Here is a 72,089-nt window from a genome sequence, read left to right on the forward strand (position 1 = left end):
TCCAAATGCAAGTACGCACTTAATAAACATAACAGAGTAAAACACATGAGTGATGCACAAATAAGAAACAACTTTATCAGTCGAAGTCCTGTGGATGTAAAAATTCAATTCAATTCAATTTTATTTTATTTATATAGCGCTTTTCACAATTGGTGATTGTTACAAAGCAGCTTTACATTAATAGAAGCAGTGGAAAGCACATAAAATCGACAGATAGCACACATAATACACAATAGCACAAGCAGCTAAATTTGTTGCGGCTATGAATCAACATTATAAACGTGCGTATTACTAATGTAACGTAAAGAAGAGGGTGCTAAATTAAGCCCAAGAAGGCTGCCTCCCCGGGTTGAAAAAACCCCTAGGAGAAAAAAAACCCCAGACTTTTAAGCCGGGGAAGTAAAAAAAGTCCTAGGAGGGAAAAACTCTTGGGAGATATATATATATATATATATATATATATATATATATATATATATATATATATATATATATGCCTGCTGCACACGCATAAAAATGTGTTTACTGTGGGGAGATTCAACATATAAATTTGCACACATTATAATTACCTTCATTTCAACTTCAATGTCTCTTTTTTTTCTGAAGTGGGAACTGCAGCGTTTAATGCTCAATGCCCGAACCTAGGGTACTGGATGAATTTATTTTATAAATCTAAAAAGGGCTTTTAAAAAACATTCTGGGCTTGAGCCCCAAAAGCCACTCTGATTACAGATGAGATTGAGTATCGGGCAAACGTGAGCCTCTTTTTTTATCATAAACCTCTTCGAAGCGTCTGCAGCAGGCACGTATTTTGACCTGCACATAGGTTCACATGACACACCGAACACACATTTTGACATGATGAGCCATCCACATGACGGTCTAAATATATTTGACTGGCTTCGCATTGTGCACCCTCAAAAAATAGGTCACCAGCCGTCACTGCCTTTCAAATGAAGTGTAATTAAAGTAACAAGTTTCCAGAAAAAATAATACTTAAATAAAGTACAGATACTCAAAAAGTGTAATTAAGTACAGTACTCAAAAGTAAATTTATTATCCACTTTTGCATGCATACAACAATTTCAATAAACAGTCCACATTTAACAATTGTTTTGCGATTATTTTTTACAATAAAGAGCAATTAAAGCCCTTAGTTTCATCAGCAACAACAAACTGCTTTTGTGCACCAAACTTCACTTCCATTAGACCTCCCATAGAATCACTAACAACATAGTAAACTTTTGCAGATGTTTTGAGGTAATTCATTGATTAGGGTGTGACACAATGATTAAGCAATATTGAACTTTTTTACAAAAGAGACACTGAATTTGGGGTTTTCATTATCTGTAAGCCATAATCATCAATATTTCTAGAAATAAAAACCACCGACTGGTGAGATTTGACGGTTGCATGTAGGAAGGAGTAATTTAGACACAAGTCTGCTTGCTGTTTGTTTCATCGTGCTTCCATTATCAGTTATTAGTTAGAATTTAGTTTTGTGGTATTCCCCACTCTTGTGTGCACCTGTTGAAAGAAGCTTTTATGGCACTGTTAATTTCTTATTGATGCTCTTTATCATAAAGATCAAATCATCATACTCAACTGTACGAGCATGTAGACCAGCAATCTAGTCCTCAACTTTTCGATATTTGTTCTGGTGAATCTGCTCAATACCAGGGCCGTGCAGAGACCATTGGAGGGGCAGGTGCTCAAAGAATAAAAAGGGCACTTTGCTCGCCGACACGCAAGCACACAACTGAAACAAATAATAAAGTAATACAGAATAGAAAGATGATAAGTCTAACGTTTTTCTTTATTTTCCTTGCAAATAGAGTGAGACAGAAAAATCTATATAGACTGAGTTTTATATCTATATATTTATGCATTTGGCAGCAGCTTTTATCCAAAACAACTTACAGTGCATTTCATTTAGTGTTTGTGTGTGTCAACACAGTATATGCAGTTTTGAAATTATATGATATTATATATTGCATTGTGACATTAAGATATTATTACGTTTACAGGCTTGTGTTTTTGTTGTCATATTTAAAATATAATTATATTCTATTCTAATCCTGTTCGAAATTTTTATACAAAGAGAGTAGCCTACATATTTTAGTTTTGAATCGTGTTTGTGTTGTGTTTTTGCACACTTTGATGCCTTGATGACAGGGCAATAAAATAATGACATTCATCTCTCCTTTCATTCATTTCATGAAGCCTCTAGTACTTTCTTTATTTTCAGGTAAACTAAAACTGGTTGCATAAGTTAATAATTTAGCACGAGTATGGCTATATTACCCAACATCAGCCGGCATTGTGTTTTATCAAAGGCGAGTCCAGGAATCGTAAATTCAATGTGATACAAAATTTAAGAGTTTTTTTTTACCGTATTTATCGGATCTTGCTCTTCCAACAAACTCCGCGTGACAAGTGGATGACATTAGAACAGCGCGAGAGCGATTTGAAATCAAACTCCTCCGTATGATTTCCCGAATATTTCTCGCGGTACTTTGATGTCATGTGCGTTTCGGTTCTTGCATTGCTGCGTGAAGTTGAGCACACCTAAAAACTCGAGACAGCTACCTGTATGAACTTCCGGCAGAGAACGTCCCTGCCTTTGCCTCATCCATTGTTTTTATATGGGAAGAATGTTTTATTTTCAGCGTGGGAAATACAAGGTGTGGCGTGTGAAGGCTGAAATGCGTGAGACTTGAGAGCCCTGTTTGCATCTAACGTTGTAGAGATGTTAATACACACAGACAGCAATAAACAAAACCTGTGCATGCTCTCCTCACGTTGTTCTTGTAAAATATAATAATATAACAAGCATACCGCTTCGGTTCAATGCCGGCTCGAGGGGGATCCTCCCTGTACTGCGCACCGTGTCGTGCACGTGTTGCCGCTGCTAGCGCTGTGAGCTTTCCCTAAAGAGATTGTCCAATAAAAGGTCAATACGTCATCATGTGACTAATTTTATTTGCGGCTAAATAATTTTTTATTAATTTTACTAATAGTTAGATTGGGCAGGCCTTCACAAAACGGCATTTAATTACAAAAAAATGCCTTGACAAAAAGGGCACTGTGGGCATCCAGGGGTAAAGGGGCAGGTGCTTGGGCACCCGCCCCCCCCCCCCCCTCTGCACGTGCCTGCTCAATACCTTGACACTGAAAAGAATTCCACAATGTAGCTATTTTTGTGTAGTCTTCTCTTGGACCTGGGTGAAGAGAAAGAAGATTGGAATTGCAATTACTACTCAAAAACACATCCCACAAGCTACCAAAGCATTTAAATTAAACAAAGGCTAATATTAGTTATAGATTTCTATTATATTGATATTTACCTTCTAAATTGCCATTACTTTAACAGTCACCTCTGATAGACTACTCTAATATAACTAATATAATTTGTTTAACTACAAAGAACCCTAATGAGAAAAAAAAATGCAGGCCCTCTGAGAGGCAGGATGAAAGATGGGCCTAATAGGATGGACCACACGGTAACAACGATAATGGAAATGGACAACGATATGAACACCAAAACTTCAGGAAATAAAGAGAAGATCCTTCAGACATGTGATTGCAGATGGAAGAAAATTACCACATTCCGTGGGTTACAAATCCACCAGGTGGAAGCGAAAATTTGAGCAGCCAACAGCAACCTTGCACTGCCTTGGCAGGTGAGACAAGAGGGACCAAAAGCCAGGGTGAAAACTACAGAGTCGATGGGCCCAGTGTTGCAGAAGGCAAAGATGCCACAGAGGAGAAAGGCCCAGTGGTGGAGGGAGAACCCCCACATGTGTACCAAGAAACAATCACCACCACCTCACACAGGACAGAGCCAAGAGCAGAGACAAAGAAACCTACTAGAAGAGGAAAGCTCAAATGGCTTAAGTCATGTGAGACAGAGGCTTGGCAAACACTGGACAATGATCTGACCAAGACATTGGAGGGATCTTTGAGAGGAGGAGCGGAAGCCAAGCTAAATCAGATTATCTTACATCCTGAACAAGTCCTGTAGGAACAGCTTTGGCTAAGTGACCTCCAACCAGAGGACCACTCAAAGGTGGGAAAGGTATATTGACCACTAAGTGCAAAGGAGCAGAGAACTATTGAAGAACTGGAGCAAGGCAATGTTGGTAGAGAAAGAAGGTCTGAAATGGCCTAATGAGAGCAAGCCAGCTTCTTCAAAGACCCATTTAAGCATGCTAGACAACTGCTGGAAGAGAAGAAGAGTGGGAAGCTCAAAACACCAGGGAGCAACTGGAACAGCACGTCAGGGAACAGTACAGTGACCAAGTAAGGAACGTCCCATTAGGAACACCAGGGTACGTGCCCAAGCCTGAATCGCCGACTGCTGTGTCAACATCATGCCTCACAAGCTCAGTGAATTTAGGCAAGGTGTGGAGAAGGCACGGTCTTTATCAGCACCAGGCCCCAATGGAATTCCCTACAAGCTCTACAAGAACTCCCCTGAAGTACTAGAGCTGCTATGGTACCTTATAAGAATTGTCTGGAAAAAACAGCAAATCCCATTCGATCCCCAAGGAAGCAAACTTTAAAGACATCAACCAGTTCAAAAACATTTCTCTGCTAAACGTAGAAGGGAAAATATTCTTTTCAGTGCTGGGGCTACATGTGGCTTTCAACCACACACCTTCTGATGGACCTAGGAGTGACTGGTGCAATGCCTAGCAGGAATTCCAGCTACCTGTATATTTCACTCACACCAAGTTAGCTAAGTTGTGTTAGCTAATGTAAATTTAGTTCACATGTATTCAATTAATTGAGTTAATGTTAACTAACACAACTTGGCTAACTTTATAAGACTGAAATGTCATGTTATTTTGCAAGTCAAAAATCGTGTCTTGGCTAAGCCAACATTGCTATCCAATTACCTGTGTTGACACATCCAGTAACCCTGATTTAATGTTAAGATAAGTAGTTGAATAACACTTTAGTTACCATGACGGATGCGTAAACAGCAGATGCTGTGCCTTCAAATGTCTTTTATCATGTTCTTCTGTGACATTGCACAATGTTTTCCACAATGCTTCCAAACATTAGTTCTAACCCAGATCCTGAACCCATTGTTGCAGTTTGAGTTTTGGTTGCCTAGAGACTACACGTTGTATACCCGTGATGTCAACTCTGGCTGCCTGATTAGACATATCATGCAGATATCCTCAAGGACGGAAATGCACATCAAAGAGATCATTTATTTTTAATGCCCCCTATTTCTTAAATAACATTACAATCTGGCCTCGTCTACAGAATTGACCAAATTTAAACGTATACTGATTGTGTTGAGGGGGTCTGCGATTGAATGAAAGGTGTCGGAGATCACTCTCAAACAGCACTGCTGGTGTTGCTGCTTGTGTCGCCGCAGGAACTAACAGGTGGATGACAAAATAATACCTTGAGAGCATTTTGATAGCAGTCTCCTCTGTATGATTTCTCGAATCCTCTTGTGGAATTTTTAAGTTATCTACCTCTCAGTTGTGGTGCCACATGAAATCAAACAAACTTGTTGTATCAGTCACTGGTTAGATCAGTGTAGCAGTCAAAATACGGGATGCTGGACGTCTCGTACGGGACAAATAAATTATGCTCAAAATACGGGATGTCCCGGCTAATACGGGACAGTTGGCAACCCTAACCACATCAGTATCAGTGACACCAGGAACATTTACCTCTGATGTCTGGTATTGCATGAATTTCCCAATTCTTTCCATTTCTTTGGACAACCTTTCATGTGGCTTACGGGACAAGCTGTCGGCATCAGTGTTCTGATTTCCAGCTCTTAACTGTATTTTGAATTAAGAGCCATAAAGCAGTAAGCTCACCAAGTCTAGTAAATGCTTCTCCATCTGAAAGTAGGTGATGGCAATTTACTACTAATCATTGAACCGGATCTACTGAAGCAGTGGCGGTTCTAGACAAATTTCACTAGGGGGGCCAAGGAGGGGCACATAAAAAAAATGGCAAGAAATGATATTTAAAGATTATAGGGGTGGTTACAGGAATTAGTTTAAGACAGGTCTAGGCCTTAGTTTAATTAGGAAATATAACTAGTTTTAACAAACATGACTTACTAAAAACATTACTTGTGTGCATTTTGAAGCAAAACAAAGGGCACTGATATATTTTAAGATGGCATTGCTAGTTTTTTTGAGGTTGGACAGCTCTTACATTTATTTTAGTCTGGGACTCTAATCCCTTTCCGGGAAATCACCCCTTAAACTTTATTTTACTTTACACTCATATAAATATTTATTTAATACAAGAGTGAGTGCAGGTGCAAAAGAGGAGCTGGACTTTTTTCTAAAGCCCTCCAACCGAAAAATCATGCGAGCCTACTCAATAAACTTGATGATATGCAAACTTTTATAAAGAAAAACTTTGTTTTACATATAAACACACATTGCTAGACAGTTAGGGACCACAAACTAATCAATATTTAAAATAATATTTATATTATAATTATATTCCTCCAATTTTATGCACGTAAGAGCATAATTACAGCGCTTTTTACAATGTACTATTTAAAAAGTCAGCGAGATGTTGGTTTTGCCAGTTGTTGATGAGTAACAGCTGTGAATGATCACAAGGCGCTTAAGCGGCCACGTCACAGGAGAACAAGTGAACAGTGTCCCAATATGAAGTCAGCTAGAGTCCTTACCAGTGCCCAAACCTGCATACACATTCTCAACATCGGGAGATTGGGAACGAATTGAGACACTCGCCGAGCAGCACCCGCAGGGCGGCTACAGTGATTGGGTGCGCCGCTTAATTTGCCCGTGTAGAACGTTGTGTCGCATTAGTTCCGCTTTTGGTGCTCATGTGTAAAATCAAAATAAATGTATACTTTTTTATTTGGTCAGCACAGGGTGGCCACAGGGGTGTCCAGGGACATGCCTACAGAGGCACGGGCAACCCTTGGCCTCCGTGTAGAACCGCCACTGTACTGAAGTAATGTGCATGACAATTGTATGCAATTAATTGTGCAGCCATAGGTCATGCTGAGCAAAGACTTCAGACATTTTGCTACATTATCCATTGGCTAAGCAGTTCAAGCTTATCACCCAGGGAACCGAACTTTAACACACATCCTTTAGATAAAAGCAAAGATTCTATCGCATGAATCTCACCAAGGACACATTGTCTAGGAATAGTCATATCGTGGTCAGTCTCATCAGTGAGAACTACAGGAAGAAATCATGATTTCTCAGTGGGAAGGATAAGAAAGTAACAAAACAGGGTGGCATAGTGGATCAGTGGGTAGCACTGTTGTCTCACAGCAAGAAGGTCCTTGGTTCAAGCCCCAGCTAGGTCAGGTGACCTTTTTGTGTGGAGTTTGCATGTTTTCCCTATGTCAGTCTGGGTTTACTCCTTGGGCAATCCATATTTATAAAAACTTTCTTTGAAGTGGAAAAGTGCTTAGCACCACTGTCACAAGCTTTTGGCCATCTTTTTGTCTACTTTACTTTGTCAGGCAGGTCCTATTTAAGTGATTTCTTGATTGTGAGAAACTGAACTCAGGTGTGATAAACCTTTAATCCTACCAGAAAAAGCTCTGAGCCTTATAATTACAAGCGCTAAAGAATTTACTTTTTCGGTTCTCACCACATGCTCAACAACTACTCTTTGTATGTCTGGTGGGTTCAGTACAGTGGAAAAAGTAATGATTGGATAATTTACAAAAATGTAGCCAACGATGCCTGCCGTTTCTTTGCTGAATGTGGCTCACTTGTCTCAGACACGTTATTGTTTTATTATCATGTTTTATTACACCTTAACACATGGTTTATTATCAGACTTATTAGATCTTTTATCGCTAGTCTAATGATGAAGTAGCTTCTATCCAAAGTCCATATTGCATTTGCATTTTCCCTTGTTTAGAAAAGTCTTAGTCTATATTAATCTTCGTATTCATTTTCATGAATTGTTGTCCACTTTTCTTTCTCCTTAATAGAATTCACTTGGGTAGCTCGCTATCAAAGGAACATCCATAAGAATCCATGATGCATTGGTTTATGTCAAACTGTCATAACAAAGACATTCAAACAATGTCATCTTTGCATTAAAAATTACATAATTGAACAAATGAGACTAAATGACAGTTGTCATTCACGTCGCACATGACATTTTAAACGCGGGTCAAGCTGCACTTTCCGTGACTGCAGGGAATTTGATAATTAAGCAGTTTTTGAACCAGTGTACCAACCCTAATTTATGATGTATGTGTTAACATGCTTTCTCATTGCGCAGATTAATTATTAATACATCATTTAATACAGTATGAAACTTATCTGTTCAAGGGAGGATTACAGTTGAAGCTTACTGTACCTGTTAAATTAGAAATAAGGTACTCTAACACACACAAATTTTAATTTCCAAAATGACTTGAGGAGCACAATAGAAGCAAAAGAGCAATAATGCTAGCCTGGTTAGCCAGACCTACATCAAAATGTAAGGTCTGGCAACTCTTCACACAAACGGCTCAATGCAAGGGGCGGGAAATAAGGTTGTCCCTCAAAATGCCTCTGCACGCAATAGGATAGCGCTATGATGGATCAGAGCAACGAAGAAGGTGACGTAGTTACCGTAACCAGTCGGCAAAACTCCAAACACATCTTTCTTGCTTAAAAAGGACTTCAGTAGGGTTTATTTGCTCTTCTCTCAAAGAAAAACATAAGTCTAAGTCCTCCAGAGTCGCGGCCAAAGCCGCTTCAAAAGATAGCTGTTCGCCAGCAGCAGCAGCCATTCTCCGTTTTTTTTTTTTTTTTTTGCCATTCTCTGTTTTCAAGTAGGAACCGTTGCAGCTCTGTCGTCATCTTGTTAAGCCCGCCCCACAGATGCTACACACGATGTGATTGGCCTGACCAAATTTTGGTTTTTGGACCGGTTAAGTGTATTGTGAGTGCCTAGACTAAACCCTGGCAGCAAATATATTTTGCGGCCGCTAGGGTGCGTCTAGATTTCTAGGCTACAATAATGCATGAATAATGTGACAAATACAAATTTTTTAGCATAGTTTGCCTAATCTTGTGACTGCATAGATCAAAAATCTATCCTTAATTGAAATCTATGATTTAAGACTATTTCATTTTTCCTTTACTTCCTGATGACTATGAATATTTTGTTGTGACTATATTCACGTCTTGAGTGCCTTATGTACTTACAGTACCTATGCAGTGTTATCCGACTAACAAAAATGTAAAAATTTTGAATGTCTGTAAAATCAAATGTCTTTTACAAACAGTCTGTTAGAGAGAATGGTTTATTACACGTTCTGATTCAAAAAGTTACAAGCTTGAATTACAAGATATAAATATAGATATAGTAAATAAGACATATAGTTGCAATTGAGATCCTTAAGATCAGTTGGTGTATGTTTTTAATGGATGTACTGTATGATGTCCCTTTCCTTCAGCAAACACAGCAAAGTAACCACAAATTTTTTTTCCTTATTCTATTCATTTGACTATCAAAATGTATGTAAACACATCTGAACAATACGTCTACTGTTTGTATACTGTAGATCAAATGTAAATGAAAGTGTGCATGGAAATCATTTATAGTTGTACAGTTTGTTTCAAACAGAAAAATAGAAAAGCAAACTTTTATCACAGCACTGTTGAGGTCACTAAAAGTCTAATAAAGCAATAAACCCCAAGAAGCAGTGGGTTACCAGTGCATTTTATAACAGCTAAGGGGCGTTGTTAGGCACGATGCGAAGCGGAGTGCCTAAAACCACCTTAGCTGTTACAAAATGCACTGTAACCCCACTGCTTCGAGGGGTTTATTGCGTTTATAAAACGGTTATTTCATATGCATAACATTAGAGGGATTTTATAAAATAAAACACAAATAAGTTGTAATTATATTAGTACAATTATTACTCTTCCGCCAAACAAAGTAGTTCCTCAGAATCAAGTGTGACTGAAACAGAGCGCAGTTCCCAACCAACAGAGATGCAGCAAAGACACAATGAAAATATGATTTAAGACTGTAGTGTTTATTTTATAAATCAACATTCATCTAATTTATACATAAACATTGATATTGTGCAACTGTTGAAGTGATGATCAAATATGCTTGGAAGCATGCTGAACTCTTTCCCCGTCAGCGTTTTTATTTTTTTTAAGTTGCCACCCAGTTTTAGATTAATGCCTTGCAGAAAAATTATCTTCTTTAAATAAACATAAAATATCAAATGAAAGAACAGACCATCCGCTTTCAAAAAAAAAAACAAAAAAAAGTTTCATCCTACCTTCATTTGTTCTCTTATCACCTCTCAACTTTTTTAGCTAAAAGCGGAGATAATTCCATTTTTTTGAAGATCTTATGTAAGAGATCAGATTCAAAGCCATCAAAACTAACACGCTGTGTTTTCAGTGTTGAGTGAATACGTCAGTGTTTAAGTTGGGTAAAAGCGCCACCCAGTGTATAATAGCGGACGTATGAACTTGAGTTAGAAACTCCTCAGACAAAGTTTTCTCTTTATCGACGAGATGACTCAACAATATTTATTGACAGTTATCTGGATATCGCCATTAATTGTGCAATTGTAGACAAATTTAAAATATGATTAAAGAGTGTGGTGTTTATTTTCATAAATCAGTACGCAGCAACAGTGGCGGAGTGATACTTATGTAATGTGGTCTGAACCGTGAGGTTACCGGTGTATTTTGACACGGCTTAGAACGCGTTTCAACCAATCAGAATGAAGAACCAGAACTGCCCGTTTTATAATGCTGCATTTACACCAACCGCAGTAGAGGCGTGAAGCGAGTGATTTCAATGTTAAGTCAATGTGAAGACGCGTTGACGCGCATCTGGACAAGTTCTTATTTCTATAGAGACAGGAATAAAAAGGATCTCGCTTGGAAGAGTGTCAGTGAGGACATTGGGCAACCTGGTAAGTTGTAATACACATTTTACTTTTGAGTCACGTGACGTTTATCGACCCGCTCCATTTATTTTCCCCCTATAGTAAGGTTACCAAATACAAACCGATAACTCTCTCGATAAATGCACAATCAACATCATTCATCTTGCAAACAGACAACCGCATTAGCACTTGCCCCTCCCACAAGAAGTGGATTTTGCCTCTGACGCACTTTCAAACCGTTCAAGCGGCAAACTAGGCGCGGTTGACGCGATTTTGACACCTGAAACGCGGTTGGTGTAAATGCAGCATGAATGTTGTTGATGTCTTCATGCTCATCTGCGACTTGTGTTTTTTTCTTCATCTGCAGGATGTACTGAGCAAACTCAAAAACCGCCCCATGACCCGCTGGTCTCTGACAGGTGAAGTTAGCTGCAATGAGACGTGACACAGGTGCATCAGGAGGTACAGCATTCAGCCCCACCTGCGTCATGATCTCCACATCTTCACATTCTGCACCTACCAAAAACAAACATATCAGTCTTAACAGGGCACATATAGATGGCCAGAGTGAAAGCATGAAGTATAACAATGTTAGCTTTCATATTACAACAGTTCAAGGCCTTATGAACTACAAGAACAAACAAAAGTGCATGTAAGGGCTTTGTCAAAATGTTTGTCTAGGCACAAAGCTATGCGGTTTAAGGTGACATGAAAAGTGTATAATGACATGTTTATAATGCTATAAACCTAGATTAAGAGGACACTTCCTGTTAACTGAACAGCTTAAAAACATACTAAATGGTTGTTTTTCATAGATTAAAGACTGCCAAAAGGTTTTTGTGATGGGAGTTAGGGACTGGGGTAGGTTAGGGGAATAGAATATATAGTTTGTACAGTATAAAATCCATTGCGTTTATGGAAGTGTGTGTGTGTGCGTGCGTGCGTGCGTGCGTGCATGCGAGCATGCTTTTTATCAAGCTCTTTTTGTACTTTTTATCAAGCTTTTATCATGTTTAGATTCGGTCAATAAATTTAATGGGAATGAAAAGATTATTAGTCAGTATTGAATTTTTTTTTACCAATGTCACTTTAGTTATTTAACTGGTATTATACACGTTTTAATGCCTTTTGCTGCAAAAAGCTCTAAGTACACTGGTAGAATAAATGGTCACAATGTAAAAAATGTTGCTTTAGTTATGCAGCAGTTTGCCAGTAACTCGCTGTAGATTTAAATTTTTGTTATTTACTGGGGACAGTTTGTTCAAAGTTAAAAATTAAACATTAACAAGTCTTTATCTTCACGGAATAAAACTATAAAATAACAGCCTTATCAATGTTTTTCTGTTTTTGTCCTTTAAAATTTGGATCCCAGAATGTTAGGCATGTGGCTGTATTTCTTTTTTTGTTTGTTTTATTCTGTAGAGATAAAGACTTGTTAATGTTTAATGCTCATTTATCTTTGAACAAAATTTAAATCAGTAAGTTTCTGGTAAACAGCTGCATTACTACAGACATTTATTTTTTACATTGTTTACTTAAAAACTAGCTAAAAGTAGAAGTAGTTGCTCATTTGTGCTATTAATTTAGACATGCTACACTCTGCTAAAATGGCTGGGTTATTTTGACCCATAAGGGGTAAATATTGGACAGAACACATGCTGGGTTAAAAATGATCCCATGATGGGTCAAAAATGACCCAATGTTGGGTTGTTGTTATGCAACCATGAGTAATAATAACCCAGCAGTTGGGTTTAAGCAACCCAGGAATTGGTCAGTTTTAACCCAGCAGTGTGTTCTGTCTAATATTCACCCATTATACGGTAGGTCAAAAATAACCCAGCCATTTTTAGAATGTACTCGCCTCACCTACTTATTCTCACCTAATTATAAAGTATGATAGTATGCGATTTATGATACAGTATAAGAGTGGAAACTTCAGCTTGGAATAGAAAAAGATAATGATAAAATGCTTTATTTAATTTTAATACAAATCACAGCTAATGTTTCCATTTTGCTTAATCATTACTGTTCATCTTTGGGAAAAAAGTCTTAAAATTGAGTAGCCTACACATGTGCCAGTGCGATTTCACAAGTCTTGACCTCAATTTCAATACTAAAGAAAAAAAAATTGTTTGTTACACTCTTCTTTCAACCATGTAAGATATTTAACCAATTTAACTCTGCGGACCCTGTACCAGGTCCAAAATTAATTATTATGACTTAATATAAAATATTTCTTTAATTTTTAATGTTGTGTCATGGACCCAGTACCACATATGAGATACTTTTTGAAAGTTTAGAATCTCTACTTTCTGCAGATATGCATCACTTTGAGATATTTTACTGTAAGAAAGTTATTTACACTTTATTTACACTATCAACCCCCATTTTTTTAATAATTAAATATTCACATATTTCATATTTTTCGAATATGACAAACATGGGCAAGTATTATATCAAATGAAAGCTCTCATTCTCAGGAATAAGGCTACAGCGTTATTTATGTTCTATTATCATCACGTATCCAACAATCGTCGAATGAATAATGAGGTAAAAAAATGGTCTTTTGTAAACGTCTGTGAAACTTGAGTGTAAACTGCCTCAGATAGCACAGATAGCCACAAATGATACACCATCTTTTATTTTAGGTCCTACTCTAAACAATGAGTCCATTCACAGCATTTTCTTTGGTTGTGTGCACAATTAATCCCTTGCTATTTATTATATGTGCAAAACAAACAAAAAAAATATATGAAACATTTATTTTCACACCCTTCAGTAAAATGAGAATAACTTTTGAATGCGACATGCTAAAGAGTTCGTTCTTTTTTTGGGTGTTTACTGTCTGCTGCTGGTAACAACCAGAACTGTCTGCAGTCTACTAGAGCACACAGAACCAGAGTTATCCACTTTCAAATCCACATTGTTTACAACACAAAAAAAGAAAATGTGATGTTTCATCACAATGAAAAATAACCTAAATAACCATATTTGTCACAAACAGCAGCTTTTTATGTAACTTCAAAGGGTTTTCTGTAAAATGATATAAAAATATTGCATTTATTCCACTGTATGTGGTTATGGTAGCACTTCAAATATTTTTAGGCGGAAATTGAATGCAAAAATTATTCCTCCCTTCAGTGAATAACTTTTGCATAGATTACGATAGAGAAAAAAAATGTTTCCTCTATAAGCTGACGATTGCTGGAATCAAACAAGTTTTCTGCAGTTTCGTGACAATTCAGGGCCAGAGTAATAGACTTTTTTAATAAAGACTTTAGAAAAAAAGCGCCTATATATTTTTGTGTTTATTAGAGGACTGACAACACATACAACTATGTTCAGCACTTTCAACAGTGTTTTATGTAATTTCAAAAGGTTTCCTATAAAATGATACCAAACTTTTGTATGTACACCTCTGCATGTGGGTATGGGAAGCTTTTGAAATTGGGTAGGCCAAATCCAAGCAGAAATCTATTTTCTAATTAAATCTAATTAAGTTGTTTAACAAGAAATATGTAAATTATGGCCACAGTTGTTACAATTACATGGTCAAAGGACATATGGGTCACATGACAATGAAAACATGGTGGATTCATACTGCACCAACACATACTACAATATATAGAACATACTGTTTTAATTAAATAGAAGTAGATACTTTACATTACTCAGTATGTACTGTCATAGTACACAATTTAATATGCAGCTTAATTGTCTATGGTGCGCATCTGCCATCTTGGAATCAAAAACATTTTAGATTGCAGTGACATCCCTTTTTTTACATGTACGCATTTGGCACTTATATCCAAAGTGACTGACAGTGTTTTGAAGGAATATGTTTTATCAGTTTGTGTGTTCCTGGGATCAAACCCTCAACCTTTTGCACTGCTAATACAATGCTTTACTGAGTGAGCTACAGGATCACCTGTAACCATCAATGTAGGATTCTTACCCATGAAGGCCACCTCATCCTTCTGCATGTTTTTCACTTTCATCAGACACTCCAGATCTTTCTTCTCCATCACGTGACACCCTGTCTGCTTAGAAATGGTCTCCAGCAGATCTTTGGACACCGTCTCATTCACATTAGATATAAGAATCACCTACACTCTAAAAAATAAAGGTTCCTTGAGGTTCTATATAGAACCATGGGGTTCTTTACTTGGCCAATAGAACCTTTTACCAAAAAAAGGGTTCCATATAGAGCCCTTGGAGGGCAAAGAACCCATTTTATTAAAATGGTTCTATAATTCACGTTTGTGACTGAAGTGTAAACAAAAGATTACACAATAATTACAGACCTACACAACTCATTTACAAACCTACACAACTCATTCACAAACCTTTTTGTGTCAATAGGCTGTGGTCAAATAAAGAGAGAGTCAACAAATAGGCTATTCATATTTATTGTATGACTTATTTCCTGTGAGCTTTTTTATGCAAGTTTGTACATTAGCATGAAACTTACAGTGCAGTTTGCGTTTTTGGTGAATAACCAGGTGTTTTCTTTATTTTGTACATTCTATATTGTCAATGTTTAATTTAACCTGAAGGGGCATTAAAAACAAATAATCGCAAAAGTGCCCTCTGGTGGCGTATATATGCGTTGCACCATAAGCGAAGATGAGCTTGTTGGGTTATATGTTGGGTAATTTTGAAGCAGAGCCAGCTTAATAGATACATAGCTGTTTCTCAATATTACTTTCTCTAGTCCACAAAATGTATTTTAAACATAAGTTCAGGCGAGAATATATATATATAATGTTCAAATTTGCAGTCGGTTTGTAAAGTGAACGCCAATTTTAAAGTTTAATTACACAAAGTCGGAATGTTACCGGCGTGACCACCGGGTGTCAGTGTTGTTCTTCCCCAGAGAGAACTCCTCCCATCCCCCCACACAGACGCGTCATCTCAGCTGAACTCCTGGCTCTCACTGCATGGATACTTGACGCGGGAGTTTACCTCAGGATTCATGAACAGTTTTTCATCGACTTATTTCTGATTTATTTGAAGGAAAAGGTTTGTATCATTGTTTTTAATCATTTAAACTATTTCTGAATGCAAAAGTATGCAAAATGATGGTTCACATGACATAACTGTTATTAAACTAGTTTTATTAGCTTCCGTTGGCTAATGCCCAGTAAATCTAAACGATGTTTATGCTTGCTTTTAAATGATTTAAATATTTCGTTTGATCAAACGTTTTATGAAATATGTCTAAAACATGGCTTGTTTTAATAATTTTAGAAACGTTACAATGTAACGTATTCTAATGGTTTAGAAATTCAGTTTAAAACAGATAACGTTAATATGAGGAAGAAACGTGTACGTTTTAAATAAATAATCGTTTGTTGTAAAAGTTGAAATCAAACTGATGCTTTTAATATCATGTTTAGATCATGAAACTTTAGCCTTGAGTTCACAGACAGGGTCACATATTGTGAACTCTCATTTGGTCTGTGTAATTTACAGACATTTTTATCTTTGTCAAATGTTTTTGATGATGCCCCACTTAAATCACAGTTTTGGCTCTTTTCCACAGACCCTGATGGATAAAAGATGGATATTTTTTCCTGGAGAAGCTAAAACAATGTCACTTTGAGGTTCTGATACCAGCTTTTACAAAGTTATTTACAGGTAACATGAAAATGCACTTGTTTTTTATTATTTAAAGTGATATGTTGATATTACAATGAGGCATATCAAAGCATTTCTTTATTAAGAATCCCTGCTTATTTTGCTGTGAGTATGTCATTTTCAAAAGTGGTATGTAAGGTTGCACGATTAAAGGAATAGTTCACCCAAAAATTATATTAAACTCATGATTTACTCACCCCCAAGCCATTCAAAATGCATATGTCCATCATTTTTTTGACGAACACATTTTGAGATATTTTAGAAAATGTTTTAGATCTTTCAGTTAATCAAATGTAAAGTTACAGGGTCCACTCCTTCACGTCCAAAAAATGTGCATCCATCCTTCACAAAAGTCCAAACGGCTCCACGATGATAAACAAAGGTCTTCTGAGGGTAACCCGCGCCGTTTTGTTGTAGAAATATCTATATTTAAACTTTATAAACGGAAATAACTAGCTTCCGGTAATACTGCCATCCAAGACTCCTCTGTATTCAGGACAGCTCTCATTTTAAATGCGGACGCGACCAAGATGGCGCCATTAGCAGAAGCTAGTTATTTTTGTTATATTTCTACAACAACACTGCACGGATTACCCTCAGAAGGCCTTTGTTTATTATCGTGGAGCCATATGGATTTATTTTGTGAAGGAAGGATGCAAATATTTTTGGACTTGAAAGAGTGGACCCCATAACTTTACATTTGATTAACTGAAAGATCTAAAACATTTTCTAAAATAACTGAAAATGTGTTAGTCTGAAAAATGATGGACATATGCATCTTAGACGGCTTGGAGGTGAGTAATTCATGGGTTTAATATAATTTTTGGCCCAACTATCTCTTTAATTGTATAAAATTGTCAAGCCTATCTAATCGGTAAAGCCGGTTTTGTGATTAGTAGTAAATTGCCATAATCTGAAAACAGGTGAAGCACCGTTAACTACATGCCGTAGTTCACTGACAAGCTAGCACATATAGCATTCATTATCGCATAAATTTACATTAAAGTTTTATTGAAAATGAATGCATGATTTGTCATTTTCAGAGTTCACCAGACTTCTCTGTGTTATTTCCTGACCATGCCGAAAAGCTATTTGAAACTTGGGCATTGCATTTTCCAGACAGAATCCTGCACTTCCCAGCCAAGAACCAGGAGCATCAACAAATCACCTCCAGGTACACTTGGGAATACAATAGTTGTTTGCTGTGTATTATGACAATAAAGTTACTAATTTAACCTAAACATTTATCTCTACAGAACCCCATGATGATATTCCAACTCCTGTCTACAAAAGTGGGAAGAAAATCTTAAGTCTATGTAAGTAATGGAAGTATTGCACACTTTGCTTTGCAAGCATTTAACCTAAAACATTTAATATTTTGTTTGTGAACTAGCAAGAAGACATGTTTACAAGTACGAATAGAGTTAAAACTCGGACAAGAAAAATTGTCTTTCACTCGCACATCCAAAACATTAACTTAAGGGACAAACGTTAATGTCCAGCCTTCTATTTATTACATAATATATGCTAATAAAGTGTTGGCTATATTAAGTAATAAGGGCAAGTATGCAGTTTGTTGCAAAATCAAAAAAATCGGGCTTACTGCCAGGTAAAGTGACGTGGCAGAATCTGAAATTACTGTGAATCTGAGTTATTGGCATGAACAAAGAGTATATTTTAAGGTTATTGAAATAAAACAGAAATTTATACATTTCATTACAATTAAACTAGACACTACATTTGTGTGTATGAAATATGAATTGTTTGGTTTTGTATAATAATGCTGCATCATGCAATTAGAGTCTTTGCCTGCATTCTAACAAGTGTTATGTCTGTTTTCAACAGGTTGGGACCAACATGGTTGCATTCTTCTGAGAGGCTGATGTGACAAAACCATTCCCATTTGTCCTTGGATTGGAAGATGGCGATCTCTGCCATCAAGCCTTCGTTGTTTTTGACAGACAGTCACTCCAGCAATACACCCTCCTTGGTGATGTTGACATGTTTTAAACTTTTTTTTTATGTTTTGGACATTAATTTTACCAAGCAGTGCACATCAGTGTGGGTGTTTTTGAAGACTGTTGTTTACAAACTCCCAAGAACGGAATCCCTTTCTATAAGAAGTCTGTGTAGTTATTTGTCATGCTAAGGTGATAACTGATGTTGATCATATATTGACTGTTTGTGCAACTTTGTGTTGATCTTATGTGTTACATTAACCATTTCTTATTACACGGTTCTCTAAAATGCTAGATTCTGATTGGCCAGTCGTGACATTCTACTACTGCTCAAAACTAAAAACTCCAATGCTGCAAATCATTTTGACAGGTACTGTTTTATATTACACAAAAATTAAATATCAATGTCTATTAATTACATATCCGACATTAAATTTATAAATGATTAAATGTGTTCGTGACATTTGTCCTGAAGAAACTGTTGGGGCTTTTTTCTGTGATGACATGCTGCCAATACATTATCCCTTACTTGTACAACTTTTTACTTGATCTAATTGTAATGTTAATTGGGGATCTGTCATTTTAGATTGTGAGATATAATACTAATATATTTTTTTATTTATATATAATATATAAACGTATGTATGTTTATTAAAAAGTGAAAATGCTTAATGGAAATAATTAAATAACTAAATGGTTGAATGAAATGAGACATTTTAAATGTAAACTAAAGTTTTGCTGTCTAATACAGAATAAAGAGATGTGATTTTAAGTAATTTTTATAGATTATAGATACAGATTTCTGTATAATACAATTAATAAATAGTAAACTTTTATAATTTTCTGGATCGGTTATAATTTCTTTTCAATAATAAATTACTCATAATAATAAAGAACCTTTAATGGTTCTAAATAGAACCATCTAACTTTGATTCAAAGAACCATTTGGGGTTCATTTTAATGAACCCATTAAAGTGGTTCTATGTTGAACCATTTGGGGGTTCCATATATGAAGCGGGTGATAGAACCATTTCTGGTCCGATATAGAACCATTTTTTTTAAGAGTGTAGAAAGAAATAGTAAAATTATGTGGTCACGTAATCTACTAGATTAATCTTTGTCCCAAAAATAAATTGCGCTGTACACCATCCTATTAATTAATGAAACGAGTGAAGCAGGTGTGTTTTGGTTTTATTTCAACATGAGTTATACAATAAGATACACTGTTTTGCCTAGTGCAAAATGTGTTGAACCTGCATCGCATAACAGATGGATCAATAGTAACACTAAATTGACAAATGTTTAAGTTGTTAAAATATACCATAACGTGGTGTAGATTTGTTTCCATTTCAACAACAAACAAAAAATTTACGTGAGTTGATTAAGAAGTTGTATGCATGATTACTTCAACATGGATAACAACATTTGTAATGCATGTATTAGATATAGATAATAAAATTCATATAATAAAAAATCCCACGAATTTCATGGCTTTCTGTGTTAGTCGTGTGATCTGAGCTTTTAGTGATCTTATGTTTCAGCATAGTTCAACGATTCGGGTGTTTCTCGAAACTATCGTTCCAGCGGACGCTCGCAAACTTGGTTGTAACTACAGCTGTTGAGTTTTGGTTAGAAGCATAGTTCATTGTTATTATGACATGTAGACTGGCACTGATCAAGCTTTTAAAACAAAATAAGCAAGCAACATGCAGTGCATTTTAAAGCCATCATTCTAAATATATACAAAGTCCAATTTACGTCTTTAAACAGTTTGTAAACAGAAGTAAAGAGCTGCCTAGGAGGAGTGGCGTACAGTAAGAGGGAACTCGCGCATTCATGAAATATCTTGAAATATAACAACAGAGGACTAAATCACGATCACAAAATCAGTCTTCCGATGCAATTTAATTTATTGCAGTAATAATCCAACAAGATCTCACGGAAAGTCGTGTTATAGTCATACAAAATTTGATTAATTTATTCGTGCCTTGAGCACAAAATGTCTTTTTCGTGTCACCTGCACAAATTTCTATAAATGGTTTTTCGTGTAGGTGGCATGACTTTCTTTTTTTGTCATTTTATGTATTGGTTTTAGGGATGCACCGAATCCAGATTTTTAAGATTCAGCCGAAACCGAATCCTACTCGCATCCTTATTCCATTACAGTAAAACACATTAATGAGGTAAACAACGTTAACAGCAGTGTATTTTTCATTTTATTTGATTTTAACTGTAAAAAAAGGATAGGCAACATTATGCCAGGATGACAAGTGGGAAAAACTTTTTTGACAATTACCATAAGCCTATGCATAATGAAAGCATTGCGGTGTGATGCGCTAGTTTTTTCCAGATGCGTCCACGAAATGTGAACCGCCCCTAAGGCTCACTGAAAAAAATGCTTATCTCCACGTCAGCACCCGATGAGTGTAATCAATGGCCACGTGACCTTGACCAGCGTAGCGCAAGCCTAGGGTTCGGTTCGGTGGAAAAAAATCTAAGATTTGGCCAAACCCGAACCCCGTCAAAAAGCCCAGTATTCGGCCGAATCCGAATCCTGGATTCGGTGCATCCCTAATTGGTTTCTACTTGTTTTTCTTCCGCTTTTAAAACTATTCTCGCCTGGAGTTGGGGTTTGGGTTAGGATGTCTAAAAATTTTACCGAAAGTGATTCTAACCCCAACCGCAAGCGTCAATGGTAAGAAAACAGGAAAACACAATGAGAAAACAATACATAAAATGAAACGAAAAAGAAAGTTAAGCAACTCAAACAAAAAACATTTATAGAAATTCACGAAAAAGACATTCGTACTTAAAAGCTGAATTTTGTCCACGGAAACGAATAAAAAAATTGCGCAACTATAACCCGCCTTTCCGTGAGATCAGTCTGCAATAATCTGACATTAAATCGTTTTAAACAGATTATAAGTACCCCATGTCCCACATGGCATCATCAACTATGTTGTTGAACCAGCATGGTTCAAACGACGAATGTGCAAAGTTATTACATTATTGGGAAACAGTCTTGACTAGGTAGTTAGTTTCTCCAACTATGCAGTGGTTCAGCAGTAAGTTATGTCGATGTTCCGGAAATGCACCCCAGGCCGAAATCCCATATAATTTCACGCATTTCAGCTACATTTTTATTAACTCAAGGTGTAGCTCACAGCATCCTGGACATATGGAAATTCAGCTTTTTAGTCAGTGAAAGTCATGGAAAGGTCAGGGAGTTTGACATTTGAATTTGAGTGGAAACCATGAGTGATTATCCTGAGCTTTGATGTAAAAAATATTAACTGCATTTTAAATCCATCAAAAAAAAAAAGTAAGTAAAACTATTAAAACAGCTTTTACATCAAAAATCAACTATTTGAGATTTTATATCCTTATTGTTTCTCAAGCCCAACTGTACCTCAATGTCTTCCCTCTGCAGTATTCGAATGCCTGCCAGGTCTCGACTATTGATGCCAACAAACTGCTCTCCTGAAACAGACACATGTATCTGACCGTTTGTCAGACAGCCAGATACACTGCACAGAAACAACCTGATATCCGTTTTCTTTTTTTCTCCAAAATATCCGAACCTGAATTAAAACAGAAGCGTTTATAAAGAAGTGAAATGTTAACAGACTTGAATTACATAATGAAGACTGGGATTGTCAATGAAAAAAAAAAACTTTACCTCAAAATTCTCTGCTCAGCCACCGGCCAATCTATATCCACATCAATATCAACACTGTATTCTGGGAGCATCTCATAGTAGCCCCACTTCAGCTCCTACAACAGGTTGAAAGTACAAATCAATATCACTGATTGAGAAATGTTAACACTTGATGTTATATGAGGAGGGATTTCACCTCCGGAAGGCCCTTTTCCACAGCTTCTTTTGTGTAAAAGTAGAAAGATCCGTTTTCATAGAGCTCCCCGGGCCAGTCTTGACGTCTTGGTCTGTATCCTGGTTTGATGTTCAGAGGCTTGGTGCGTTCACCCTCTAATAACAATTAAAGAAATAAAGAATATTTTTTATGATGTTTTTGAGCAGCAGTTTTTTTGTCCAAAGTTATCGAGGAGTTTGGGCATCATAATGTTCAGCACAAGATCATGAAGTGACTGGTATGACAGTGAATTACAATAAAACGCCATTATCTACGTAGTAATAACAAACAAACAAACACTACTAGTACCTCAAATATTTTTACCTTTCTTCACCTCAGTCCAGCGAAAATTATGTCTGCGCACAACTGAGAACACACAGTCATAACCCTGTTCAGTGATCTTCTGCAGAGCTCCAGTGATATGAAACGGGTGCAGACATGGGGACGTTGCCTGAATATGGCAAACAATGTCCACCTCTATAAAATAAAAGTGTACGCAAAGTATACTTTATAGCATATATGTAAACATTGTTAATTCTCATTAAGTATCAACATTCATAGCTAAATAGCGATATCTCTAGCTATTAATAGTCTATCCCAGTTACCAACTTTCTATCAAAATAATGTGATAGCACAACCAGAAACAGCTGCTCAGTCTTGTTTACTTGTGGAAGGTAATTCCCCGAGACTTGTTTTGAGTTGTGTGATGGTTTGTACATCTACAAACTTCACACGATGGAGCTATTTTTACCTCCGGTTGCTATGAGCTTAATAGAGAAGGTAGTACTACCTCTAGTATGGCGGCACCATGGCATTGACCTATACGGTTAAGCAGCCAACTCACAGTCTAGTTATTTTTTAAAGGGGAAATTTCACAAAACTTTTTTATGATAGAAAATAAATCTTTCCAAGAGTATGTATGTAAAGTTCTAGCTCAAAATACCATGAAGATTATTTATTATAGCATGTTAAAACTGCTACTTTGTAGGTGTGAGCTATACTGTGACGTTTTTGAGTTTGTTTTTAAATGCAAATGAGCTGATCTTGTGTAGTGCAGATTAACAGGTGGTATTATAATAATAAGATCCCCTTCTGACATCACAAGTGGAGACACATTTTAATTAACTATTTTTTCACATGCTTGCAGAGAATGGTTTACCTAAGTAACTGGGTTGTTCTATTTATGTACATTTTATATGTTAATAGAAGCACTGGGGAACCAGTTATAGCACTTAAACATGCAACGGCAGATTTTCATGATATGTCCCCTTTAATGTTTCTGTGCCTCCACCGTGGGAATTTGCTATTGTGATTTATTGTGCTGCGTTACTTCATTTTTCCCACCATGTCCGATACTAAAATCATTGCGACAAACTTTGCAAAAGCGTGGGAATTGTTGACGATGCGTCGCAAAATTTGCAGCTATATTTTGTTTTTTCGCCATAGCACCACATGAGCTTTTTAATGCCGTTTTTAATCAACAGTGGAAACAAGTTGTAGGTTGCCAGATTGAGGTAAAATGGGTTTAAATTTGTATTGTGTGAGTAGAATGCCTTTTTATGCAAGATCTGACAACTGGAGATCCTTGAAATAATATATTGATGTGATTATTCATATAACAAGGTAGTGTCATACAAATTACGGGAGTTTCCCGAGAGAATTATAAAACGAGAAGGGACGAAAGATAGGTGTGAAATGAGTGTTGATAGGTATTATTCACTAAAATCTTTCATTGTTAAAAGCCACTTAGAGGCTGAAGCAGGAACTCAGCGCATTTGCAGTGAGATTAGTAAAGCAAACAAGAATTTCTTAATTAATATTATATTTAATTGCACAGACAGATTTTCCCAACAGGGGTGGCCAACCTTAAATCAGAAGTGGCACAACTCATGCATGCTTAGATTCCTTACTTATTCATTACTTACTTATTCATTTACTTACATTTGCTATATGTCAGAGGTCTCACGCCTCTGGAGCAACTAGGGGTTAAGTGTCTTGCTCAGGGACACAAGGGTGTGTCACAGTGGATTCGAACCAGGTCTCTCACACCAAATGTCAGTGTCTTATCCACTATTATAATTATAATAAAAAGCAAGAATGCATTTAACATGCCTTTTATGTACCTTCCGTTTTAAGATCCGCCCACTTCCAGTACCATCCGAATACAAATACAGATACAAAATATAGCTGCAAAGCAGCGATGGCGGGGTCAAGCCAAAAAGGGCACAAAATGAAGTATCAGTAATGACTGTCTTGATTTTAGATCTAAGTTTTCAGTAGATTAAGGCAAAAATAGAAATTTTTCAAATCTTGAGACCACTTGGTGGCGCTGCACCGAAACAATAGATGGTGCCTCGGGTCATGATTGTGATGACACCCACCAAATTTGATATACATATGATTAAGCAATGTTGAGATATAGCCTCAAATGACTTGACCACTGGGGGCACTGCACCGAGACAATAGATGGTGCCTCGGGTCATGATTGTGATGACACCCACCAAATTTGATATACATATGATTAACCAATATTAAGATATAGCCTCAAATGACTTGACCATTGGGGGCACTGCACCAAAACAATAGATGGTGCCTCAGGTCATGATTGTGATGACACCCACCAAATATGGTGTACACACAATAAAGCGATCTGGAGATAAAGCCTCAAAACTCTTAACCACTAGGGGGCACTGAAAAGTTTACAAGGGCTTTCAAAAAATGTTGCTGATGAAATAGGTGGCGCTGTAACAAAACATTCAATGCACCCTCAATTTACATTTACAAGTTATTAAACATTCACCTATTCATACAGTGTCAGCCATGCGAGAGCCATCCAGCTCATCGGGAGCAGTTGGGGTGTAGATGTCTCGCTCAAAGATACCTCAACACTTGGTCAGGTGGAGCTGGGGTTTGAACCACCAACCTTCCGATTTGTGGACAACCTACACTAACCACTGAACCACTGGAAATACGCAAATTAATATGCAAAACTTTTGCAAATATAGCCTCAAATCCATTTCGTCGTGCTCGCCATCATATTTGTTGATGCGCTATACAATAACTGACTGGTCTATCAAAATCTTTTTATGACTTTTTGTCTAGAGTCTAGATTGTGTGTACCAAATCCAAGCCAATCAAACAAACGCTGTTGGAAGAGTTTGAAAAGTTGGTATGCTTTGTAATTGAAAATGGCAAAACGTTTTGGTATGGTTTGACTCGGCATGCCTCAAGGAATCTAACAATAACAATTTCATGATTTTAGACTCAATTTTGCAGTATATAAGCAAAAACAGTCACTTTTCAAATCTCGTGACCACTAGGTGGCCCTGTGACAAACCATTCCATGCACCCTCAGTTCATGACATATAACAGTTGGGGTTAGATGTCTCACTCGTGGACACCTCAAGACTTGGTCAAGTGGAGCTGGGGTTTGAACCACCAACCTTCCGATTTGTAGACAACCTACACTAACCACTGAACCACCGGCAATGCACACATTAATGTGCAAAACTTTTGCGAAGATATAGCCTCAAATCCATAAATTTAATATCAAGTTATAATTAGATATAAGCAAAAATAGCAATTTTTCAAATCTCGTGAAAACTATGTGGCACTGTGACGAAACTGTGCACGCACCCTCATGTCATGACTGCCATCAAAACTATTTTGGCAAAGATACAGCCTCAAATCTGTTTGTTCGCGCTATACGTAAAATGTTATGACGCAGTATACGGAAACGGATTGGCGAATCGACACGAATTCCATAACTTTTTGCCATTAGTGTCTCTAGATGCTAAACACCCATTCTTTACGCAAATTGGACAAAAGCTCTAGGACGAGTTCGAAAAAGTAGGTTTTACAAACAATTCAAAATATCAAAATAATTAGCATAACGGAAATGATGTCATATGGTGCAATCGAATCGGCATGAGCCAAGGAATCAGAAGAAACAATAATTGCATTTCTATGACGTATGGGTCAGCAGTTACAACCAAAAATGCAAGTGAAAATTTGGACTGTTGGTGGCGCTATTGGGTTTGACAAAGACACTCCAAATTTGGTGTCGGGACTATTTGGAATGTCCTCTTTGAGTGTGCCAAATTTCATAACTTTCCGACAAAAAAAGTTAAAATTCAAAATGGCCGACCCCCAAAATGGCCGACCGAAAACATTTTGGTATCGTTTGACTCGGCATGCCTCAAGGAATCTAACAATAGCACTTTTATAATTTTAGACTCAAGTTTGCAGTAGTTATAAGCAAAAATAGCCATTTTTCAATTCTCGTGAACACTAGGTGGCGCTGTGACGAAACTGGGCATGAACCCTCAGGTCATGACTGCCATCAAAACTACCAAGTGTCGTGTGAATACGTTCAACTTTGGCGAAGATACAGCCTCAAATCCGTTTTTCCGCGCTCTACGTAAAATTCGTTGACGCGGTATACGGAAACGGATTGGCGAATCGACACAAATTCCATAACTTTTTGCCATGAGTGTCTCTAAATGCTACACACCCATTCTTTACGCAAATTGGACAAAAGCTCTAGGACGAGTTCGAAAAAGTAGGTTTTACAAACAATTCAAAATATCGAAATAATTAGCATAACGGAAATGACGTCATATGGTGCAATCGAATCGGCATGAGCCAAGGAATCAGAAGAAACAAGAATTGCGTTTCTATGACGCATGGGTCAGCAGTTATAACCAAAAATGTAAGTGAAAATTTGGACTGTTGGTAGCGCTATTGGGTTTGACATAGACACTCCAAATTTGGTGTGATGACTATTTGGAATGTCCTCTTTGAGTGTGCCAAATTTCATAACTTTCCTACGTACGGTTCTATGGGCTGCCATAGACGCAATGGCGGAAGAAGAAGAAGAATAGAAAAATATAGCTGCAAGCAGCAATGCCGGGGTCAAGCCAAAAAGGGCACATAAGAAAGTAAAGTTGAATTCGGATGAGCAGTTTAAAGAACCTGGGAAAATCTCTTGATTTCAGACTAAATAATATAACAGTTATCAGCTAAAAAGCTGTGTTTTCATTCAGTGTCATCTCTCCCTCTCTTTCGTCGAGCATTGATAACTAGAACACTGACGTAAAAATGAGTGGTGCTTCTAGTGGCAATACTCAGCTCACAACATGTTACAGTGGTGTTAATGAGTCAAAAGAGCCCACCCCCATGTCTCTGCGATGTTCTGATGCAGAGAAAAAGCTCTTGCAAAAACAGTTGATAACGTATTCTCATTGGTTGCTAGAGAGTAAATGGACATCCACTAGTGATTATAGTCAAAGCCATGAAAGGAATAATCCATGATGACTCATGGTTTTAGATGTGTTGTTGCAATAGTTTTAGGCAAAAAATGCGTTATTCTATCTCAAAACCAGTAGGTGGCGCAATGACAAAATTGTGCATGCAACCTCAGGTCATAACTGTGTTACATCTAGCTAGTTTTATGACTATACACTTTAGATTAGTGAAGAAACAGTTGTATGACCATAGGGTGGCTTGATTTCAAAGGTTTTGTTAAATTATAAGGCCAACTAGTGGTGCAACCATACAATTTTTTTTGTGTAGCCTCAGACTGTGGTCGTACATCAGCGTATCAAATATGGTGAAAAAATCTCTTTGCGTTACGAAGTTATAGCCATTTATGTGTAAAAACACAAAATTTAAAGGTAATTTTTCGTTTTTTGCAATTTTCAGCCATTTCTGATGAAAATTTTAATACAATGCAAATAGAACTTTTTGTTCAGAAGGTAATGCAATATTCTTCCTATGATGTTTTCGAGTCGATCAGAATTACGCTCGCGGAGATATTCGCGCATGTTTTTTAAGTGCTATTTTGCCGCACAGGGTTAACCGTAAGGCCAATTCTGGCATGTTTGGTATCGTTGGACTCGGCAACTATTCAGGACTCCAAGGAAACAAGTCCCATGAAAATACGTCGATCACAGCCAAAGTTATATGTGTGTAAAACATTCGTCTTACCACTAGGTGGCGCCGAGACGAAACTGTGCATGCACACTCAGTTCCTGACTGGCATCACAAGTACCAAGTGTCGTGTCAATAGGCCAAAGTTTGACGAAGATACAGCCTCAAATCTGTTTTTTTGCGCTCTACGTAAAATTTGTTGACGTGGTTTACGGAAACGGATGGACGAATTGACATGAATTCCATAACTTTTTGCCGTGAGGGTCTGTAGATGCTACATACCAATTTTCGTGGAAATCGGGCAAAAGCTCTAGGACGAGTTCGCAAAAGTAGGTTTTACGAATAATTCAAAATGGCGGAAAAATTTTCATGACGGAAAATGACGTCATAGGGTCCAGTCGAATCGTCTTGAGCCAAGGAATCAGAGGAAATAAGAATTTCGTTTCTAGGACCTACGGATCAGAAGTTATAAGCAAAAACATAAGTGCAACTTTGGACTGTTGGTGGCGCTAGAGGGTTAGAGATAGAGACTCCAAATTTGCTGTGGGGACACATTGGACTGTCCTTTATCAGTGTGCCAAATTTCATAACTTTCCTACGTACGGTTCTATGGGCTGCCATAGACCGCAATGGCGGAAGAAGAAAAAGAAGAATAACTAATAATAAGAAAACTAACAAATACAATAGGGGTCTTCGCCCCTTCGGGGCTTGACCCCTAATAAATATAGCTGCAAGCAGCAATGCCGGGGTCAAGCCAAAAAGGGCACAGAAGAAAGTAAAGTTGAATTCGGATGAGCAGTTTAAAGAACCTAGGAAAATCTCTTGATTTCAGACTAAATAATATAACAGTTATCAGCAAAAAAGCTGTGTTTTCATTCAGTGTAATCTCTCCCTCTCTTCTCGAGGAGCATTCACAACTAGAACACTGAAGAAAATGTGAGTGGTGCTTGCAGTGGCAATACTCAGCTCACAAAATGTTACAGTAGTGTTAATGAGTCAAAAGAGACCACCCCCATGTCTCTACAATGTTCTGAAGCAGAGATATAGCTCTTGCAACAACGGTTGATAAGGTATCCTAATTGGTTGCTAAGGAGTTAATTGGCATGCACCAATGATCTCCAAGCCATGAAAGGAATAATACATGATGACCCAAGATTTTAGATGTACTGTTGGAGTAGTTTTAGGCAAAAATACCATATTTCTATCTCAAAACCACTAGGTGGCGCAATGACAAAATTGTGCATGCAACCTCAGGTCATAACTGTGTTACATCTAGCTGGTTTTATGACTATACACTTTAGTTTAGTGAAGAAACAGTTGTATGACCATAGGGTGGCTTGATTTCAAAGAATTTGTTCAATTATAAGGCCAACTAGTGGTGCAAGCATACTATTTTTTTTGTGTAGCCTCAGACTGTGGTCGTACATCAGCGTATCAAATATGGTGAAAAAATCTCTTTGCTTTACGAAGTTATAACAATTTATATGTAAAAAACACAAAATTTAAAGGTAATTTTTCGTTTTTTGCAATTTTCGGCCATTTCTGATGAAAATTTTAATATAACGCCAATAGAACTTTTTGTTCAGAAGGTAATGCAATGTTCTTCCTATGGTGTTTTCGAGTCGATCAGAATTATGCTCGCAGAGATATTCGCGTGTGTTTTTTAAGTGCTGTTTTGCTATGCAGGGCTAACCGTAAGGCGAAATCTGGCATGTTCGGTAATGTTGGACTCGGCAACTATTCTGGACTTCAGCGAAACAAGTCCCGTGAAAAAACACAGATCAGAGCCAAAGTTATAAGCATGTACAACATTCGTATGACCACTAGGTGGCGCTGTGACGAAACTCTGCATTCCCCTCTCAGATCCTCACTGGCATCACAACTACCAAGTGTGGCGTCAATAGACATAAGATTGGCAAAGATACACACTAAAACCTGTTTTTTTGCGCTCTACGTAAAATTTGTTGACGCGCTATACAAAAACGGAATGGTTTATCAAAATTCTTTTAATAACTTTTTGCCCTGAGTGTCTCTAGATTCTGCATACCATTTTTCGTGGCAATTGGGCAAAAGCTCTAGGACAAGTTCGCAAAAGTAGGTTTTATGAATAAATCAAAATGGCGGAAAATTTTTCATGACGGAAAATGATGTCATAGGGTCCAGTCGAATCGTCTTGAGCCAAGGAATCAGAGGAAACAAGAATTTTGCTTATATGACTTATGGATCAGAAGTTATAAGCAAAAACGTAAGTGCAACTTTGGACTGTTGGTGGCGCTAGCGGGTTAGAGATTAAGACTCCAAATTTGCTGTGGAGACTTTTTGGACAGTCCTTTATCAGTGTGCAAAATTTCATAACTTTCCTATGTACGCTGCTATAGGCTGCCATAGACCGCAATGGCGGAGGAAGAAAAAGAAAAAGAAAAAAAAGAAAAAGAAAACTAACAGATACAATAGGGGTCTTCGCCCATTCTGGGCTTGACCCCTAATAATAAGAAGAAGAAAACTAACAATCCCAATAGGGGTCTCGCCCATTCTGGGCTTGACCCCTAATAATTTTGAGATCATTACATATACAGATACACACAAATACTGACTCTGTTGCACACCCCATATGATACGCAAGTCCTTCCAGTTCACTTATATGGTGCATCTTTTAGTGTAATTTTATTTATTGGTTCACATTGGTTTTCTGTTTTTTTTTAACCATTGTTCCTTGGGTTGGGTGCTGTATTTAAAAATTCGATTTTTTTAAATACTGTACTGTAATAGGTTGTTGTTTTGCATGTATTTAAACACCATATAGCATTAAAACTATACCGCTACATTGGAGTTAACAACATACACTGAGGGAAATAATTTTTAACAAATAAAAAACATTTTACATGGATTAGTTATAGTTGCATTTTCATTTGCATAGATTCAATGCTAACTGTATTAAACAAGTCAATGTTTCACCCAGTTAGACACTTTCAAAATGTTGAAATTAATTCTTATAAAGTTATTCTGTGGTTCCATATGGGGGTTCGGATGCGGGTATAAATTCCGTTGCGAGGATGATTTATAAAAAGGATGGTTGCGACTGCAAGTGTTGCAAGGAAGATTTATTATAACAGCGGGTTCGGGTGCGTTAAAATTAAATTCTTATTTAATTAGACTTCATAACCCTTCTGTGAATAATGAGGTACAAGTAACGTTGTGCTGAAATTGTCAGCATATAAAATGAAAATAAAATGTTGAACTTAACTCCTTTGTGTACGTTTGGGATTTACAAAATCTGCAAAATGTATAGATTATGTGTTTTCACTTTGGCCACCCCAATCTTATCTGGCCACCCCTGAGATAAACTTCTGGCTATGCCCCTGGCATAGATAGAGGTATTTTCTTACCAGGTCTATGCTGGATGAACTCTTTGATGGTCTCCAGTGAGCTGGAGGAGTCTTTGGAAACTTCAGGAGTGCGCCGATGAACTTTTGCACCACAGGTTCGAGCAACTTGTTCAATCTCATCGTGATCAGTAGACACCCAAACACTGCCAAACATCACATCAGCTATTACATTACTGAAGTCGTACCTTTTTTTTTTTAAACCAGAGACACATAACCAGTTATTCAACAAATTATATTGCCATAGTGTGTTTCACCTATGACCTTTACAATTCTAAAACTATAAACTGAACAGATCAAAATTGAATGTAATTATTATGGTTCAATAAGTCAAAATCCGAAAAAATCTAATAACAAAATACAAGCATTAACAAATCAACAAATTTGAATGTTACTGGTTTAATCAGCCAATATCACATTACATTATTCTAAGTAAGCATAATTTAAAATCTATTAAAATGTAATTAAAATAGGCATAAAAAAACGAAAACAATAAAACTAATACAAACTATCTCATTGTAAAAATGATTTACAAAAATACATGTTGTTGTAAAGTTTAAGTAATTTTGAAGAGTTAAAACATTCACATATTTTAAATAGTAAGTTGAATTTGTTTGTCAATAAAAATGTAAGGCAGCAAAATAGTGTCACGGTTAGTCCGTGTCATGTTTTGTTTCTGTTCCGATCGTCGTCACCTGGAAATTCATTGAATAATTACCTGATTCACTTCACCTGTTTGTCATTTAGTCTGTGTGTATTTATACCGGTGTTTGTGCAATACTCACTGCCGGATTATTGTCGCAACTTCCACGTCTGTTCATACTTAACTGCCCGGTGTTTGCTACTCGTGTTTTGTTTCTGGTTTGTTATTAAATGTTATTTATTCATCGTGAATTTGCACTTGTGTCTTTCTTCCTGTTCTCAGTCGTGATAATAAGAAGACCAAGCTAACACACGAGAAGCCTGCCATCCATCTTACCCAAACCAAGCGTATTCTCCAAACTGAGCATCATCTTAGAGTCGAAGATGAGTGACATTAAATCCATTAAGTCAGTGAATCATTTTTAATGATTATTAAACTTAATCAATTAATGCTGATAATTAACAATTGCTAAAGCATGTCTATTTTTTGCAGTTTTTAAATTCTTAAAATGATTTCATTTTTACAGTATTAAGCATTAAATAGTCAGCAATTTAATTGATGGGGTCTCAATTACAACAACACGTGGTAGCATGTTATTTCAGCCATGATGTCCAGAGATAAAGACATTTTATCTGGCCCACTTTAGATGAAATAAAGTCCTGCTCAGATGTATTACAGTAGCTGTTTTCTGTCTCTAAACCATAAAAATATTAAAGTAACAATTTCTGCAATAATCTGTTTCACTAGTTCGCCTGCGCATTCAGGTCTTAATGATTAATGGTAAACGAACTTTGCTTGCTGTCCTCGAAGGGAGCTCTGTACCTGAGCTCTGAACCTTCAGAGAGAGCGAACCTGAGGCTGGGGCTTGAGCCCCAAGTTCAACCCCCTGCGACGGAACTGCAAAAAGGAAGAAAGATAGGCGAAAGAAAGAAAGAATGAATAAAGGAGGCGATGAGGCGGAGGAGATGAGGCGGAGGAGGGATGCCGGAAAAGAATGCAGTTAGATGCGGAGGCCTGAGACTAGTGATGGGTCGTTCGCGAACCCATGAAATACATGTCATAAAATGTGTTAGAAAGTAAAATTTAATCCTTTCTGAGACACTGTGACAACATTAATTTCATATTTAATGTTCAAATAATGTTTTGGCAGATAAAACCTTATAATTCTAAGTGAAACGTGTTTTTTTTTATTATGTGGTTCTATTTGAATTTGACCCATTGAAAAAACACCCATTTACAAATTTGAGAGGATTTTGATGCTATTGTATATTAAGAATACATGTAGGTTCCTGTTATTTTCATGTTTGAAAGAAACTTGTTCCCGATTTAAGTTTTCCTATATGTAATGCAAAAACTTTGAAGCTCAGTATCTCAAAACTGCTCAGAACGCAGATAGAACTGTATTGCATAGAACCTTAGAATTCCAGGGGACGAAATAATGACAAAATATTTAAAAAATCCAGGGTTATTTAAGAGTTATGAGATTTACTTTACACTGTAAACAAGTATTTATCACGACTGGGAACAGGAGTAAGGACACAAGTGCAAGTTCACGATGAATAAATAACATTTAATAACAAACGAGAAACAAAACACGAGGAGTAAACACAGAAACAGACGTGGAAGTTGCGACAATGATCCGGTAGTGAGTATTGCACAAACACAGGTATAAATACACACAGACTAATTGACAAACAGGTGGAGTGAATCAGGTAATCAAGCAATGAATGTCCAGGTGACGACGATCGGAACAGAAACAAAACATGACACGGACTAACCGTGACACTTTAGCTCTTGGCTCTGCATATGATTTTGTGTAATGAAGAGTACAGTATATGGACACTGATCAAACACAAGCTGTGACACTTCAGAAAATGGAACCTGTTTGTACTGTAACAGCTTAGAACATGCCTGGAAGTCATACAAATCTATACTCTTCACCTGCATGAATTGTTCCTGTTCAACATCACATAATGTAAATAAGTTTTCACAGAATAAGAATTTGTGAATAACTCAGTTTAAAAAAAAAGTAAGATAGAACCTTATAATTACAAGAGGACGATTTGTATAGCCTACCGTATTTAGATGAACTCGGATTATTCAAAGAAAGAAGCACTTTAAAAATAACGTAACATTAAAAGAATGAATTGAGTTATTTGAAATAAATGTCAACTAAATTTGAAGTGTAGTTGCCTGTCAATGACGTCTGAATCCAGTGCAGCTCTCACTACCCATCCGATGAGAGGGACTCCAGCCAGAACCTTGATGTTCTTCAGCGGTATTCCTTTACTGCCACCGCGAGCCAGAATCAGAGCCGCCCGGTGCGGTTGTTTGGTGGACGGGTCACCGACGCCCGGATTCACCCAAGACAGCTGATGCCTCCCGTTTAGATCCGCAACATATCCGTTACTAATGCGGATCCGGTTCCGGAGTCGTCTGGTGTCTGGGACTGGGACTTGCGCGCACCTTTTCCTCTTCATTAGCGCAGGATGAGATACACACTTTGTTGGACACAAGGGGCGTCGCACCCTTGGGGGAAACACCCACACTTCTCCCGGTGAGAGGGTTCAACACCCACACTTTTTCTGCAGTTTCGCAAGAACGGCTTAAGTCGCTCCTCCGTTTCTCTGGCCGCTCTGTGTCTGCGCTGCGCTACGCTGCCTCCTCTCCCTCCCTCTCGTTTGCAAGCTGATGATTGCTCATAGCCTCAAGCTCAACCCTCTCTTGGTGTGTCCTGTTTATTGTATCTCCCTTTTTCCAGGTAGGCTTCTTTGAATGAGTGTTTAAAAAACTTTATTAAACACTTTAATCAACTCTATGTAGCCTATGCTTTTGAGGTTTTTCATTTGGCTTGATATGTGTTTGGGAATGCTAATTAGGATATTGTTCAACAGCTGGCTAAATTCGGTCATGTAGACTATGTGGCATGCAATGTATAACCTGTGATGAAGAAGGCAGGGAATTGACGAGGAGGAGGGACACATTGCCATTGTTAAGGAGTGCATTAATGGGTTTATTGCTAGGGCAATTGATTTTGATATTTTGAGCATTGTTTATTGATAAGCTATACTTTGTAAAAACTTACCTGTTCTGTGTGATTGTACTTGTTGAGGAGAAAAAATTAGAAATGATGACATAGTTCTTCAACAGGTATGCAAACAATGAAAGAAAAGTGTAGCCTATATTATTTTAATGTAAAAACGGTAAATTGTTACATTATTTAGACCACAAGAAAAAAAAGCATTTCAGGGCACAAGTAAGCAAAATTTAGCAGTTACCGTCCTGTGCTGCTACCCAGTCTCACACAATTATGTACCTATAGTGACGTAATTTTTTATTCTTTTTCGTGATACTGGCACGAATTTCCGTGTTTTTTTTTTCATGATCCTATCACGAATTTCTGTTTATGTGTCATTGTCACGTATTGGTTACTCAACTGCTTTTCCTATTTTCAAACCATTTTCACTTCGGTTTAGATTTGGAGTTTATATTAGGATGTCTCTCTAAGTATTGGTTTATACTATTTCTTCAGATTTTTTATATTTTCTAAATTTTAAACCATTGTCGCCTGGCGTTAGGGTTAGAGTTGGGTTTGGATAAGGATGTCATTTTATCAGAGGTGTATAGTACTTAAGTATTTAAATTTTCTACATACAAGTAAATTACTCGAATAACAAGTATTCATGTTTTATTGGTGTTTTTCTTTGGAAAAGAAAGTAAAAGTACAGAATATTTATGTAATTAGGAATTAAATCAATTTTAATATGCAATATTAAAGGAATACACATATGATTCTATGCTTTAGAATGTAGTGAACATTTTTTAGTAAAGTAAATAAAAAGAAATTCCCAAGACAAACACTCTGATAGACTTGGAAAATGTAACTTTAATGCTTAAGTAGTATACACCTCTGAATTTATGTAAATCTAAGCCTAAACCGAAGCGAAAATGGTAAGAAATTAGGACAAAACAGTTGAGTAACCAATACGTGACAGTGACACATAAACAGAAATTCGTGATACGATCACGAAAAAACGCGGAAATTCGTGACAATATTACGAAAAAGAATAAAAAAAAAATACGTGACTAGGTCAGACCCATGTCACTATCAAGCTTACCACTATCTTTTTGTCAGGCAGTATCAATAAGATTCAGAAAAGTAAGAGGCAGGAGAAGATTGACACCTTTTTCAAGATAAATCCAGTAAGTGTAAGTGAAGTTAAAAGCTGAACGTAGATAAATGTTGACATTAAACAACAGTAGCCTATTACCATTATATATTGTTGCATTAATTTCATATTACTTTTCAATTTTCACTAAGGTTTGCTACCTCAGCCTTATTCCTTTATCACTGCACCCTTGTTTAGGAGAGGAGGTTGCTGGAGGCATCAGTTTAAGAGAGAGGACAGGAAGGTTCACAGGTGAGCAATGAAAAATGAATGTTACAGTTTGTGAAAGAGGTCTATGAAAGAAGAGAGGGTGTGTTTGTGTCATGGGTGGTGCTTATTTCCATCCCAGGTGCACGTACGCGTGTGTCTGGTGTGTTTGTATCAAATGTAAAATAAATATCTATCCAGGTGATGGAGAGAGGCTGAGGCAGTTGAATTTCCGACCAAAAACTGTTAAGAAACCGCCAAAATGCACACAAAACCACCAAAAATATGTTATCACTGATCAGTATTTATTTCAGTATTTTTACTTCCACGTTTTTCTTTCCTACTATGTTACGGTTGTTTGGTTAAATTTACATAAAAAAAAAAATAAACACCGGCTGCCGAAGCATACATAAAACAAACCGTTTTAGGTGCATTATCGCCACCTTTTGGACTAGAATGTTTCCATCCTTATAAATAAATGACGCCATCAAAACCTTATGGCGAAATGATTTCAAATGACAATCCTCCACACACCCTTTATAAGGCGGCCTCCTGTATCAATTTTATTTCATCCAGTGGCATGATGGGTTTTAACTTCATTCAGGAGATTTTGAGTAACTGCACAACTGACAGACTTTGAGAGCACCGGCAACGGTGCGTGTAACCATAGCGACAAAACGACCAACTTTCAGAACCTGCACTTAAGCCTATAATTTAGATTTAAAAAATTAATTATGCATTTAAAAGTTGCAGAATTGATTAATTTGGAGACTCTGAAATCGGCAGAGATAGGCAGGCAATGCAAAACAAAATCTGACATTGGGAAATAGTGAGGGGGACAAAACTTGATCTTGAAATACATATAATGGCTCCTACGCGCCTGTATATTTGTAAATGAATAGCCTACATTAGTTAACTGCAAAACAAAAACTACACAGCATATTTACACTAAAAAGGGTCTAAGCTCGGATTCAAGGCAAGTTGGCTAACTAAAGAAACAATTACTCAAGTAGAATTAAAAGTCATGTTTTTACAAAAAAATATGCAATTAATAGAATACTCAAATGAGAAAATTACACGCATATATCTTACATGTGTATATATACACTCTAAAAACCGTTGGGTTATTTGTTTTACCCAATAGGTGGGTTAAACGTATTGGGTTGTTCTGTTGGGTTATTCCTGGCTTTTATTGGGTTATTTCCATAACAACCCAGAGAGTTGGGTTAAAATCGGGCTCACGACACGCATTTTGAATTTCAACGGTTGACCGGTGCCACTGCTGAGTGCGGACAGACACTTTTAAAATATATATCTCTGTGTAATGTTTTATTTTGCTACAAAGTGTCTTTAAGCTCTAACACACAGTAAACTATCAGTCACGTTTAAATAAGTGTACAAAAACGCTGTTGTCTAGTTTTTGTCCGTTACACCTGTTCCATTCATTAACTGTTATCGATGCCAAACGCGTTTTTAAGCAATCATAAACGTAGAGAGACATTGCAATTTATTTTAATACTAAACAGCACCAACAGCATGAGCCCTTACGAAAATGAATCATGTCTTTTTTTAGTATAACGTTAGTTTCATGGCGTATTGATTGCCATATTGCTTTAACCATGGTTTCTGTAACAGACAATGTTTTTTGGTTTAAAGTGTAGTAAAAACCGTTTTTTAACTTTTATAAGGGATGCAAACAGCTGTTTTTTGCTCCAAATATTTTTTTTAGCCGGTCGGTGTTATAGACACAGAGCTGTAATATAAATGTGATTCTGAATGTAAATGTCTTAAGAAATGACTCGATGGCATTTTATTGTCGTCTTACTTCAGTATAATCCCTGATAAAGCGCTGCACGTCTACTACTGTATACTGTAACCCCGGTAACGGTTGAATTTGCAATTCAGCGCCATCTACTGTCAAAGTAGAGTATTTATTCAGCGTGCCAGATGTGTTTGCTTTGAGATTTAATTAATTATTCTTTTCTTTAAATGTAGACATTCTTGGAGATGTTGCATTAAAAACCTTACAAAATGGCCAGCAAGATGGTTCAGCCTTCCTACAGTACCAAGAGGCAAAGCAAACATTTATTAATTTGCAACCAAGTATCATTTATGACACTTGTTTTTTTTAACCTGTTTATGTGTGCATATTTACATTGTGAAAATTCTGTCTTCAGGTCAGAAAACAAACATAATTCAGTATTTGGAGGAGGAGGTATGACGAAGACCCCATGTTCTGCTATGGGATGAATTTGACTAATCACAAGCCTTTGTTATCGTGGGGAGGCATGGCCCTGGAGCAAGACCAGCAGTTGACATGTGCTTTAATATTTTTTTTACATTTTATACAGAGTATCCCAAGCCTTTCACTACTGTTAAGTAGTTTCTGTAACACACAATACATTTTGTACCATGTGATGTTTCCTGAACACACTGTCACCTGCTTAAAGGGACAGTTCCCCCAAAAATGAAAATTGTCATAATTTTCTTCCTCTCCTGTCGTTACAAACCTGTACACATTTTTTTGTTCAGATGACCACAAAGGAAGATATTTTGAGTAATGTTTGAAACCAAACAGATCATGAGCCCCATTGACTGTCATAGTAGGAAAAAATAATACTATGAAAATGAATGGGGCTCATGATCGGTTTTATTTTTTAAACATTCTTTGAAATATACCTTTGTGGTTATCAAAGTAAAGACTTATATACAGGTTTATAACAACATGAGAGGGAGAAAATGATGACAAAATGTGTGAACTATGCTTTTAAGCAGTTTTTAGTTGGATAAGATTGAGTAGATTTGTTTTGTTCTTATGTTTTTGTTTATTTATGTATGTATATATGTATGTATGTGTGTATTATGCTTCTATACATGTATGTATTTATACATTTAAATGCAGGTGCAAATGACTAAATGAAATTAAAGCATTATAAATGTATTTGTAAGTTTTGAATTATTTATTTATAAAGCAAATAATAGTAATAAATAATAATAATAATAATAATAATAATAATAATGGGGTTAAAACAGCATTGCAAAAATAACCCAACAAATTGGTTATTTCATAACCCAACTAATTGGGTAAAACTTTCTACCCAATGCATTGGGTTAAAATAACCCAACAATGGGTCGGTGCTATAGTAACCCACCATTGGGTTATTTATTGGGTTATTTTTAACCCAACTGTTTTTAGTGAGTACAGTGCCCTATACATAAGAATCAGGAAAGTAAATACAAAATGTATTTTTGCTGCGAAGACCAGGTTAGATGATTATCAAAAATACAAAATTACTGAATTTCACATTTTTTTAAACATTTTAATTATTTTTCAACACATACATGCTTTAATAACAAAGAACAACAACATTAGGCTACATACTGACTTGTGTGTTGTCACCAAATGCAAGACTACCAGATGAATTATAAATTTGGCCACTGTGTCTGATCTGACAGGGAACAAATTTATACAGATTTAAAATATAAAAAAGGGGACTCACCAACAAGTGACGCTAATACTGATTTGTCAAGATAGTCTATGTCTACACTGTAGGTTAACCATCAAAAACGTACTAGGAATACACAATGTATACCACAGACAAATACACAGTTGGCTTTAACCTTTTAAAAAGGATGAGACAAAATTCAAACGTTAAAATATTTATATTTTAAATGAAACGAAATATATTTACTTTTTAAATAATCTATTATGTAGTTACTTATATTAATAGTTTTTTTTTTTTTAAATGGTGAAATTACCGTAAAAAGCATGATCTGCACTTCTGAAAGCTTTTCCACAATAACAAACTTTTATAAATAACTTCACATGTGTTTTGCTGAGATGGTAAGCGGGCACACCGCATTTCTTGGTGGGCCGAGTCTCTCTCAGAATGGACAGACCACAGCGCAGAGATGGTGCTAAAAAGCTCAGGTATAAGAACTTTAAGAAATGCACTGTGCCCACAGCTTTTTTTTTTCTTCTCTTTATAGCTCCTATGGTGTCCTGCGATAGTGATTGAATAATAAAGCCACCGGGTATTAAATGGGTTACAAAAAAACTGTAAAGAAGGATAAAGGAAAATAATATAATTTATAAGAAAGAAGTCAAAGAAATAAAGATTTTATATGAACTGACCACAGGAGGGCAGCAGAGTCACGTGTTTGTCCTCAACAGAAACCGATTTAAAAATACATTTTAGTTTCAATGTCAGCAAAGGGGGGCCTGTAAATTATTATGATAACACCTTAACAGTAAGAAGTTTTTTATTTTAATTTTAATATGTATTAATGAATGTTGAAAATAAATAAATAAATGCATGAACTTTGCATGAACATGCATGAAAGATTAATAAATGCTATAGAAGTATTCATTTTTGCAGTTTATTCCTTTAAATAATAAAATTGCTTTTCAATAACAGCTTTGTGAAAGTAACATTGTTGTGAAAACATTATTAAAGTTGTATTTGGTTTCAAAGCCAATATTGGCACAGAACTTATAATGAAATATTACTACAGAGTGCTAATATTTAGACAGACATATATACATAAATATTTAACATATATATTTAAAGACCCCCCTCCCCCTTATCATCATCATTGCAATATTTTGTAAAGTCAATCCTATATTCCCTCTTAAATCCAGTCAGGCTTCAGATTCAGGATCTGAAGACATTTTATCCGATCCAGCTTTTCCAAAAATAAAGGCAGATAAAGGAAAGAATACGTGTGTTGACGACGTGCTTCAAGCTTAATCTAATCAGTCTCTAATCTTTACTTTGACACTACAGAAGAGGGATTTGTGCTCTGTGTTGATTTCCAGAGGTCTGTATATTTGGGGGTATGGAGCACTGGTATGATTCAGACCTCACACAAGGTTCAAGCAGCTTTTTAACCTCATGACTCCATTAAAACGAGAGTTAGCCATCCATTCCCTCTTACTCTTCAAATACTCCTGTCGCGAAACACATCAGTCCTGAGATCAGATAGAGTCGGGTGATTTATTTAGCATAACCCATTCAGCAAACATCTCGTCCTATTCTCATGAAAAGCAATTTATTAGCTGCCAAGACAAGAGTTGTGTTTTGCCCCGAGGAGCTTTGGATGCTTCTAGCAGTTAAAAGAAGATCTGAACCGCCACCCGTTTATTATCTGAAATGATCTGAATTCAAACCTTCTGCCTGATCTCAAAACCAAAACAACACGAATGCGGTGGTCCTTAACTGGTTTTTGATTCAAAACCCAAATTTTACATAACACCAAGCACTTCTGTATCTGTGCATACCTGGGAAAGGAATGGGCGTGTCTAATTAAACGGCCACACCTGCTGGAGGTTCCAGACCATCTAGGTGAGGCTGTTTAATTAGACACGCCCATTTCATCCCATTCTCACGAAAAGCTATTTATTAGCTGCTTTAAACATGTTTTCCGCTTTACTCAGTATCCAAAGCTTGTAGTTACAAGGGTTTATAAAAGTGGCATCCGAGCGATACCAAATTTAGCCTGAACCAACCTATCTGGTGTTGAATTGCTCGCTCTGAGGTGGCGATCAAGTGTTGTGGTGGTGGGCGAGGTACTGTGAGGAATTTGTATGGTGAGACACCAGTTGCTAAGGCACTCAGGAGGAGTGGAGATCCATCTGTGTAGATGTGTATTTATATCACACATGAATAATTTGCTGAAATTGAGAGAATGAGCGATTCTGAAGCGCTGGTCTGTTACAGTAGCATATGTGTGTCAAAATATAAAGAAATAAATTCATTCTGCCAACACATTTATAATGAATCCCAGTTGTTGCAAAATATTATTAATAACAACAACAATACATTAACAATCATTTTTAAGTCATGATAGCTTAAATTAAATGATTAGTTGTGTCGTTGTTGTAATTGTGTTCCTGTTGCTTTTTGGTAGAGCATTGCGTGAGCCTCACAAAGGTCTTAGGCTCGATTCCCAGGGAACACAGATACTGATATACATGTATGTACAGTACATCTACATTGCACTGTAAGTCACTTTGGGTAAATGCATAAATGTGAAATGTAAGTCGTCCAACTATATGATCAAAAAGCACAATAAAGGTGATTTGCTTTTGTTCTGTAATAAAAGTGTTCTGTCAGATATGCTAAATAGTTTGCAAAAATGACTAAAGTTTTATTTTTGGTGAATCACTGCTTTGAACTGTTTAAGCTGATAGTGACAAAATCCATAAACATGCATTTATATAAATTAAATACTTTTCGGAAGGTCGGAAAATAGCTAATTTGGTATTGTCTTATGTGAACCACACTCACCCATTCAGTATCAATCCAACATGACTTCCTATGATCTAACAAAATCAGGTTAACAGGTCTTAAACATCAATTCATCTAATGTCAGTGCTACAGGTATGCAAATGACAAATGCCAAACAAAGGTCAGATAAGCTCTAAAGACCGATCACACATTTTCCTTATATGTGTTCACAAATGTGACATTTGAGAAGTAGGTAAATATTGGAAATATGCCACAACCCATTAAGTCCTTTTTGCTTTAAAAAATAATGCCACACAAATATTAATTATACAATGTTAATTAAAACAAATCTTTATAATCATTTAATGTCATCTAGAAAATAAAGGGGTGGTTTTCCGGACAGGGTTTAGACTAGTCCTAGATTAAAATAAATGTAGAGCTGTAAACTGAAAAATAACAAGCCCCTAAAGTGACATTGGATTAAAAAAATCTAAAGTTTAGTTTCATGTGCTCATGCGAAACCTGTGCATAATTTTTTTTTAAGTTTAGTTTCGCGGTAGTTTCACGTGCGCACTCGAAAGTTCTACGTGCGCACGCGATAGTGTCACGTGCGCATGCAATACTAAACTTTATTTAATTTTTGCTCCATGTCCCCTTAGGGGCTCCGTAGAAAACAACTTGCACTGACATATCTTAAAAATAAATCAGTGGCCAACACTGTCAACAATACTGATTGTTTGATTCAACAAATCAAATTGAGTTTTGCCTCAAAATGCATACAAGTGATATTATCATTAAGACATGTTTGTTAAAACTAGTTATATTTCCTAATTAAACTAAGGTCTAGTTCTGGCTTAACCCCGAACCCCAAAGTGTCTAATTTATTAACATTAACAGGACATTATGAACAGTACGACTGTTGCATGTGTCATACCGTTAGATCTTAATATTAAAACATAATTTTTAATCATTATTTAAAAAATACGAAGCCCCTAAGGCAGGGGTGTCCAAAGTCGGTCCTGGAGGGCCGGTGTCCTGCAGAGTTTAGCTAAAACTTCCCTCAACACACCTGCCTCAAAGTATCTAGTCTGCCTAGTAAGACCTTGATTAGCTGGATCAGGTGTGTTTGATTAGGGTTGGAATAAAACTCTGCAGAGACACCGGCCCTCCAGGAGCAGGAGTGGACACCCCTGCCCTAAGGGGACATGGAGAAAAAATGAAATGAAATAAAGTTTAGTTTCGCGCACGCACGAGAAAATATCGTGTTTAGTTTTGCGTGCGCACCTGAAACTATCGCGCGCGCACGTGAAAGCAAAAGTTTCATGTGCGTGCGCGTATGTTAAACTTTCACATGCGCACATAAAACTTTTGCTTTCACATGCGCACGGGAAACTATTACGTGCGCACGTGAAACTATTGCGCGCGCATGTGAAAGCAAAAGTTTTATGTGCGCACGTGAAAGTTCCACATACGCGCGCACACATTTATATTCGCAAAACTAAACTTTATTTCAAACTTTATTATTCCCCTTAGGAGCTCCGTAATTTTTTAATAATGATTAAAAATTATTTGCTAATATTAAGATCTAACAGTATGACACATGCAACAGTCGTACTGTTCATAATGTTCATAAAATAAAAATGAAGGTTTCCTGTGAGCACATTAAAGTTTCGCGTAAGCACATGAAAGTTTCACGTGAGAATGTGTAACTAAACTTTAGATTTTTTCACTCCAATGTCACTCCAATAATATTACAATAATGCTAATACTAATACTAAAAATAACATTATTATTAGTATTATGTTTAATAATAATAATAATAATAATAATGTTATTGTAATTGTTATTGTTGTTTGTTATTATTATTATTATTATTAGCAGTAGTAGTAGTAGTAGTAGTAGTAGTAGTAGTAGTAGTAGTAGTAGTAGTGATGATAATAACAACCACAAAGTAATAATAGTTATATTAATAATAATACTAACAACAACTAGCCGTAGTAGTAGTAGTAGTAGTAGTAGTAGTAGTGATGATAATAACAACCACAAAGTAATAATAGTTATATTAATAATAATATTAACAACAAGTAGCCATGGCTATTGACCAGCCATCAAATTTCAATGTTATAATTATAAAAATTGCCATTAAAAATAAACTTCTATATGAAGACTTTTTTATTTCACCTCCAGTTCGGCTGTTGTCCTGTAGCACTGAAACAAGCAGAAACATCTTCATAAATATTTTAACCTGTACTGTATTTGAAATAAACCTACATAAGTAAAAAAATCAAATCAAATGTATAACACAGTCATATGTATATTGACCGACGACATTTTCTCTCTCTATGGCCAGGAAAAATGCACATGCACATCCGTCCACAGTGGTTTCACAGGGCATGTTTGTGGTTAATTAAACCAGGTTTTTGTTTTCTTTGGGGCTTAACTGGAAAATGTAAACAATAACAGAACGTGACATTTGGCAGAAAGAATTCTGCTGGAGAAATAGACAAAGGTATTTTAATCCAAATGTCAGAGTGATGGTGCTGAAGAGGTAAAACGCCTCTCGGTAAAACAGATAAAGTTCATTTAAAGACCACGTGAAGAAACTGCTCTTGAACAAAAGAAAATCACAAACCAGATCTCTTTAATACCTTAACTCTAGATAGCAATGAAATTAAATTGAGAGCACAGTATAGTCCTCTGCATCTGCACCCAGTTTAGACATCTTACAGTCTTAAAGGAATAGTTCACGCCAAAGGGAAAATATTTGCATATTTTACTCATCCTCAAGCCCTCCTAGATGTATATGAGTTTCTTGTTTCAGCCAAACAGAGTCAGAGTTAATAAAAGACTAAATAAAAGACCATTTTGCAAGATTTAAACATTGTTTTCTTTAGTTTACATATATCTTAAAGATGTTTACATTTTTGATTCAGTAATATATGTTCTGTTGGTTGTATTTTATCTCAATGTTTGTGTTAAAAAGTGCTTCTGGACCAGTATTGTTTACATATTGCAAAATAGCTTTTGTTCAGCATTATAATGGCATTGGATAGTGCCCCATTTTTAAAGACCCAAATAAGCGTATCCATCCATCCATCAAAAATGAATCCTTATCTTCTGAGGTGAAGTGAAAGGCTTTTCTAAGGAATCATTTATTTTTCAAACTTTATAGACTGTGGCCATGAATTTTGTTATCTTGCGTTTTGTGCCTTTAATTTAAAAAAATAACAGTCTGTTTTTGCTGCTCTTACAGTATGTGTGGTGTATTTACTGTTGTACAGAAATGTTGCCAAGTGTTTATGTAGCCAAAACATGGTACATTTCAAAGCATTTACTGTGGGTGTTTGCAAGTCTTGGGAAAGAATTCAGAGAAATGCATTCGGGACCGATAAAGTACAGTAAAACAAAAAATGTGGGCAACACTAAAAGCTCCTTTATAGTATAATCTCATCGCACTTTAGGGGTGGAGAAACTTAATCGCAAAAAATCAGGGATTTTTACCACTGTCTGGGTTTGTATTCTCCAAGGACACATGTGATGATCTGTTAAGTTTGTGAATTAAACCAGACTTAATCTTTTTACACATTTTCCACTTTATATAATAAAAAAACAATGATTAAGCAAATTTGAGGAAATTTCTGTACATACAGATCATGCATATTCTCCTCTTTAAAAACTCTGGAAAAGAGGATTTCATGAGCATCAGACAACAACGTTGTTTGACATTCAAATTAATGGAAACTGCAGATTAATAAAGTCAACTTCAAAAACTTAACATTTTTCGATTATTCTGACTGGTGATGCTCTCAGTATTTTCCAGAGTGAACCTGGAGCCAGATGACCTGCAGATCCCTGCGTTTAACCATGTGGAAGTTAAGACCCGGCCTTTTAATCCCATTACAGGGAGAACAGACACAAACCAGAGAGCTCCATTCCCATCTCTCTGATTGGATTTTGATGGCTTGAGTTAGTTGTATACGCAGATATTTTTCTTCATCTCTTCAATCTACCGGACTGTCTGTATAGCTGAACTCTGAACACACACACACACAGTCAAAAAAAAGCCAAAATATTTACCCAAGCAGTCACTGGGGCAGTAAAAAGGTCATAATGTATGTAAGCATTTAGTACCAATATGTACCTTTGGGATACTATATCCGTATGAACTCTTTACTGTAGGTGCAAATGTGTACTTTATGAAAGGGTACCACCCCAGTGACAGCTGAAATGATCTTGACTGCACTCTTAAGATGTTTTGGATCAAAGCATTGGCCACATGCATAAATGCAAATTGCAAGGAAAATACAATGCATCAATTTGATATTTAAATTAAGAGGGAAGGTTGAACCATTTTCCAATTATAAGATTAATGTTACTAATTAATAAATGAAAACAAGTGTTGTAGCCACTCATTATGTAATAAGTATTACATTATTATTGTAATAAAATATTCAAAATGTAATAATTTTCTCAAAACATAATACAGTTTTAAGCTCATAATGTAAGTACAAAATTTGCAATAACACATTTTCACATAATTTAATAAGTTATTGTACGAGAAATGTATTACATTATGAACACACTATGGCAACTTACAATGTAATTGCAGTTCATAAATTAATACCAGCAAATAATAGCAAAGTTTACAACATAATAATAATTTTTTCAGTATAAATGAACAACTGTTACATTGCGACCATGCTTTTGAATGAATACCATTCAAGCCCATACATTTAAACCCTGTTTTGATGGTTGGTCAAGAATTTCTACAAACTTAATAGTATTTAGTTTCTTTTCCCAAATCCTCACATTCACCCTTTAATTTCGCAGGCTTATTTTCTTGTCATTTATTTTTAATCCCTATTTTGGCATTTCTTACTGTGGCATGCAGGTGGGAAATAAAAGATTTTGTTGTGTCTTTGCTTATTTATAAATAAAAAGTAATGTACCATTTATTAATGAAACTTGCACAGTTTTGTTTGCTAACATGAGTCAAAGGAGCACACACACATGCTTTGATTCAGAGATATAGGTCCTGCGAAATGTTTGCTAGAGTATTCTATTTGGTTGCTATTTAGTCGCTATGGTACCCGGGGTGGTTGCTAGGGAGTGAATTGTCATCCACCAATGATAAGAATCCAAGCCATGCAGAAACGAGACCATCCACATGTCTCTACAATGTTTGATACAAAGATATTCATGAATATCAGTCATGTGACCTTTTACGTCATTCCAGTTGCCTGCCGCCATCTTGAGTACCTACCGAGTACCAGTAGGCTACTGACAAGCATTGGCTAGCTTGCTACGATTTACAGATTTCTTATCTTTTATTGTCTATGATTCTTACGGATACGGGAAATGTCTACGAAAGACAACATTTTGCACCTCAACTGTCATGAAAAGAAATGCTACTTTAAAAATAACTTGTTTAGGGTGTGATGCCTACTCGATCCCTTATGCGTTCTTCCATCCGCTGTCCGCTGCAACCGAACTATCACTATTTTACAACATAAGGCGGCGCGACACAACATGAAACTTTGCTCGAAGTATCACCTGGATCTCTACACATGAACGCGAGCATTGAGAATCAACAATTGAGTTGAACAACTGACTTTGACTGTTATGGTGTCCGCTCGCCATCTTTGCAAGACATAAAGAATCGATTGCCGAATGCGAATCTCATATGAGGCCCCTTTTTCAACTAGAAGGTCAATATTGTTTTTCAACGAATTATCCGTGCATTTATTTGGAACTATGCTTTAGGAGCTATCCATCTTTACTCTCCTCCCTCCTTACATCACATTCAGAGATTGATACATCTTGACTGGCAAGATGGCGGCGAGCGGACACCAAAACAACCAAAGTCAGTTGTTCAAAACCTTCTTTTTAGTAAACTAACTTTTTAGTAAACTAACTTTTGTACACAAACAATGTTCTCAAGTTCACGTGTAGAGACCCAGGTGATACTTCGAGCAAAGTATCATGTTGTGTCGAGCCTTCTAAGTGTTGTAAAAATAGCAATTTTGATGCTCACTACATATTGAATGCATAGCTTCTAGTTCTTTTGCGACCACTTCAGGTACTCAAAATGGCGGAAGACAAGTTTGAGATGTGAGTAACGTCAGCTGATATTCATGAATAGGTCTTGCTAAACTGTTGCTAGGGTACTCTATTTGGTTGCTAGGGAGAGGATTAGTGTCCACCAATGATTATGCTTAGTGAAACAAGCCCACATGTCTTTATGATGTATAATAATAGTGATGCTTTGCATGAATGCAAGCACCACTTATAATACATTTTAATACGTTTCAAACAATTACAGTTATGACAATATTTTTGTGAGTTTATAATGTAATACATTTATCATGGTGTAATAATTTTTATTACATTATGAGCACAAGATTTTATCATGTATTAAAAAATATTCCACTATGAACATTTCATTACAATAATAATATAATACGTATTACACTTTCTGTAGTTATATAGTAATGTATGAAACCTTGCGAAGCAGATTTAGGCGATAACAATAACGCAAGCTCATTTATGTGCCAGTATCTTTGTTAAAACTAACTATACATAACCTTTAGTATTAATATTATCCTGTTATTGCAAACCCTTGTCGTATACACATCTAAGCTATTACATTATATTGTGTAGCCCTACAACATTGTTCAATTTCCAGAAAAACAACATTACCCACAACCCTTAACTGATATCCACCAAAAAGAAGTTGTGTTACCATGGAAACGGGAATTAGGTTGTCATCCCCCATCCCCAAGCTCTCTATTAACTGGAGTCCTGCGTTTTCACCAGCAAAGCAATAAAGAAGATGATTAGATATAACGAAATAATTATTATATAAGCCTATTACAAAAAGAAGTGTTTTCAGACGAGTGCTTTTATTAAAATATATTAAATACTGGTGTTACTGATATAGGCAGTTTATGTACAGATGCACCACTGTTGTCTATGTAAGCCAGACACATTGTAAACTGCTATCTCCTGTTTGATATTAGCATTGCTGTGTGATAGTTTGCCACTCGGGTGATTTGTGCATGACGAGTGAAGACCTGCTATTGTCCTAAAGATAAGACACTTCAGAAATTTGCATTCTTTTGATTATCCAGAGGAGAGCAATGATCAAAGCACATGTCACAGCTCAGCCCAGCCAATCACGAAGGCACGCACCTGCAATCAGCCAATCAGAGTCTTTTACCCAACCAGTCCTTCAATACGGAGATTCCCTCGAGACAGTCTGATCCAGATTATAGCTAGAAGTGATTTTACAGTAACACGCAGTGCTTACACTGTACTTACTGCTGCTTATATTTTTTACATCCAGATCAGACATGGCGTGCCAAACTTATACTTTATAGTGATTTTTTCCAGTGAACTTCTGTACCGACACGTGTACAGTACTGTATGACTTTACAAGCCTAAATTGAGGCAAATAGTCTAATCTTTATTCTTGCTTTGTTGCCAATAAAGGCCATACAGTTCATTGAACATCAACCATTCGTGACATATGTTACTGGTCAGAGCATTTTCCTGATACCTGATCTGGCCCAGAGGTTTAAACGATTAAAAACTCATTGAAGCTAAGCAGACTCATTTACAACCTCCCATGAATGTTTGATAGCAGAGGCAAGCTTGACCAGGTATTCACAGAGATTTTATAACATTCTCATCTTTAAGACTTTAAATATTTATACAATAAACGTTTACAGTTTGAAATGTTTGATATGTCTCTAAACTAATATAAATGTCATAAGTCATAGCACGTTGTTACATTAGAATCACACCTCATTTTGTTTCACTTACTTAAAGGGATGGTTCACCCAAAAATGAAAATTATGTCATCATTTACTCACTCTAATGTTGTTACAAACCTGTATAAATGTCTTTGTTCTGATGAACACAAAGGAAGATATTTTGAGGAATGTTTGTATTTTAATATTACTCTGTCTTTAAGCCTAATGTTGGTCTTGTTTTAAGAAAGACACTTTAACGTTTTTTACGGAAGTGTCTGGAGGTGAAAATATATCATTTTTAATAGCATTTTACATTTATTTGTAATAAATTAAAAATGAATTATAGTATTAAAGGATTATTTTTAAAACATAAAATTGTTATCAAAATACTGTTGGTTTGCTGTGAGGTTTGCTGCATACTCTTGCCACAAATGAAATAAATTACAGTTACTGCATTATTATTACTCTGTAAAAAATATGCTGTAATTATGCAGCTGGTTGCCAGTAACTTACTGTAAAGGAGAAAGACTACAAATGTTTCATGTTCGTTTAACTTTGAACAAACTGTTGCCAGTAAATAACATAAATGTAAAATCTACAGTAAGTTACTGACAGCTAGTTGCCAGTAATACCCAGTAATACTGTAATTTCTACAGATATTTTTTACAGTGTACTGCTAAAAGGTTTTAAAATATGAAAACTACAAACTTAGACCTTTCCAACAGTATATAGTTTGTTGTGATAGATAATTATTTACATGAAAAATATTGAAGTAAACGTAGGTGTCCCGCTCACGGGACAGTGCCAGTTAACGGATCAAAATAAGGATTTTTAAATATAACTTTGTTTAACATTGTGCAAAAATATGTTCATGTTTAACACAGGGGCGTAGGCAGAAATTGAATTTTGGGTGGGCCGGGGCAAAAGTGAGTGGGCCAATAGTTTATCCTAGAATAAAATGACTTAAATAATAATTAAACCTTAGAGTAGAAAAAAAGAATAGACAATCTGAAAAAACACTGACATCTTTACTTTGCAATTTTCGGCGAAGGCAATAATAAAACACTGTCTAAAAATGTTCAACCAACACAGAGCTCAATAAAGGCTGGACAAACCAGGCCAGGCAGTCTTATTCAGGCTAGTCAGTAGTGCAAAAACAGTTCACCTTAAATAAAGTAGGCTAAAACTAACAGGAAATTTAAATAATGAAAACTCTCAGCAGAGCACGTCTGAAATAAATAACAACACACTGCCTGATTTATATTAAATCAACCATATACAGTGCAATCACCCTAGTGGAAATTAAGCTTTTGTGCCAAAAAATAGCAACTCGTTTAAATTAAACAATGTAAGTTAACCTATAAGGCATACATCTATACACAACACACCACTTGGTTAAATCACTTCACGAGCAAAAATTAAGGAAATGAGTTAAACAACAGGCCTACCTTTGTTGTTTTCATTCTACAAAACAAGACGCAAGCCCCTGGGTTTATTGTTGAAAACAGAAATGATCTAATTATAGTCCAAAGAGTCACAGAGTTATTTTTCAAAAAACAAAAGGCACAGGTTTTTGAGGCGGGTAGTACTCATGGATTCAAATTGGGTTGTACGTGGTTCATCAATTGCCGTTAGATCGGCGGGTCAACCTGTGTCAGGCTGACCGGGAGAGCGCACTGGAACGGAACTGCCTCCAGGGAGAGAGCGGCAACCGGCGCCACCAGCGCCTGACTAGCCGCCTTGTGGGTTGATGAGTCTGAAGAACTGAGCTGGTAGGACTCGGCAGATGGAGGCAGTGGCGTATCGTCTTCCTCAACTCTTGCTTTTTTAAATAACACTTTAAAGAAACTTTAGCCATTATTGTGGCAAAGCTAAAAAAGCAGTTAGCAAAGTTAGCTAGCTGGCTGGCTGCCAGAGCCCGCCGCTCCAGAGCCTACCGGTCAGAACCCCTAGCAACCAAGCAACCAATTACGTTCCGGAGGCTTCCTACAACTTGCTTTAACAATTCAATTTTATTTAGAAAGCAAATTAAACACACACCAGTCAACAATAAATCAGGTTTATATTAATATATTTTCTTAAATACATTTGAATAATAAAAATAAAAATAAAATGTATTTTGATTAAACTTGCCTGGGCGGGCCAGGGAGTTATGTGGGCGGGCCAGTGCCGCCCTGGCCCATTACTGGCTACGCCCCTGGTTTAACAGTCCAATAAATCAGTCCTGTGTTACATTTTATTCAGACTGATCTCACGAAAAGTTGTGTTATAGTCACGCAAAATTGTAATTCATTTGTGTCTATGGCACAAATTCAGCTTTTTTCGTGCATTGAGCATTAATGTATTTTTCGTGACACTTTCTCGTGTCCGTTTTATGTTGTTTTGTTTTCTCATTGTTTATTCCTATTTTCTTACCATTGTCAGTTTAGAGTCTACAAAACATGTAGAAACCATTACATAAAATTACATCCAAACCCCAAATCCAACCCCAAGCGACAATGATTTAAAAAAAGGAAAAACAATGAGAAAACATACATAAAAAAGCCATGCCACGGACACAAAAAACTATTTATAGAAATTTGTGCGAGTGTTACGAAAAAGCCAATCATGTTCAAGACATGAAAAAGCTGAATTTCGTGCCATGGACACAAATAAATTAATAATATTAGGCGTGACTATAACACGACTTTCTATGAGATCATCTTGGTTTTTTCTTAATATTTTACATTTATACTTTAATCTGGTTTAGTATTTATTCATTCCTATGTCAAGTAATAATTTCAGTGATAACAATCTGACGTTTTCTAAACGCTGGGTTAAAGTTCATACATGCATATTAATGAAATCGATTTATGAGCATTTATTGGATAAACACAGCAACAGACAAGCAAGTTTTAAAGCGTTTCTGCATTTCTGATGTTAATCTGGAGTAACTATAGAGTAGTATGACATTCTTTTATATCTCCGAAGAGTCTTTAGTTTAATCAGATTTATAAAAGAAAGATTAGCTTTACCGAATCTTTCCGATAACGTACGAAAAAATGACGAAGGTGGAGGAGTTATACCGCAGGAGGAGCGTGTACGAGTCATGCAACACTATTCAACACTGTTTTAACTTATGATTCACTACATGTTCGTGTCATTTATATAATATGCACGCGACTATTTCCAACATAAGACAGAAGTCTTACTTATCGCACGCAACTCATGACCCGGTTGGGAAAATCCACCGCATCAAACATACACGCAAAACTCGGCTGCTATCCCAGATAATAAACTATATCCATTGTTTTCATAAGGCTGGATATCTTCTCCTTACATCAAAAAACACACGTCGTCTTTTGTGCCATTGTTGAGTTTTGAAATTAAACAAAGCTGAGTGGCAAGATAAGAAGTTTGCAAGCTCTAGCGTCTACCGCTGATTGACGGGTGGGCGTGGTTTTCCGGGGGAAGTGCCCATATAAAGAAGTGATACGTATAGAAAACCCCTAAAAATCAGTTGGACCTGAAATCAGAAAAAACTTTCCGAAACTTGTACGAACCCTGGCGAAGTGCATTCGTCACAGAAATACTCTGTAACACGTCCAACTGCTTTTTTGACACCTTGCCTAAGTTTAGCATGAGGAAACAACCCTATAACTCTGTTAATAAGTCAGAATGCTTGAAATACCATTGAAAGTCCGTATTAGAAAATGTCATCACGAACCTGTAATCCAGTCAACACGTTTGCAATATCATTATGACAGTTTCCCCTCAGACACTTAAGCTAAACAGAAGGTGAACGTTTCATTGATGGTATAAAGCAAGCACATGAATATTCATTGAGGTAAGCACTAAGGCTGTTTATAATGTGTTAGCGGTTACTACAGTAAACAACTTCCTATAACACTGGAGCACTGCACCGATTCAAACTGTGTATATTTGTCACAAAGCGTTTAAGCAGCCAGTGTCCTTTATTATTTAAATGAGGTTAATGTTTCAATTTCAAATGTGTGTACATAGAGCAGTGATGAACTGTACATACAGCAGTTTGTCATTTTGATACAATCCTTTTTTCATGTCATTGATGGTCCCAGAATATGACTGTTTGATGTCTTAAATAAGATCTTCAAGTCTATTTCAGCCCTTGTTATCGAATCGGAAGACATATAAACTGAAAAATTAGAGAACAATGTGAAATACAGTAGCTCACAAACATCAGCTCTCTTCTCAAAAGTCCCCAATTACTCTAAATTTGTGGGTTTCCCAGATATATTCTTACACATAAGATACCTTCAGATACACAAACTTAAGATTTACATAAACTCAGTGCTCTACCTTAACTCGTTCCCTGCGATTGACAGGTTATCTCGTCAATTAACGATTCCCTGCCAATGACGAGAATTTTCGGCTTTCCGCAATACCGCTATGTGGTGCACCTCCGCAACGTATACAACCCGGAAGTAGCGCCTCACGTGAAAGAGAAACAACTCTGTTTATGTTTTAGAGATCTCTCTGCATCCGATCTCTATCAAAAGTCCTTCGCAAAAATGGAATTATCTCATCTTTTTTGCTCAAAATTGGGTGTTTTTGAAGAAACCTACTCATATTTGAGAGGTGATAAAGAGAACCAATGAAGATGAAACGTTTTTTTTTCTGAAAGCAGAGGGTCTGTTCTTTCATTTGACATTTGTATGTTTATAGAAGAACATTTTCTGGAAGGCATTAAACTTTTGTGAAAATCACGAAAAACGCTGGCGGGGAAAGAGTTCAACACGACTGATACTGTAAAAAGTCTTTGTTAGGAAAAAGGGAGAAAGGAATATAAAACTGCATTTTGTTGCAAACAAATTCACTTGAACGCATATCGTAAACAAAATTTCCAACCTCATAACTAACTTCCCAATACTATAAGGCAACACAGGTTACATAAGCACAATGGAAAACATCATTTCAGACGCACAGAAAGTAATTACATTCAGATATAAGAAAAACATTTTCTCCTTCTTCAGAATAATGTGAACCGGTGAATCATGCACAATACAGCCAGAGGAAATTATTAAGAACATTAACTGTGTCAAATACCGTAATCACAAAACTAAGGATAAGAACCAACAGCAAACTTTAAAATCAAAGAAAAGCAGTGTCAAAGTCAGACCATGGAGCCTTTTCTGTTAAATCAGTTCAAATACAGGCCACTTTAATAAAAATGAATTTGGTCAAATGTTAATGGAGCATAAACACAGTAATGTTTCTCAGATTCTGTGATGCCCTGAAGGAACTTTTAGAAAGCACCAGGAAATCCCCGCTGATCTTTTTTTATATGGCTGGGGCTCTGTGTGTGTTTTGCCGACTTATATTTATAACCAGTTAAGGCTTAATCTCTACGGGTCACACGTTATTATGTTTTCTCTGCAATGGTCACGGACAGTTTATAGGTCAGCGTCTGCTGTGAAAGCAGGTTTGTGTTGGATTGATGGTGTGACTCTGGAGAACACACGAAAAAAAGGAACATAATGAAAATGCTCTCTTACAGTATAAGGTAGCTTTACAATTACTGTAAGATGCTGTCTATAGACAGTAGACAACAAAACAACAGGTTTTGTAAAAAAGGCCAAAACAGTGATTTATCTCTTAGAAGTAAATTCAGCTCTTTATAAATATGTCAACACTAAAGAGCCAGTCGTAAACTGTGGCCTTTGTTTTTGGACATGTACTCGATCATAAGTTTTGCTGTGCCAACACAGACTGTGACTTCCGAACTGGACAAATCAAGAGGGAGCAGTAAGACGTCTACCTCTGCGTGCCAGTTCTGCATTTGACTGTGATTCATGACTTTTCTTACACATGGGTATTTGTGTCTAACTGGAAAAGTAGCCAACACTGAAGAGAAACAACACAACAGATAGAACTACAGAGTGTGCAACGTTTATACCCTTAGCTAACTGCTAAACATTTGCACATACAGATTACTGTAATTCGTCCTGTTTGCGTTAGTATGTCACTTAAAGTATTGGTTTATACTATTTTTTCTGATTTATTCTTTTATATTTTCTAAACTTTTGCCTGGCGGTGGGGTAACGGTACATTCACACGGGGTGAAAGCGTTAACGCTTGACGGAAGGCTTGTCTGATGCGTGGCCAGCAGCCAATCACAGTGGCCGCAGCACATGCTACGATCTTCCATAAACGTAATTGGCTGGCTCTGCCTAGGTTATTTGCATAAGGCAATCTGACGCATGCGTTGCCGCTTGAAAAGTTGAGAAATGTTCAACTTCTGCAGTGAGCAACGGCACTGACACGGCGCCGACGGATCCAGAATTCAGTTCGGCAACACATGACGTCAACCATTTAAAGTAAATGGGAAGCGTTAATGCTTACGCCCCGTGTGAATGCACTGTAAGAGTTGGGTTTGGGTAGGGATGTCATTTTATGTAAATCTAACCCTAAACAGAAGCGACAATGGTAAGAAAATAGGACAAAACAGTTGAGTAACCAATCCGTGGGAATGCCATGGGAAAGGAAGTCCATGATAGGGCCACGGAAAAATGCTGAGATCCGTGAGAATTAGAGCCCTGCACGGGCTTAAAACTCCAGCCCTAACCCGGCCCTGACCCGACGTGTTCAAGCCCTTCCCGACCCCAGCCCGACAATGCCTGCAATTTTTTCAGCCCGAACCCAACCTGACCCGAGACCAATATCAATTACTTTTAAGCTCTCTCTCTGACGCGCGCGCTCTTTGATGCGCGCTCTCTCTCTCTCTCTCGGACGCGCGTTCTCAAACATAATAAGAAGTGAAGTATAGCTTTAGCCTACAGAAATGCTTATTGCTTTAATGTAGGGAGTTATAATAGCTCATTGTTCACAGTTCATATTTATGATCTTATAGTCCATTTGAAAATTTTTGTACGAACTGACTGTATTCTTCAGAAAACACTAAATAACTTCCCTTCCCTTACCTGTCTCTGTTTGGTGTGCAATTAATAAATAAAAATTAGTATGACGTTAATTTTTAAAAGTGTGCAAGGTCTGTGCACGTCCTCCGCTAGCAACACAGAAATGGCAAAAAGCGCAATCGGCTAAACGAGCATTAAATATTAATATGACGTTGATTTTTTGTTTTTATTCATTTATAGTCACAAAACTTATCAACAAAACATCTATTAAAATTAAGAGACAAATTATATGAAACGAAATTTATTTTAAAGTAGCAAGAAAAACTTAAATTAAACTCGGAAATAATGTCTGACCCATTACAATTCTACCTTCAAATTGACCTTTACAACGCCCTATATGGCGTTTAAAATTACGGTCTATCTTTCGTATTAAGCTAACTAAATTTAAACAAAACATAAACAACATTACAACAATATTCAAACCCAACAATACTCAAACATAAATATAAAACAGACATTATCTATAAGGATACATAAAACAATCTGATATAGCGTTTATAATAGCTAGTTGGTAGATGTTTACTATTTTTGGCAAAACCTCCGTTGCAAACCTCCATTTACCTGAATAAAAATAATTTTTACTTTGAAAATGATGCGCTGTCACATTACCATGAGCTGTTCGTTTACTTAAGACTCCATCTACGTTCATTTACACTGCAGCGCAACGTCGGAGTTCTCAAACTAAAACAGGGTCTGCAGCTTTTGCGAACGAATCCGTTCATGAGGGATGAAAGCGGCGGGCCCCGACGGGCTTGCAGGGCTCTAGTGAGAATGCCACAGAAAAATGATGCACTGTGAAAAAATGCAGCATTTTTATACAATTTACATATTTCATGCTAATTTAACTTAAAAACAACTTCAATTAGTTCTTATATGTAATCTCAACTATTTACAGGTCTTACTTAAAATAGTATGCAAGTTGTTTTTACTTTATGCTGTATGTTTTTACAGTGTACTAATTATTATGATCATAATTAGATTATTAAATATAGGTATTATTAATCATTATTAACAAATAATAATAATAATAAATAATTGTTTGGATTGTACAGTAGAGGTGAGTCATGCATCAGCTGAGAAACTAATGCAGACAAATGCTAATTGCCAATAAACGGCATTAAAGGAATATTATTTATTGTTATTTTAAATAAAAAAAAGATTTTATCCGCTTAAAAAATCGCCACGTTTTATTTATTCCACCATACTTATTTATGTAACTACTCATGTAACAGTCTTTAAATAAGGAAAACGTGGAAGTGTTTGGTGTCTTCTAAATTCATCCGTTTGGATCCCAAGGAATGAATGGGGCTAGGCTAAATGCTTACACATTCACGAAGTGCTGTACAAAGATTAAATGCATGCATTTAATAAAGATAGGTATGTATTAATTTGTCTAAGTTGAGGTAAGAACATAGTAAAATATTGAAAAACGGTGATGTTTTCCTTTAATACTAAGGTAAAAACAGTAATAGTAGGGTAAAAGTAAAATTAAAGAAAAGTTGACCACTCTGCAACCATAATTCAACTATTTTAGTCATACAAGACCAAATACTTCCTACTTGAGTGAGTAAAGACTGCTAAAACTGTGCTAAGGATAAAATAAAATAACACATTTCCAACAACCTATCTGACATCAGCTATACAATAAATTGTATTCACAAAAGTTTCTGGCCGGGTTGCTGCAGTTATTTCAAATATGGCAACATGTCGATCATGTCACATGTTAGTGGTTCTTGCATGTCAAAACACACATATGGCAACAAGCCATGACACACATGAGAACCAATGACATTTAACGTTATTGACATGCCGCCACATTTAAACTTACCCTGCTGCATGTTTCCATGGATAAATGGCGTACTGTATTGTTTTGCTTCAGATAACATATATTAACCCATTTGAGCCTTTTGGATTAAATCGTGCACGCGTTTAATAGGCGTTCCCTCTCTGGAGCAGGTAGAGTGTTGCGCATGTGCATTTTTTTTTTAAAGTGGAGGGGCGGTTCTTTTAAAAAGTTCGGGAAAATCTTTCGCTATACCTTTAAAGGTACCAAAGAATGCATTGAAATAATCTGTTAAATTGTTCTCTGATATCTACATAGAAAGTATGTGGCTTTATCAAGTGCAAAAATTATCCAAAGATGATTTTACATGTCAATTTACAACCCTAGGAATTGCCTTTAGAATGAAATGGTCTATGATTAACTTTGTTAACTATGTTGAGCTCTGCTCTGATTGGCTGTTTCACAGAGCAGCGCTTTTGAGTAGCTCTCTTTGTGTGTAAACAGCCTTGTTTGAGCCTGTATAAGACAAAGTTACAAAATTTGAGGAATAATCAATTATTTGGAAATTGGGTAATAAACGTTTCTGAGTGGTAAGGGTTTTTTTTTTCAGTATGGACCTGCAAAACAAAACGTCAATAGTAGAACTTCAGACTAAACGTTAGCATATAGCAATAACTAGCATACAGCGCTAACTCAGCAGTCACAATTTTAGCATTTTAACAACATTGTAATTAATTTATTGTTGGGGCGTACATCACTGTAACATCACGGTCGGTGTTATGTTGAGTTTGGTCTGTTTTCCAGCAGTCTTTTGCATTCACAAGGTATACATAAGAAAGAGGAAACAATCGTGTTTGAGGCTCACGATTTGTCATTACCATGTACAAACTCTTATTATTCATCTATGCCTTGATAAATACAAATTACATATAACATGATGGCATAGTCTAACACATCTATGGAATGAGGGTGAGTAAATAATGAGATAATTGTCATATTTGGCTGAACTATTCCTTTAATATCTATAGTCTTTGGTTAAGATAGTAACAAATTACCGTATCTTTAAAAGATTAAAGCATTTAAAACCTGCACTTGATGTCCACATCAAGAACAACTTGGTCTTTTTCTTAAATTTGCCCTTGGACCGCTTAAAATCCTGCATTCCATCTCATTAATGAATCCGTGGGCGAAAACCCTCAGATTTTCTTCTGAGCCCGTTCCAATTAATCTTGTGTGCTGTCTTGAGCTCCTTCCAATTCAAGGATGAAACACAAACACCTTGAAACATAAATAACAAGCAACTGATGCGGTCGTATCATATCCACGCAAAATCCTTCTGACTGGAATTAGCGCTTATCTTGATATAGGCCCTATTAGGCTTTCTCTTGAGCAAAATGATCAATAGTTTTATCACAACCTCCTTTAAAAGATAACAAGCCAATCAGATCTTGAAATCCATTGCCGTGGAGACAGAATAACAGGTCGCTCAACAAGATGACTGATGAGTATCAGAGAAGGAAATAACCTGGAGGAAAATCAAATGCAATTAAGTCTGAGTCTCAATCGATTCGGTCAATGCAGGCACAGAGAGGTGGATTACATTCACTGTAGCTAAACGCTCCTGCTGGCATAATGTTACTCTGTACAAGAAGCCCCAAAGAAATTGTGACCCTGACAGGTCGTGGAAGACGGCATGAATATTTATAATAACTAGGATTTCACATTTTCTGGCATGTGGGTGATGCTTGTCTTTGCAATGCTAGGGTGACTGGGAGGTTAAATACAAACCCAAGTCTCTAGATATGGCTCAGGTCCCTTTTCCAATATAAGCCTTTATTATTCATAAATGAAGGCATTATTTATTAATAAGCAATTATAGTTTTGATGCTCAACCTATGCACAAGATCTTCTTTTTAGTACAGTGGTAACCCACAAAATACTTCAAAAATAACACAAGATTAAACACTATATAGAGAAATTTATATTGTGCGGTATTTTAGAAGTTTTAGTAACTTTTGAAATATTTTAATATTAAATGCGCAAAAAGGAGATTTTTCAATCCGCGCCATGCTCAGAGGTCGTAAAATCCATTAAACTACATTAAAATATATGCAAACTGAAATTATATAACCAACATACGCATTTCACATTATTTCTGAGGTTTTATCATCTTTCACACACGAGAGCACACACAGACACTTTTACATTTGTATTGAACGAAAACTTTGACTATTCATAACTTTGATGTAATAAATCCATAATTTCTTCATAAAAAAAAAAAATTATATATTGTGCTGCCCTACAATAACACATATCTTGAACATTTACACTAAAACCATGCTGGAAGTCCCAGCCTTTGGTGTGTGGATGTTCCTTAAATATGAACTGTTTAGTTTTTTTCTGCACTAATCCTTTGTCCCTTTATTAAAAGTTTTGTAAAAGCCTGCTGCTGTTTTTCAGTTATGAAATATCCTTGTGAAAAAAGTAATAGGCAATAAACCTCGCACAGTGAGCTAATTAAAAGAGAAGAGACGAGAGGGACACACGGGGCACTGCTGGGGTTTCTGACACTTACACTCTTTCTCTATGCCGAATTTCTTATATGTGTTCTTAATTTATTAACTAACTTTAAACATCGTACTACAATGCACAGAAGCAGCGATTGGAATTTTTTTAACCATTAACATCAAAAATTACAAGGTTACTTGAACAAGGTGCTATGGTAATACCATGGTTGTCTTAACATGTATTTTGGTACGTATCATGATAACAAAGTTACAGAAACACGGTCATTTTTAAAATGTTAGCTCTGTTTCAGGCTAAGGGTGTGTGTACATCAAAGCATTTTTTGTTGTTGAGACCATTGATTTGCCATGGGAGCGCACCATTTTCGTAAGAAATGGCAGCAGCTGCTGAGTATTTATCCATGTTAAGAGCCAGGTGATACCGGTCGGCAAGGGTTTAACAATTGGCGGCAGTGGTTGAGTGGTTCATTTAGGTTGTCTACAAATCGGAAGGTTGGTGGTTCAATCCCCGGCTCCACCTGACCAAGTGTCGAGGTGTCCATGAGCAAGACACCTAACCCCAGCTGCTCCCGACGAACTGGATGGCGCCTTGCATGGCTGACACTCGGTGTGTGAATGGGTGAATGTGAGGCAAATTGTAAAGCACTTTGGATGGCCATTGGTCTATGAAAGCGCTATATAAATGCAGTTCTTTTAGCATTTCACACTTGAAGTACTGCACTGCTCAATGTCACTTTTTACTCAGCCGTCCAATCACAGTGTAGGGGGGCAGGACGATTACCAAACCAGACGGCGCATTGTACAACAACTGATAAACAAAACAAAAGTATGATAGCAACCAAAGCGCCTCAGATAAAAACTCTACCAAGCACAAATAGGCGGTTTCAGAAGAGTGCATTGCGTTTTCGGCTGCGTCTTAAAGGGATAGTTCACCCAAAAATGATAATTCTGTCATCATTTACTCACCCTCATGTTGATCCAACCATGTAAGCATGTCGTTCATCTTCGGATCACAAATTAATATTGTTATGATGAAATATGAGTGCTGGAATACTCCTCCATTGGCTTTAAGGGGGCTCAAACTTGTCCGTCCAGAAAGTCAGTGAAGAAAATGTTTAAATAGTCCATGCCACTACAGTGGCTCAACCGTACGTTTCTAAAGCGACGATAATACATTTCGTGTGAAAAAAACAAACAAAAGAACGACTTTATTCACCTATTCATTTTCTCTCACGAGAGCTCCATGACGCATGCGCGAGAACTGAACTGACGACGGTCTTCTTCTAATACTACTTGTTACTGGCGGCTCACTCCTTAGGCGTATTACCGCCACCTAGTGTGCAAGATGAAGTGGTGGCATAGCCGGAAGCGCTAAACTTTGTTTACAAGCAGGTGAACGCGCGCGCGGTGTAAGCTATTGAATTCGACATTGAGCGTGCTTTTGGTCTCGCTCTAAGTAATTGTTTACAATGGTTAGAAAGTGTGCATTTCCTGGATGTTTGAATCGTGAAAAACTAACGAGTAAACGTAAAGGTGCCTTAACATTGCCACAAAATGAACGGCTTACCTTTCACCGTTTCCCATCAAATGATCGTGAGCGACTGAATCTATGGATGCTGGCTGTTCATCTGGATGTTAATTTACCGATTAATTTCGTCAAGCACATGAAGTTGTGCAGTGAACATTTTTCTCCAGACGACTTCAAATCAGTTCAACAAAAAAGATTACTGAAATCAACAGCTGTGCCCAACTTGTTTATACAGACCAACAAGGTAAGTGGAAGCAGTATGTGGTAATTGTTAAAGTCATGAAACACTCATTTAGTTTTGTCTTTATTTGTATTTGGTTATATGTATATATATAAAAAAAACAGAATACACGATACAGTGAATTAAAGCCGAATTACAACATTGACTTGAAATGTTTTAGGAATCAAAGGATCCATCACAACTCAGTCAGGATATCCAGTCAGCAGGTCCACTCCTTACAGGTCTTCTTCCACAAGTAACTGATCAAAGTGAAAACACAGTTACAGAGGAAATATTGTCAGCTGTAAATTTATCTGGTGTTCCTCAGTCAACCCCAGTTAAGCCAAATAGAATTAATAGTTCTATGCAAGTACCTGACTCTCCATTTCCTTCAAGACTTCTGTTGGTGTTATCAAGTCCTGAAAAATCTATACAGTGTTCAAAGCCATCTACATCAGGGACGTACTACGCCTTACCAGCCATAAAGTCCTATCAGTCAGTAAGTTAACTTTTTATTTAATGTCCTTATTCTGTGGTTTTTAATAATAAAATCGTAATTTGTATGAGGGACATAAAATGTACTTGTATCATATATTTGTTACTATAATCCTATGTTGTTGTTTTAATTTGCCAAATTTTTTTATTATTATTTTATTTAGAATGAACAAACATATGCTGAAAGTGAGAACATCAATGAAGACCTTAGTCTTGATGTCAGCATGCTTTCACTGGATCCTACAACTGAAAAGGACCTAAGTTTTGTTCCTCTAAGTTCGACCTCAACATCAACTCCAACTACAGAAGAAGAAGAAGCAAATTGTAGATTCAGAGATAAAAAATGGATCGTCAATGAGTCCAGTTTGATGGAGCTGTTTACCAGATGTCATCATTGTGGAGCATCAGTCACTGAAACTAAAAAAACAACTTGTGGAAGCCTCATACGTGTTGCTTGGGAATGTTCAAATGGTCATCAAGGAAAATGGAACTCGTGTGATGAAATTAGAGGCATGCCAGCTAACAACCTTCTTGTGGCAGCGTGTATACTTTTCACTGGGGCAATAATCCAGTACCTGGCCTGTAGACCCGTTCGCAATTTGGTGTTGGGGGAATTTCTCATTTAAACTGAGTTAGTGGGTCCCTAGACATGAAAAATCACCAAGGTGCTCATCCGCCATAGTGCCACGAATTACGTAATAGTCAAGTCAAATATGGCTGCCGATGAATGGTGATGAAAATCCAACTTCTTTGTTTCTAAATGTATATACACATATAATATCTCCATTTAGACTTATTATGGTATCTGGAATACATTTCTGATATTGTTGTGGCCATATTGGGTGATTTTTGACCTTAAAAGGTCATGGTCAAGGTCATTTTTTATTCTGAAGACCTTGACCATAACTTGGCCATTATTAGGAATAAAAACCAGATGCAATAAGTCTAATTCTACTTAATCTGACATTTAACTATCATTGCTAATACTGTTTTTAACATTAACTCTCTTGCCGCCAGCATTTTTTTTTTAAAGTTGCCAGCCAGCGCCAGCATTTTTCATGATTTTTACAAAAATGTAATGCCTTCCTGAAACTGTTCCATCCTACCTTCTTTTGTTCTCTTTTTATCACCTCTCAAACATGGGTAGGTTTCTTCAAAAACACAAAATTTTGAGCAAAAAGCTGAGATAATTTGTGTGAACGACTTTTGATAGAGATCAGATTCAGAGCAATCCTTAAAACATACACGGACATGCAGCTGCTTGGCCTAGGGCGATACTTCCGGGTTTTATAAGTTGTGGATAATAGCTGTATTGCGGAAAGCCGGAAAAACTTGTCATTTGGCAGGGAAGCTTTTTCTCTTAATTGACGTGATAACATCCCTGATATAAAATAAAACAATTGGGTGCAAATAAAATCTTGTAGCTATAAAAGTGATACAAATTACATGATACCAAATTAACTAAAATTGCACATATAGTTGGATTTCTCTCAAAATGTACTGTGTGTGTGCATGCATGTTAGTGGGATGGGTTTTTACAGGATGACTTTCCATGGCAGGATACGGTGCATGAATCTCTAGCAGCATGAAAGCCACATCGGTGATAGTCACATTTGCCTGCAGACTTACATACTGTGAGCAGAATTCGTGATAAGGGCTTCAGACATTTTGATGGCAAGAGTTTGCCAAAGTGCTCCTTCCATCCATGTTCCGTTGGCTCTAGTCTTGCTTTGGGTTCCTTGGCTGTTGCAAGCAAGTGGCATTTTGTATGAACCAGAAAAGCCATTCGGATGTGGCATCTGATCCCACTACTTGTGGGAGGGAGAGCATCAATTCCAGTACTTCCACTGGTGCAGATTTCTACTCTGAAGTCATCAAATCTCTTAGCTGTTGTTGTTGACATGGCCCCGGCCCAGACACACACACACAAAGTACTTCTCAGCCAACACTGCGTCTTGCTCTGTTAAGGTGTCTGCCTCTCCAATGTTGGCTAAGTATTGGACTGGGTCAGATATCATAGCAGCATGTTTAGTCCCCACCTTGCTCATACAGTCATCTTCAGTCAGGATATCTGGTTTAATCACTGTCTTTGACAGTGACGCTCCAAGACACGAGACTGCTTGATGGCGCCTCTCACCAGTGGCATTTTGTCTGTTTCAAAGTGTGGTTGTTGGTGAGATAGTTGAGGATATCAGTGATCATCCCAATATCATGGAACAAGAGCTCAAACTCTGCTACAGCATTTGTATTGTGTGTGGCTCCTACTATATAGTGACGTACAGGACCCTTTGACACTCGCTGAATGGTCTGCTTGACCTTCATGACATGTCCCTCTCACAGCACAGAACCAGCCAGGGCAATCCTGCACAACCCAATGGCCTATAGAGAAGCGCCGGTACAGATCAGGATGTCTGAACTTTAGCACATTCCTTTTTTAAGATACCATGTCTTCTTATTTTCTGTGAACTCTGTCTAGTGTTGTACAAATACACAGTATAAGGGCAGACATGTACAACCCCAAATCAGAAAAAGTTGGGACACTGTAGAAATTGTGAGTAAAAAAGTAATGGAATAATTTACAAATCTCATAAACTTATTTTTTATTCACAATAGAATATAAATAACATATCAAATGTTGAAAGTAAGAAATTTTGAAATGTCATGCCAAATATTGGCTCATTTTGGATTTCATGAGAACTACACATTCCAAAAAAAGTTTGGACAGGTAGCAATAAGAGGCCGGAAAAGTTAAATGTACATATAAGGAACAGCTGGAGGAGGACCAATGTTTAGGAATAGGAACGTTGTCCCATTCTTGTCAAAAACAGGCTTCTAGTTGCTCAACTGTCTTAGGTCTTCTTTGTCTCATCTTCCTCTTTATGATGCGCCAAATGTTTTCTGTGGGTGACAGATCTGGACTGCAGGCTGGCCATTTCAGTACCCAGATCCTTCTTCTACGCAGCCATGATGTTGTAATTGATGAAGTATGTGTTCTGGCATTGTCATGTTGGAATATGCAAGGTCTTCCCTGAAAGAGACGATGTCTGAATGGGCGCATTTAGTCCAGATGAAATGGTGTCCCAGTTTTCCAAAAATATCTTCAAATTTTGATTCGTCTGACCACAGAACAGTTTTCCACTTTGCCAAAGTCCATTTTAAATGAGCGTTGGCCCAGAGAAAACACCTGTGCTTCTGGATCATGTATAGATATGGCTTCTTCTTTGACCTATAGAGTTTTAGCTGGCAACTGTGAATTGTCGGTGGATTGTGTTCACCGACAATGTTTTCTGGAAGTATTCCTGAGCCCATGTTATGATTTCCATTACAGTAGCATTCCTCTATGTGATGCAGTGCAGTCTAAGGGCCCGAAGATCACGGGCATCAAGTATGGTTTTCCGGCCTTGACCCTTACGCCCAGAGATTGTTCCAGATTCTCTGAATCTTTGGATGATATTTTGCACCGTAGATGATGATAACTTTAAACTCTTTGCAATTTTTCTCTGAGAAACTCAAAAAACTATTTTTCACCGCAGCATTGGGGGAATTGGTGATTCTCTGCCCATCTTGACTTCTGACAGACACTGCCACTCTGACAGGCTTTTTTATACCCAATCATGTTGCCAATTGACCTAATAAGTTGCAAATTGGTCCTTCAACTGTTCCTAATATGTATATTTAAATTTTCTGGCCTCTTATTGCTACCTGTCCCAACTTTTTTGGAATGTGTAGCTCTCATGAAATCCAAAATGAGCCAATATTTGGCATGACATTTCAAAATTTCTTACTTTCAACATTTGATATTTTATTTATATTCTACTGTAAATAAAATAAAAGTTTACTCACAATTTTTTACAGTGTCCCAACTTATTCTGATTTGGGGTTGTAGTTCACATGTACATGTCTTTTGAGATTCTTCAGAATAGGAAAACGACCTTGACCATGCCCTTTCAAGGTCAGAATCACCCAATATGATCATATCATTGGCTGAAATGAATTCTACATACCATAATTAGTCAAATTAGTGGTATTACATGTGTATTAACAATCAGAAACAAAGAAGTTAGATTTTCATCATCATCCGATGGCGGACATATTTGACTTGACTATTATGTAATTCGTGGCACTATGGCGGATGAGCACCTCAGTGATTTTTCATGTCTAGAGACCCACTAGCTCAGTTCAAGTGAGAAATTCCCCCAACACCAAATTGCAAACGGGTCTACAGGCCAGGTCCAGGACTACAACATATGCAGACATTGATGACTGGGCTTCATTACTCAACCTCCAAATACCAAAGAAAACCACCTTTTACGCTATCCAGTCCTCTTACTTAATCCCGGTTGTAGACGTTATGTACAAAGAACAACAGGAGAAATTGCTGGAAGGCTTGCGGACACAAAAAATTCTGGAAAAAGGAGTTCATTTGTCAGGAGATGGGAGAAATGACAGGTAAGTTTAAATCTAAACTGCGTGTATAAGTATAACAAGTTGCAAACTATTTTATCCTTGTTAGCCATTTTTAAATTTAAATCATTATTGGTGTTTTTTTGCAGCCCTGGATTCTCAGCAAAGTACTGTACATACAGTATAATGGATGATTCGACGAATCAGGTTGTTCACTACGAGTTGGTGCAGGTCAGTGTACATGCAGATATTGTCACTAATTGATCAACATTTATATGTAATGTGTTTTGTATTATTATTTTACTTAAATTGTGTATTATTATTAAAGGTGCTCTAAGCGGTCTCACACATTTTTTAGGCAAAAAACTTTTTTTTACATACAACAAACATCTCCTAGGTATCCACTAGCTGTCTGTTTCCTGAACACACTTTTAAAAAAAACATGTTCTCTACAGACAGCCTAATCAACACAAACAGAGTGACCCGTAGCACAAAACATAACCAACTGTTCCAGCCAGTAACCGACTAGAATGATGTGGGGTGGGTTTGGGGGGTTAGTACACGGATGAGTTGGAGAGAGGCTCTAGGTAGCTTCTGTTTTGTTTGATAATAATACAAAAATCAACAATTGTTTACGCCAACCGAGATTGATTAAAGCACCTTTTAATCTAATGAAGGAATAACATGTGTTTATCTAATTATATAATTTTAAAAATTCAAGGTTACAGAAGCAGCAAGCTCTGTTGGCATGGAGCCCATAGGCTTTAAAAGAGGTCTAAACTCTCTTTTGGAAATGGGAATTGACATTGACGTGATGACTACGGACAGATCCCCATCTATTAGAAAGATCATGAGGGTTGATTATCCACAAATTCATCATGAGTTTGACATCTGGCACGTAGTGAAGGGTATACATCTTTCCATACTAATTCATATGTATTTTTTTAATAACTCTTATTTCTTAACTACTGTTGTACATAAAAGCGGCTTTGCATAAACTACAGTTTGACAATAATATAAACACTGTTTGTATGTACTAGGTTTACCCCACAATCTCATAATGTATAATAAATAACTGTCATAATGTTTTGCAGGTTTCTTCAAGAAATTACTATCAGTTTCTAAAAAGAAAGAAAATGTAGACCTTCAGCCATGGATTAAAAGCATATGCAACCATTTGTGGTACGCATGTGCATCCTGCAACGGTGACCCAGAGGTTTGTTATCTAATATTTATTTTATACATCTGATGTAGACAAACCCTTAATCAAAAATTTCATTGTAAAAATGTTTTAAACAGGTTTTGACTGCAAAGTGGAAATCTCTGCTCCATCACATTTGCGGTGAACACACGTGGGAAGAAAATGGACGTCAACAAACGTGTGCCCACGATGACCTCACCCATGACCAGCAAAGGAGGAAACGATGGCTACGAAAAGAGTCCACAGCCTTCCGCACACTATCAACACTGGTTTTACATCCCAATCTGTTGAAGGACATGAGGCAAATGGCCCTCTTCAAGCACACTGGCAAGTAAATGTGAAAACAAATGGTTTAAAATTCACATGGATAGGGAAAACCTAAAAATTTGTTTTTTTCCTCAGGCAGTCTTGAGGTTTACCATTCTGTTCTTCTGAAATACTGCAGAAAGAACCTGCATTTTCACTACTCCTCGATGACAGCTCGTTCTCAACTTGCTGTCATGGATCACAATGAAAATGTAAACCGTCAACAGGCCACAACCAGCTCAGGCAAGTAATCAACTTCCCAAAAGTGGGGTGCTGACAATGCAAAATGCACAATTGAATTATACATGCACACTGACCGAGAGCAAAATAGACAAGGTAATTTAGTTAGGGCAAAAAATAATGCCTTACAACTGTATATATTTCAATTTAACAGGTGTTCCGCGATACAACATTGTTTTCCCCAAGCAAAATAAAGATTGGTTGGCAAGGAAGATTTATGAACCAACAACACAAAACTTCAGGGATGAACTTCTACAAAGGGTACACGAACGGCGCAGTGACCCTACTGTACTTTTCAAGGACCCTTCCTCTCAAGTTTCTTTGCCTGATATACCGTGCAATATTGCAACAAAACCCAAACCGGACAAGGAGGCTGCTATTGCAAAACATGTGTCAAGGTTTTCCAAGTAAAAGACTGTCAACAGAGTACTGTAAAACATATTTTGGCCTTTTCTTATTTTGTTAGATTTTTCGTTTGGTGAAATGCTTTCTCATGATGCATATTTACATATTTTTTTGTTTCGCTAGAAAAAATTTTATATAGTGTTTGAAACTGTTGATAATAAAAAATTGTGCATATCTATTACAGTAATAAAGACAGCTCTCTGACTAAAATTCTGTTTAACATCTAAAGTAAAACTGTTTGGTAAACCTTAATTACAAACAAAAGACAATATATTGTTATTAACATTTTTATTTAACAAGTATATCAGCAATACACAGAAATGTTAAATGTAAATATTCAAAAAAATAAAATAAAAATAAGTTAGTGTAGTGACTTGCTTTTAATTTCTTTACATTAGCATAAAAGCTTCTTCGGCATCCTTGAAACCAACATATACTCCCGAGGGTGAGGGATATCTTTCCCGTATGGCTCGCACTACACAAGATGGAAGAACTTTTCTGTTGTGTCTTCCAAGTTTTTCACCTTTCAATATCCATTCGAGAACCACACGGTATGCCACCAGTCTGTACTGACTGTAAACGGGGGAAAAAAAGAATTAGAAAGTGTTTACACACATGGGGATAGATGATAAAGAAAACGCATTGTAAAAAGCTAGGCTGCACGTGTAATTTATTCTACAGTCAAAACAAACCTACTTACTCCATAGATAAAGTTCCAGCCGGTCCTTCTGGCCTCGGACGTCTCTTCCAGTTCACTTTGGGCAAATTAAAAAAAACTTCTAAAACACTTTGACTTAGCAGGGGCGGAAAACCAGGATCCTCGGTTATACAGGTAAATACACTTGTCCCATTTTCTGCGTTATCCAAACTTTCAAGCTGTGGCATGACAATGTCCCACTCGATGCAGCACATGCTCTCCTGTTCAGTTGGCATCGCCTGGCACTGATTACATTTACACCACCAGCTCTCCAATGCTCTCTGTCTTTCGGAAGCCTGACACTGCGGTTGTGTTGCAGCGGCAGCCTCTTCCATCTCTTGCAATTCAATGTCTGTGTATTCAGGTTCGAATAAGTAAGGTTGGTTAAAAAAATTTAAGTCTTCATCTACGTCAAAATCGGCCGACATATTTACAAATAATGGTTTTAACTACCGCGCGCGCGTACACCTGCTTGTAAACAAAGTTTAGCGCTTCCGGCTATGCCACCACTTCATCTTGCACACTAGGTGGCGGTAATACGCCTAAGGAGTGAGCCGCCAGTAACAAGTAGTATTAGAAGAAGACCGTCGTCAGTTCAGTTCTCGCGCATGCGTCATGGAGCTCTCGTGAGAGAAAATGAATAGGTGAATAAAGTCGTTCTTT

At 36.8% G+C, this 72,089-nt stretch overlaps 1 protein-coding gene and 1 long non-coding RNA gene across 3 annotated transcripts; one reads left to right on the forward strand and one right to left on the reverse strand.

Moving 5' to 3' along the window:
* Positions 1 to 9,030: 9,030 nt before the first annotated feature.
* On the reverse strand, positions 9,031 to 35,064 carry LOC135781108 (N-acylneuraminate cytidylyltransferase B-like). The gene is made up of 8 exons (XM_065291407.2): positions 34,521 to 35,064; positions 31,688 to 31,830; positions 22,695 to 22,847; positions 22,353 to 22,486; positions 22,178 to 22,272; positions 21,908 to 22,079; positions 14,856 to 15,006; positions 9,031 to 11,416 (listed from the first exon to the last, which is right to left on the reverse strand). Exons 1-8 carry the CDS (start codon positions 34,805 to 34,807, stop codon positions 11,055 to 11,057), a joined length of 1,497 nt encoding a protein of 498 aa, XP_065147479.1. The 5' UTR covers positions 34,808 to 35,064; the 3' UTR covers positions 9,031 to 11,054.
* Positions 15,013 to 19,233, forward strand: LOC135781753 (uncharacterized). Of its 2 annotated transcripts, XR_010545231.2 has the most exons (6): positions 15,013 to 15,922; positions 16,446 to 16,540; positions 17,584 to 17,714; positions 17,797 to 17,856; positions 18,386 to 18,690; positions 18,794 to 19,233. It is a non-coding gene; the product is annotated as an uncharacterized lncRNA (long non-coding RNA). The 2 variants fall into 2 exon arrangements; XR_010545230.2 differs by having other exon boundaries at positions 18,386 to 19,233.
* Positions 35,065 to 72,089: the final 37,025 nt, after the last annotated feature.

The sequence above is a fragment of the Paramisgurnus dabryanus genome, chromosome 23 (assembly GCF_030506205.2).
Source record: "Paramisgurnus dabryanus chromosome 23, PD_genome_1.1, whole genome shotgun sequence".
In the NCBI taxonomy this organism is placed as follows: Eukaryota; Metazoa; Chordata; class Actinopteri; order Cypriniformes; family Cobitidae; genus Paramisgurnus; species Paramisgurnus dabryanus.

Coding starts and splice junctions, on each gene's coding strand:
- LOC135781108 (XM_065291407.2), bottom strand. CDS start 34,807: ATGAAGAGGAAAAGGTGCGCGCAAGTCCCAGTCCCAGACACCAGACGA. Junction 22,273..22,352: donor TGGAAAAGGGCCTTCCGGAG/GTGAAATCCCTC, acceptor AACCTGTTGTAG/GAGCTGAAGTGGGGCTACTA. Junction 11,417..14,855: donor GGATGAGGTGGCCTTCATGG/GTAAGAATCCTA, acceptor TGTTTTTGGTAG/GTGCAGAATGTGAAGATGTG.